The sequence below is a fragment of the Vidua macroura genome, chromosome 3, assembly GCF_024509145.1.
Source record: "Vidua macroura isolate BioBank_ID:100142 chromosome 3, ASM2450914v1, whole genome shotgun sequence".
In the NCBI taxonomy this organism is placed as follows: domain Eukaryota; kingdom Metazoa; phylum Chordata; class Aves; order Passeriformes; family Viduidae; genus Vidua; species Vidua macroura.
In genome coordinates, this window is record NC_071573.1 from 66577527 (window position 1) to 66638474 (window position 60948).

The 60948-nt window shown below is 39.3% G+C and overlaps 1 protein-coding gene across 1 annotated transcript; it reads right to left on the reverse strand.

Annotated features, from left to right (window-relative positions):
* Positions 1-26767: 26767 nt before the first annotated feature.
* On the reverse strand, positions 26768-59655 carry RFX6 (regulatory factor X6). Its single transcript, XM_053973924.1, has 19 exons — positions 59487-59655; positions 59126-59282; positions 57433-57556; positions 56190-56251; positions 49423-49500; positions 46830-46857; positions 43213-43320; positions 40827-40904; positions 40629-40742; positions 38127-38176; positions 37547-37706; positions 36026-36170; positions 34675-34784; positions 32537-32654; positions 31324-31446; positions 29884-30093; positions 28856-29365; positions 27664-27882; positions 26768-26934 (listed from the first exon to the last, which is right to left on the reverse strand). The coding sequence occupies exons 1-19, from the start codon at positions 59653-59655 to the stop codon at positions 26768-26770; spliced, it is 2730 nt and encodes a 909-aa protein (XP_053829899.1).
* Positions 59656-60948: the final 1293 nt, after the last annotated feature.

Below are 60948 nucleotides of genomic sequence, written 5' to 3' on the forward strand. Positions count from 1 at the left end.
GTGATGTGTCTAAAGGCAACCAGAAGTTCACATAAGGGTTCAATCAGAAGAATTGTTAATTTTAGTGGAGATCTAACTCAATCTGCCAGTCAGACTGTAATTGTCTTTTAGCACTTTTGCCATCAAGCTTCCTTAGACACAGCTTGTAATATGGAAATCGTATTACTTATGAAAATGAGCAGACCTGTATTGCATACTGTCTCCCTTGGTGATCCTTCCAGAAAGTCATTCTCTACAAAGGAAACAGGTGGCAGGTACTGGGCAAAGGGAGACTAATCACCATTACTGTTGGGTCTGAGCTGGATGCAGACATCTGCAAATCTCTGAAATGCTCATGCCCATAAAGCATCAGGGCATGCAATTTTTCCATACAGAGCACTCATTCTCTTTTTCCCCTCTGATGGAATACATCAGATTCCCAGGTTCAAGTAAATTCTATCTTATATGACTCTGGTTTTACTTCATGCATTTCTTTGCTTTTCCTCGTGATTGTCTTTCACCCTTTGCCAGCCATTTTGCAGAACAGATTTTACAGAACTTTGCATATTCTAAGGCAAAGAAAAAGGAATTGCCAAAATTTGGATTCTCAAGCACTCTCCTCCAGACTACCAGGAGAGAGCTAAAGTTAATGCAAGAGTTTACTCTCTCATGTCCATTTTCCAGAAGGGAAATATGAATGGTAGTGACTGTGTTGGGGGAAGCCCACAGCTGAAGAGAAGGGAAGACATAGGTGCCAGTGAAATTTAACAGTAGAGTAAAAAGGTCACTCCAAAGCTTCTGTAGCTGGATCTGAACAAGGTCTGAACAGAGGTTCTGAAGGCCACTGATGCTTGAACTCTGACTTGCTGTAGACTGAAATATGTCTTCCAGTTTATTCAGGGGCAGGGCTATATTTCATGGCTTTGGATACAGCTCACAAGCTTCCATCACCATCACCCTCAGCCCCTGCCAGATTTACAACTGAGGCCAGCTTCCTGTTATTTCAGGTCACTGTCATTTCATCTGCCTTTAGACACTATGTTTTCATAACTTTGAGGAGTGAATGCTACATTCACTATCTCAGCAGATATGTTTTCACCCTGACTGCTCATTTTGGAAGGCATCATATGTGTCGTAAAAGTGCATCAAACAAAAAGTGTATCAAAGACCGGGCCTGTAAAGATGTGCTTTTAAATGACCTGTAGGAGTAAGAACATCTTGTTCTGCATCAAGTTCATCCAGCTGGTTTGTGATATTGCACTATATGAATCAACCCTTTTCATGCCTTTCCTCATACTATTGTATTAGTCTTGTAAAAGTTCAATGACTCAAAAATGAACAAAATATTTTGAAATTACATGTGCCTGGGAAAATGTAAACTTGGAAAGTATGAGTTGGAGATAATAAGAAACTGATTTGTGGGACTTATGTTCAGGGAAATAAGTCACAATGAGGTCCAATTCTTGGCTATTTGTCCCTGTAGAGACAGCCCCTGGTAGGGCAGGGTGGTGATCTTTGTCCAAAAACTTGACTTGGCAGCTAACTGCAGCTGGGTGTTGGTTTCCTTGATGCCCACTGACACAGGGAATCCCTTGTATGAAACAATCTCATTGCTTAGTGAGTCAAACTATCCTAGGCCTTCTGCTTGTTCTCACTGTTGAGGTAAAGGAAGCGAAGCTCCAGAAAGAAAACAACTTGTGACTCACAGAGAAAAGGTGACAGAATGATAAGTAGGGCACACTTGACTGCTGTTTTCACCAAAAAAAAATCTTTCCTTTACCTAGTTCTGCTACAAGTAGTAGCTGTCTGTCTTTTTCGCTAGTTCTCCATTCTTCATCTTGCAGAACTTCTGCTGTTATTTTCTCTGGCAGGTTACTAGAACCTTGAAGTAACAAAAAAAGAGAAAAAAATAATACAGGGGAATGGAAAAAATAATCTGTATGGAAAAGTGCATCTGTTAGTCTCTGGAACAGTCTTCACAAGCAGACTCTGTAAAGGGTGTACTTCAAACAGAACAAGTCACTGGTCAAAAACAGAAAAGGCTGGAAGAAGATAAATCATTTTAAGACACTTTGTTTTCAACTTGTCTAGCCCTGCTTATAGGCAATGCCACCTGAGGCAGTTGCAATGGCAGTCACCATTACACCGCTACCACTTGGATCTCAGAGTTAGTTTCCCATAAAACTAGTCACTTAGAACTTGTATTTTTGCTTTGCTGGCTGTCATTTGAAACAAAGCAACACTGATATGTGCTTAGAATTTCTTTTTCTGAAGCCATAAAATCTAGACTTTTTATATATAAATTGTTTAATATTATTAAAACTCCAAAAGAGCACTGGGATTATCATCTCTGTACTATTTAAATACCCTTCCATAAAATGCTGAAGACATTAGTTTAAATTATCAATCATTACCAGGTAAAGCATGCATAACATCCTTGTTTTAGATTTTGCGTGTCACAGTATTCTTGAACAGTTTGCTACATGACAGATCTTTGGGTAGCGACTCCTGCAAGATGAGACCTGGTTAAAATAACAAATGTTAAAAAATTTTTGTAATTAAAAAGTTAAACAATAATTTACCATTGAAAGTCCCAGCAGGTACCCACAAGGCATGTCTCATAGGAAAAGCAGTATTGGTGTAAGCAACAACATAAAGCGGCACACAAGTCTGGGACACAGATGGGGATGCAGAAAGGGACAAAGTGGTTAAACTGTAGTTTTCATTCAATTGACTTCTGGTAGCTGAATGTATGACTGCCCTATGTATGACTGCTCTATGTAAGAGACCCCCTGATGTTCAGTGCACATGCTTGGTCCACAGTCAGTGCACGTGTGCAACAGCAACAGCCCGTCTGCAGTACAAATAAATTATCTGCTATGCAGAGAGCCACAGCCTAGGGAATTGGTGTGCCAGCCAAGGGGGAGACTTCTTCAAAGAGCAAAGGGCAGCAGAGCTTTCAGCTAACCCTGCTGCTTTTAAACATCTTCCACAAACCCAGAGTCCTGGAGTGTAGGTGTGTCTGCCAGGTCCTGTGTGGTTGCCTGCTCCTTTGCTTTTGCAATGAGTTAAGCTGTTGCAGGCCACATATCATTAGTTGGGATACCATCTAACTATGTCAACATGCTGTTGGCCATTGTCTAATAAGTTCTGTTGAGAGGTAGCATCTGTTGCCTCAGTCTCAGCTTGGCAATAACAGGGACATGTCTGCTGTCTTTTACCTGGCTGGCTTGGTCTCTGAGATGAATTATTCTCAACATTTGAGAATAATTTGATAGTTTACACCTTGAAGGAGGATTTTCTCCAGCACAAAATAACATTATTAATTCTCTTCTAAGATAAAGTTGTCTCTCTCATTTTTAGGAAAATTAAGAAGTAATTTAGAAAACTCTTAAAATGGGAAAAAGCTTTCTATTCAATTCAATACTCTGCAGAATCTGTAGACCTCCCCATTTATCCCATTGTACTTTCCATAAGGATGGAAAGTGCTCAGGCCTCAAGCCTAGCAGCTTCAAACTGGACCCATATAAACTAACAGACACCACTCACTACCTTTTGAAGGGTGAACGTTTACGAAGGATTGCTGTAAGTGAATCTCATCTACTCCAAGGCAAGATGAAAGCTTGAACAATTGCCAAAGATGAGCCAAGCCAAGGGGGATGACTTGGCTCTCACTGCCAGAGTCTTGACGGGGCCAAGGGAACTTGCTGCACACATATGGCAAAGCATATAAATTAAACAGTTTTTGACAGTGGCCACCAGAAAGCAGTGTCAGCATCCTGTCACTGGGCTCTGCCCTAGCCCCTTGTCACAGACTGCGGTGAGCAGCTCAGGGTCAAGGACACAAAGAGCCCGGTTACACCGGAATCCACCCGTGCATGCTGCTGATCATGAGTCCCCTTAGGTATGGCAAGGAGTAAGAGTGGAAAGAGCCTTCAGTTCTCAGTCCAGGCTTTTATTTTGCCAACTACTGGCATCTAACCATGGAAGAAAACACCGTGGCTTTTTTCACTTGTTTGTTTCCAGTGCAATTTTTTACAGTTTCCAGTGCAATGGAGAGTGTGTGAGGGCAAGAAAAATGAGGTACCAGCACTGGCTTTTGTGAAAACGTAGTCACCAGCAGCACTGTTTAGCATTTCACATCACAAATCTGTTTGAATCAGATACAAGCCTAAATCCCATGGAACAGGAGGCATGATCTTCCTGGGATTAGTGAGCACACTCTGTTGATATATATCCTAATTTTTGCAACCTGTAGCTTTAATGATATTTATGTGAAAAAAAAAAAAAAGAGAGAGAGAAATATAAATTACCCTGCTAATTCAAAATTAATAGCAGCTGAATGTACTATAATTTATCTCTAACTTGTGGATAGGCAGAAGATTCACAGTGCCAAAAATGCAGAGAGATTTTCCAGATATTTCCCACCAATGAAAGAAATGCCTGTAATGCCTGATGGTGGAGTTGCCTTACACCCACAGCCCTGCTCAGGTTGGGAGGCATGTGCTAGAGACAAGAGCTTATGATACAGGTGCCAACATATAGATCAGAATACACTTTCTCTGCTGAATCACCTGTAACTTCTCCACAGTTTTTAGCTCATATTTCTTGATAAATAGATTAGGTGAAGGATAAATATGTGAAATAAAGTGATGCTATTTACTTCTGTGTGTAAAAGATAAATGAGTGAAATAGCAAAATGTTGCACAAACATTTTAATGCCAGTGCTAAAGACAATGTTGAAACTCTGCATAATGCAAAACTGACACGTTCTGTAACACAGATGTGTGAAGAACAGACCTGTTATACATGCAAAGAGTAAAACTGACAGTAAAAGAAAGTCTTTGCAACTGTGAACTTTCAGGCTAACTGAAAGGGTAGTATCCATGCTCATATTGACACATGGGCAGCTGAGTCATGCACAGTTTGAGAGAGGTAGCCTAAAAAGGGCAGTCAGTCTGCTGCAGGCTGGGCTAAATCTTGAGGGCAAGTCTTTTGGCTGAAAGAACTGAGCATTTTTTACTGAAGAAGAAAGCGATGGCAGCAAGAACTAGTGTTCAGAAGACTCCTCTGCATCCTTTCATCAACTCTCTTGTTAAAGCCTGATATCTTCTTTATACCCACTTACCTTTTTAATTAACCTAATAACTTTATAGTTTGTCTTAAACTCTCACTAGTTTTCAGGAGACTTTGTTTCTTTAGACAAGGAATTTGGAAAATTTTGAAAAAAAAAAAAAACATTTGATCATACTAGATCATGTTAGTGCTCGATTTGAAGCTGAGGCTTCAATCATTTCACATGAAACACAACTGTGTAAATCAAGAGACACATCTCAGGCTGAGTGGTTGTCTAAAATAGGTCAGATGAATCACCCTCTGGAGAAAGGAGTACAGAGTGCCTACAGAGGCTACATAATTAGGGCTTATGACTTTTAAAGTTAATGAGATGAATCCTGTGCTGGAGAACTGTAGTTTGCAGTGTACTATGAAAAAGGCCAGGCATTGAAGGCTATGTACAAAACTGAGTATTTTAAATGCCCCTTCATCATCCCATCAGAATCAGCTGAAAACCCTGTTGTCATGGGGTTGAAGCAGCACGTGGGGATGTACTTCAAGGCTGTGCCACAATGTGTATGCACAATAAAGCAGAGTTAAGATTGTTCAGGCAATTTTGTTTTAATTGATAACATGAAATAATTGGCTTACCTTGGATTTCCCCCAATATTGCTTAGACTGCAGAAGAACTTAAATAATCTTTTAATGAACTCCATCTTAGCTGGTGACCTACTAAATAGTTTGCAGGGTACAAACTGCTGTTATTAACATGCTCAGCAAAGCTGTTATTTTCACCAGCATTTCATGAAGACACTGTAAAAGAAAAAGTCACCTCAGAGGTGACCACTTACAAAACACTTCCTCAAACAATTAATCTACAAAATACTTTCTTTTTCAAGATTTTTCACACTGAACGATATAGTTTAAAAAAATATCTCTAGTTTCCCTTCTCTTACCCCTCAGTTCCAGGTAGAAAGCTATCCCTAACTTGCTGGTTGTCCCCAGATGTCCCATTTCCTTTACAGGTGATAATGTTCTTCTGGAACATTCTGACAGCCAGCCCCAGTTGCTGAAATATTGTGAGGATTGAATGTACAGATGAAGAGCTACTTCGAGAGATGAAACTCCAATCAGTACTTCAAATACAGGTTTATTTCTTGCCCCTTTGTTTTGTTTCAGCTATTACCACAGGGCCACCAGTGGGATTTTCTCCTCAGGGGCGTCAGTTTGGTAGATCATTTGCAGGATTGATAGTTTTGTGAGCTGAGAGCAGTGGTGAAGCCTGAAGGGGTCAGTGGTAGTGTAGCTGCATGATAAAGACAAACATTAAGGCATTACACAGAAAAACCAGTCTGTAATTAAGTCTTCATTGACAGATAAAAAGGAAAGGAGAGCCCAAAATCTGGTATTATTCCTTGTGTGGGCCTCTAATTTCTTTGTATTTTCTGATTTACAGCAAAGAGAGGAAATTATTTTTGGGGAACTTGAAAATCCTTCATACAAGTAAAATTCTTAGAAACGTTTGCAAATACTGCATATGTCTATTCATCTTGTTTTTTTTTTTTTTTTTTATATGCAACACTATGTTATTCATCACCTTTGAAATAAAATAATATTGGAGGATAGTGTGTTTAGAAAATCAGTGTAAAGGTGGACTGTGTAGCACATAAAGCAGACACAATTTTTTTTCCTCTATCATCCTAATTCTTACCAAGATCTTAAGGCTCTATGGTCAAGGAAAATAGTGACCCAAGAGCATATTAAGATTTGTTTTGCCTCTTTAATTTTTTTATGGAAAAAAAAAAATGCATCCACTGAGGTCTCAGCCCTGGGAGCTTGTTGCTTCCCAGAACTGAGCCTTTTGCAATGGCCAATATATATTCAATAAATTACAATTACATAGCACCAAACTTTTGACACACAGAAACATTTGTTTAGGAAAAACAACAGTTTGATAACAATTCCTGTGTGCAAGAAGAGTGCTCAAACATCACAATTGCACAGAATAAAAGTCTTAATTATCAAGGATTCACCAGCATGCCCTGAGAGCAGCTGGCTCTGCTGGGCCAGCTACCTTCTGCTATCCCTGGATTGTCCTCACAGGTAGCAGGGAATCCTTTGTAATCCAGTAGGCTTTGAGGGCAAATGGGAATCTGGGCCTCACTCAGGGGGCTGAAGGACACAAGGATGGAAAGGGAGGCCCTGCTCCTGCACAGGGATGCTGAGTGCCAAGAGCCATGTGGGATGTTGGTTAGAGGACAGGAGTGTCCTTCTGCAGGGAGAGATGGAGCGAGCAGGGCAGCTGGGAGGTGGTAGGGCTCCGAGTGGGGGGAGATGAAAGGAGGAGAAACTTAACACAAGTATGCACGCCTCCAGGTCTCCAAAGGCTAAAGCTGTTAAACTTTGGAACCACACTAGCTCCAGGAAATAGCTGAAGTTCACATCCTATCCTCACAGTCTGCATTTAGCTGCACATTTACTCTTAAGTTTATTTTTAATTTTATGGCCAGTCCACATGCCACTCATTGGCCTATGCTCCTGGCCCTGCCGTATTACTTGAGAGTTTCAAAGAATACTTTTCTTTTTCTTTCTGGTAGTACAATGCTAAATGACATTCATAAATTTGCACATTCTACAACTTTCCTTAACTGTTTATGGCAATTTTTTTCACATTTCTATAACTTTTATTTCAGGTATACACAAGATGACAATGTAAGGAAGGTTGTTAAGAAGTTAATTAAGGTAATTAAATTATAATATGTCAGAAGTTTGTTACTTAACTGAAAAAAATTAAGTGCTTTAAATCATAATTAATCTAGGAATGAAGGAAATAAATCCTTGAATATGTCTCAGCACTTCCTAAAACTGGAAACCTCAATTGGCACATCTGAATCCTGCACAGAGTGGGATCTCATCTACGCCAGCACTGAGTCTTTAATGGAGGAAGAGGATGGGGAAGAATGTGTCTAAGATCTCCAGACTCTTAGCATTGTACTGCAAAAGGAGGATGAGGAGCAAAGGGAATCCCATCAGGAGTTGTTCCCTTAGGTTTTCCTGACCCATTATGGGACTAGAGGGGAAAATCCATCATCCAAGGGAACATTTGTAGCAGATGGATTTTCCCCACAAACACCGGAAGAATCTGAAAACCCACAGTAGCTGCAATGATGGCAGCTTTGACAATAATATTCATCTTGGCTGAGGTCAGGAACACACTTCTCTGTATGTGGAACATTCACAGGGAGTTAGTCATATAAACCCAGACAGCAAAGCCAGCTGCAGCACGGAAGATTTTACTGTGTATCAGGGTTGGAGCTATGTTGAACTCATAGCACTTTGAAAAGAAAATGCTTAGAGCATCTCAGTATTCACATACTGCTCAAAGCCTTCATACAGTTGTCAGAGGCTTTTTTTTTTTAACTATGCTTTGTTTTCAGGAACAATTTTAAATTGGTAAGCCACATTGCCATTGGGCAGAAAATTTTATGATAGTTGGATGGGGTTTCAGACACAATTTTCAAAGAAATGTCCTAGTTAACTCCTTAAAGAATCCTGAATTATATGTATAGGAAGCTCATGCATTCACTTCTGCTAATAGGGCTAACACCTCTCACCAAATTTCCTGCAAACAGTGCCCTTGTTCATGTGAAATCAGCAGTGACAATTTCTGCTGGATTTTGTTAAGTTCCTAAGTGTGTTGTAGAAACCTGGCAGACACTGGGAAAAAATGAAGGTTTAACTGGCACCACAATGGTGTTAAAATGGGGATTAGTATTAGCATGTGCTTTGAATTCAGAGTAATAGAAGTAAAACCAGACGCGTTTTGTTTGGCATGTATTTCATGTCCCAGTGAAACTGGCATACCACCATTTGATCAGGCACAAAGCCATCCCAACAGATGGTCCCCAGCAGCAGCAGCCAAAAGACCATGTATGAACATCAAATGTGTTTGAGAAGGGCAGGACTCCAGGCTGCCAATGTCAAAATTGTTTTCCATTCCCAGCTTCCGTGCCGATGGCTAATAGTGCTATGCAGCCCCTCCACTGCACTGGGGACAAATCCAGCATTGTGGAGAGGATTTGTGATCAGGAGCATTGTCAGGCCTTTTGTGCCCACCTTCATCTGGCCTCTTGCAGCAGGCCTTCATCGTATCAGTTTAAAAATGCTCCTGGATCCATCATTTGTGTTTAAATAAAAAGATGGAGAAAGAGAAGGCTTCTGCTGCATGATATTCTCATGGCCTTAGTACATAAGGGCACCAAGAGTGCTCACAGAATGGGTGCACCTAAAAGGCAGACACATTTCTTTCAGGGCCAAATGAAACTAGCACAAACACTTTCTGTGTCAGTGCCAGCCACTGCACATTGTAAGGAGAGATTTTTTCAGTTTGCAGTTAGACGGCTGCTGAGCAAATATGCTGATCATGTTCCTGGGCTGTAGCCTACATAAGTTGTGAGTTTGGCTCGACAGGTTTAGTTAATCCACTGTGGATCTGAATGAGCCCCAGCCCTTCCCTGTCCCAGTCACCACACCTTTAAGTCCAGCAGTACCATTCAGCCCTATTGAGCCCTCTGCTTTCCTGTGGTGTTCTTGTGCAGGGATGTGCCTTCATTCCCAAGAAAGACTGGAGCACTGAGATTACAGCCAAAATCACTGCTTTTCCCTCTCATTTCTAATCTTACTCCAAAACAGAAGATGTTTGTACTGCCAGACCCAACACTCCCCCCTTATCACATGGCAGGAGAAAGGAGGAGACAAGTGAATCTAAAACCTCAGAAGAATGTCTGTAACAGCAGTTGGGCATGCTGCCCCCTGTGCCCACCGGTGCCCAGCCTGGCCAGGGCACAGCCAGGGACACAGAGCAAGAGTGGTGGCAGGAGCTGCCTCCAGCCGGCTCCTCATGGTCACATCTCTTGCCGGTGCTCTGTGCAAAGACAGGAGCACCCCGAGGCCACCAGGCTCTGAGGCATGATCCCCACACCACATGGAACACAGGGGTCACTGGCTGTGAAGAAGGTTTTTTACCTCTTCTGCTTCGTCTTCTACTTGGTTTTCCACTCCGCAGGACATTTTAGCCTTTTGAATTACAAAAGTATCCTAACGTTTGTTTGGAGTTCACAGAGCTGAGGATCAGCCTCTTTACTCACGTTCATGGCTTGATTGCCATCCACTGCATATCATGGTGTTGTCCATCAGGGAGCTTCCTGGAGCTTAACAATCCAGACATGTAAGCTTCACAAGCATGCAAACATAGACATATGTGTTCCAAATAACTTCTCTCATTGCTGAAGCACAGCCATCCCACCATGAATTGTGGCAATTTTTCAACAATGTGCAGCTGCATTACCAAACCATGCAGGATAGGAAGCAAAGGATACCTTATTTCAAGGAAACTCAGGAGGAACTCGAGGGTGGCTCCATAGAATTAATCCCACGTGAATTTGTCTCCTGACCAGGTTAAATAGTTGGCAAGTGGGAAGGAAAGGAGAACATTTTTCATTAATACTGTGGCTTTAATTTGCTTATATTTCAACCCTTTTGTGTGTATGAACCTTGAAAATAGCTTGTGATTCAACATCAAATGCTTTTGTGCAATTGTCCTGCCAAATGAAACTTGTTTGAGCTTCACTGATGTTCCAATACCAACAGTTGATACATTCTGGCTAAACCTTAAATTTCCATTTGCTACATTCTTTGAATGTTTCCAATGCTAAATAAAGTGTCAAAATTTAAATGGATCTATGACTATGTTGAAGTGCAGAAAGAGGGGTTACGTGCACTGATTTGTATATTCAGTTAATACCAGAAGGTCTTGAATCTGGCAAGGGTGAAAGAGATGGTGCCAAACCAACTCCAAACAGCTTTTTCAATAGCATCTCCCCTTGTAAGGCCTCAGGTAGAGCAGCTCTAGAAAATGCTGACACAGTCAACATGATGGCACTTCCAGCAAAAACTTTCAGCACCACTTAATGAATTACAATTTTTTTTTCCTGGCAACACCTGCAGGTTGGTGGGAATTCCTCAATCACAGATTGAGCAAGCCTGAGTCTGAGGCCAGAGAGAAGCAGAATATATGGTTTGATATTAACACCTTTGCCTGCACCTCCTGAATGAAAGCTCATCTAGGAATAAGTCAGAAGTAGTTCACTTGCAGTAATTTTTGTTTTGCTCAGGTTTGTTTGACTTTTCAGGTACTTCGTATTTTCTACAGGTTTGGTTCTGGGTTTGCATCAAGCAGCAGATTCTTTGTGGGTATGACATAAAGCCCTGCTTATCACTCTAACAAAATTTTAAATCATCTTTTTTTACCCATTTAAGGCTTTTGCTGGAAAACAGGATAGAGGCATTTCACAGTTTTATCTTTCTGTTGTTGCTGGTGACACCTGAACACTTCCATACAAACTCTTAAAAGGGCTGAAGCAATGAAGTCTCCAGTGTCATCTTTGCCACTTTATCTCGAGGGAGGTTTTTTTTAGCTCTTGTGAAAGTTTGCAACATTTTGGAGTGAGAATTGCGCCTCATCATGCTTAGGGACTCTGATACATGGTATCAATTTCAGTTTAGATATTTATCTGGGTTCTTAGCAGTTCAAATACTTACTGGGCATATGCATGGGTTTCCCTTTTAAATTCTTCCAGTGAGCAGAAGGTTGCTTTGCTTCTCTGAGAGTCCTGAGGTTTTGCTAACAGGGAGAGCTGGTGGGGGAGTTTTCGAGCTTTCCAGAACTGTGCTGCCATCTCCCGATCAAACGTGAGGCTTCCCCTAATCAAAGCCTACTGGGACAAAGGTTAGCAACGTTTTCCCTTCTCTTTCCAGAAAGGACGGTAGAATCAGAGAATAATTTAGGTTGGAAAAAACTTCTAAGATCATTGAGCACAGCACCACTGGGTTCACCACTAAACCACTAAATTTGTTCTATTGCTTTTTACTTGGGAGAAGAGACCAAAACCTATCTTGCTACAACTTCATTTCAGATAGTTGTAGAGAAACATAAGGTCACCCCAAGCCTTCTTTTCTCCAGGGTAAATAACCCCAGCTCCCTCGGCCGCTCTGTGTAGGACTTGGGCTCTGCAAGGAGCCCCATCCCTTTCCCCTCACCTGCTCTGTTTGCCATGAGTGCTTGTGCAGGGGACACCCACGGGCAGTGGCACTGGGGCTGGGTTCAGACGAAGACCAGAGGTGCTGGGAACTGCTCCTGAGAAGGGTTCTCCCCAGTCTGCCTAGCAGGCAGAGGAGAGGTTGGGCAAAGGCCTATTCTTTGAGTAGATGAGTAACATTTTCTGAATGTTAGTTTTGCAAAATTCAACTTTGACTTTTAGGAAAGCTTTTTTTTTCTTTTTTTTTTTTTTTTCGCACCTTTTCTGATGCACTCACCATTTGCCCACATGCCTGATACAACTTCAAGACCTACAGGTCTTTGCCTGGTCTCTTCCCCTCTCCCCACCTCAGTACTGAATCTTGGCGTCGTTCTCTTTTCCCTGAGGCTGCATGAAGCTCCACCAGCCTCCTTCCTTTCTGCCACTCGCGCCCCTCTTCCTGTGGGGTGACTGCCTTGCTGCGTCCCTTTTAACCATGAGACCAAGGACACTTTTGGGATTTCCCCTGCCGCACAAACACTGGTGGTCCCCTCGGGAAGACGGCAAACGCCGGCGCCCGGGGGCAATTGACGCTCCGCGGCAAGCGGGGCGCAGCTCTCACCATGGGTTTAGAAACAGTGCTGCCGGCCGTGAGCCGCACTCCGAACCTCCTCGAGAGCGACGGCCTTGCGCGCTCCGCGCTCCTCCCGCACCGCGCCCATTCCGCACCGTGCCTGCCCCGTGCGCACGCCTCGCACCGCGTCCCGCACCGCGCCTTTCTCTCACTGCACACCGCGCCCGCACCCCGCCCTTCTCTCACTGCAACACCGCGTCCCGCACCGCGCCCTTCTCTCACTGCTCACCGCGCCCTGCACCGCGCCCCACACTGTGCTGTGCACCGCGCCCGCCCGCGCTCCGCACCACATCCCGCCCCGCAGGCACCGCGCCTGCCCCGCGCTCGCTCCGCGCTCCGCACCGCGCCCTGCGAGGGCCGGCAGTGTCGCGTCGCGCCCGCCAGGGGGCACTCCAGGGCCGAAGCGGTGTCAGCGCTCCTTTACCTTGCCTTGCTTTATTTAATTCATTTTACTTTACTTTATCGTAATTTTATTTTATTACCTTGTTGTTTTGTTTTTTTTTTTTTTTATTGAGTGGGTTATTTGGGTTTCTTTAATAATTTCCTTTTTTGTTTTACCCGAAGGCAATAAATCCTACATGTGGTGGGTCCAAGAGTGCCCTTGGCAGTGATGCGCTAAGATCACGCTTCCTGGCTTGAAAGAAACAAGTAAAGCATCAAGTGCTCTGCCGAGTATTTATAGTGGCAAAGGGTTCCCCTCTCAGATATTCAGAGACTCTTTTTCATCCAAACTCAGAGTGGTATTTATTCTTTAGCCCCTGCTCTACTCATTTATTCAGGTTTATTTATAGATTATTCAGGTTTATTTATAAATAAAAGTATATGGCTCAATAAGTCAACCGTTATGGAAAATGCTTAATAGCAATTAGGCATGAATTTACTCCTATGTTCTTTCTGACACAGGAGTAAAGATTTAATGGTAGAACACCACCTCTCTTACAGTATGATTTCTGTCACTAAAGCAATGGCAAGTGGAATAAGAGACAGGTGGTGGTATCTATAAACTCTGCTAATGGCCCCATCAACATATGTTTAATGTATTTTAAACTATACTTCACATCCTACTGTTGCCAGTACATTTCCTCCAGCACCTCTTCTCAACAAAGAAATTTGGAGAGGAAAGGAAACATTAATAAATCCAAAGTGTTTAATTTGAAAGCAGATATAAAGCTTAACACTCTCATAAGGAGGCTTATTTAACAAGAGATCAGCTCATTACAGACCTCAATAATTTTGTTGCTAGCATTAGTGAAAGGCTTTGACAAAGCAAAGGCTTTTTAGATATAGTTATGGCCTTTCTGCTGTGTTTGGTGTTTGATCATGCCATGCAACAGCATCGCCTTCTAATGGATTACAAAAGTCGGCCAGTCATGAGACAACCCTGGGTAAATGTTTGTTGGGAGGAAAAAAGGTCAGTCTACAACAACAGGATTCATCCTGCTTAGTTTTGAAATTGCATCTTCCTCTATGAACTGCACAGATAGATTTCAGGCTTCAGGCACTGCCATGTCACCTCCAGACTCTCTGAGGGTGAGCTTTGGGTGGTGACAACTTGTCTTTCTCCTCCTCCTCCTCGTCCCTCATCTGGTGCTGCCAGAACAGCAGGGCCGTAATCCCCGGCAGCGTCGCCAAGCACTTTGAGAGCACCGATAACAGCGATGACAGCACTGATAGCCCATGTGCCAGCACTTTGTATCCAAAGTCTTGCTAAAGAATTTGGAGTGAAATCAGCTGTGTGCATCTCTGAGTGCAGAGATCCCACAAAGAATGGAAATCTGTGGGAGTGTGTGAAGTCAAAGACTCCAGTCCTTAGGGCTGAATTCTGCCTAATTTATTCACCAAATTCCTACTGAAACCAACATTTCGTGTGGTATATCCTGAATGTGCATTGTGTGAAACAGCTACCATTGGACAGCCTGGTTTAGTAGCACTGTTATAATCCATCACCAGACACACTTTCTCCCAAAGAGCTGTGTTTCTTGAAACACATCATAACTGTGATGTTGGCATGATTTTCCTGAGGCTATGCTTGTCTAACAATGATGACAGCCAAAATTCCCAGCCGAATACTGCAGTACTCCCAGCATGCCTCTGATTAGCAGTACCTAAGCTGAAATCACTCAAAATTACCTATTTTCTTGTGCCCTCCTCAGGATACAAGGCCCTTTCCAAAAAGTGGATATTTGGTGTGATACTGGGACAAAGAAACAGTGTCAGTTGTCTCCCTGCCATAGCAGGAGAGATAAGGAGCTCTTAGGTACCAAACTCCAGCTGGACTTTTGGTATTCCAACTCCTACGTGTCTTTATCTATGGGGTCTACATAATGTACACCTGTAGGAATCAGCTCCTCACAGAAGACAGCCTCCATGCTTAGCTCCTGTTTGGGTTCAGGAGGAGAGAGAGGAGATGCTTTCACTTCACAGCTTTTCCCTCAAGTAATCTGTTCAGGAAAGGGTGCTCAAGGTGTATTTTATCTCCTGACAGAGAAGAGTTCTGCTCTCAGAACTGGGTACTGAGCATCAGTGTCTGTGGTTCTGGGTGAGAGCAGTCACTAAAGAGCAACTGGCTTAAAAACAGGATTATCCTGAGAGCAGTCATGGCAACTGTGTCCAACATGCACTATGGGGAGAGGCTGAGGTTGTATATAAACTCAAGAGTTCTGCCCCAAGCTAAGATTTTTTTTTTAATCTTTAAAATAAGGCTGTGACCATGCCTTATTTATTTGGATTGATTTCCTCATTACAAGTACCTGCTTAGGGTAAAAAAAGGAGGCAAACCTGAGAATTAAAGAAATTACTAGACATTCTCAAGTCCTCTACAATATACTTCAAAGTGCTATATGCTATTATAGCTAATAACAAAACAATTTGTTATCATATTCTAGGAAAAGAAAAAGGCATTTTCTATTCACGTACAAAAATAATTCAAGCTGGTTTTGTGTTGTCACTGCTATGCCATTCATGCTGTGATTTCCACCAGAACATTCGTTTATGGGGCTTTTTTCTATTATTAAAGAGCATTGTTTCCACTCTAATGAAATGGAGCACTTCAGCATGCACTTAGTCTTAATTGAAAGTCAATGAATCTGCTCGTATATGTAAAGTTAACTTCCTAAAAGCTGCACTGGAATATACAGCAACATGAAGGATCAGGTCCTAGGAATGTTTCCTCTTTCCTCCTTATCATTACAGAGGATCTTCCCTTAGATACAGCAGCGTGTCCTTTCCCCTCATTTTAGTCAGTGCTGCTCTCTGATCCAAATCCTGTTACTTACCAAGAACCCCAGAGAAACAAATCAGCCACTAGAAACTCTTATTTGACTTTGCAGTTGTGATCCCAAACACCCAACGTTAGACTTCATCTCTCAAACCCTGTAATAAAAATTATAAAGGGGATCACAGCTATGAGATCTTCTCCATGTTTTAGTGTCACTTTTGGAGCCAATTTTCACTCTTACTTTACTTTTTGATTTTGCCTGGGGGTCAGTGATAAGAAAAAGTGTTGACGATGAGCTCCCACTTGTCTGTTTTGGCTTTTACTTTCACAGGTCTGTATCTCTTGTCTCCAGGTTGCCCAGTCCCTGATTTACCCACCCAAACAGGGGAGTGAGCAGCTCCTCACAGTGCTTCATGTGCAGCAGGGGTGGTGGACACCTCATGCTGTGTCATGATGGAGGCAGATGGGACTGGATTTTAGCATATTGCTAACAAAGTAGAGCCAGGCTTCCTCTGACTCTCCTGGCTCCATGCTTGACGGGGTGTTTATAAGGGACACGGGCCAACAGAGGGAGGGTTTGTCACTGCTAAAGGATATGTAGCACATGCACACACTGGGCTAAGACCAGCACCAAGGCTCTCAGCTGCAAGAGCACAGCTTAGTGAGATTTCCTTACAACTTGATCTATAGAGCTGCTGCTTTCCCTGTCCCATTTGTTTTTGTTTTTGGTTTTGGTTTTTTTTTTTGTTTTGTTTTGTTTTGGTTTTTTTCTGTAAAATCCAGCATATATAATACTTATTTCACTGAATTTTATTTTCATTTTATGTATAAATACCTCTACCTGCTCATCTTTTTTACCTCTGTATTCATTCCTAACAAGGTGCTAATTATTCTCTTAGGTACCCTTGAAATACTGGACTTTACATACAACCCTGTTGAGCCTCTGTGTGCAGTATAGTATTGCAGTTTATTTCCTTGGGGTTGTTTGTGGCTCTCTCAGAGCTGCCCATTGATACTGAGGCAGAGATGGTTAACAAATACAGGCTGGGAAAATCAGTTGATCTTCCGTTTGCTGAAGGCCTGATGGAGAGCTGCACTGCAGTAGCTAATGCAAAGTTCTGGTTAAATATTCTCCTACCGTTTGCACTATACCGTCTGTTGTTTTTACACTGGGGGCTTAGCAGAGGTTGGAGGCAGTATTGACTTTGTAATTAAACTATTTTAACTTCAGGATTTTGTAATCACCGCACTTAAACCATCTGTTATGGTACATGGCAATTTCCCCACCCCCCACTCCGCTCCTCCTCTCTGGGTACAAAACGCCATCATGCTTTTAATTGCAAAGCCCCCCTCAGGATGGAGATAGAAGGGGGAAATGAGAATAATTTCCCTTTTCTAAGACAACTTGCAGAAGTGCACAGAATTTGCTCTCCTTGAGAGAGGAGGTGCATGTAGGACTTCCACTCCTGGCTCCTCCTGTCCCAGAAGCAAAGCAGAAGGCTTCGGAGTGGGCACCTCCCTTTTCTGACTGACTTCTCAGACCTTGCCAGGAACTTCCACTGGGAGAAGTAAGAAAAGGGGATGGAGCGCCGGGTCAAACAGGGCAGAGCCTGGCAAGAGAAGTTGCTCCTGTGGAGAACTACTGAGCTCTTTGTGCTTAGGGAAGACAAAAAGAAGAGAAGGTTAAGGCAGAAGAGGGAGAAGCAGATTTAAAGAAGCCATTTGTGTCCATTGGGCTACCTGAGGATGTCTCCTGCTGACCAGGAAATCCAACACCTTGTAGCTGAAGTTCTCAATGCTGCTCAAAGAGTAGCACAGTATAATTTTGCACAAATCCCTCAGGATTTGCCTACTCCTGCAAGCAGCATTAATTAGTATGGAGTAAGCCATAGCAAATTGTTCCAGGGGTAAAATGATCTGGCATTCCCATCAAAATGAGCATCAGCACCTGGCAATCCTGAATTCTGGGCCTTCACCAGTGCGACTAAGTAATTTAAGTAATTGCAAAGAAGATGATCGTAGTTGAAATAGTTACGATAGTAATAATGACAGATATTAAAACCTAGGCTATTTTTCTCTGCCTCGGTAAAAAAATTTCCTTTCTCCCAGCTGTGTGGGATTCTTTTGTTTTATTTCCATGAGGTGTTCTGGTCTGCAGTTTTAGCAGATCCAAATGCATGCTGAATGTGTGCTGAGATGAAGTAGGGCTTTTGCTGGATTCCTGCTTCCTGCTTTGCTGCTCCGAATTTAAATCACTAGGTCAGGCAATTCAGTGCACCCCTTGGTTAAATATGTCTTTTAGTTTTGTTTAATCTTGCCCCAGTTTTGTGTATTCACCTGCATTCTGTTCCTGGCAGTCAGCTTGGCAGAGGTCTTTTGACCAACATGTGAGAGAGATAAACACACTCTCACATCTTGTCGCATAAACCTGAGTTATTGAAAAAAGAAGAGAGAGAGAATTGGCAGGGGATCTTCCCAGCTGTATTCACCAAAATTCACTTTTTTTTTTTTTCTCTTGTTCTAATTTGCCAAAGAATAATTTTCTTTCAGGACAGATTAAAGTGCTAAATCAGACATCAAATGTTCAATATACCTAAATCTCTGATCCAAATGTTCTCCTACATATCATATCCATCACACAGGTTGCATAGACCTGTGCTTTGATCTCAGCCTAATCTTGTTTGGCACTACAGCTTTTGAAGCTCTTCTTGAGGGACAAAACAGATAAAACAGAACTTGAGAGAGGCAGATTTTTGCTGTTTAAGTATTGTCAGCACTCCAGGACTACTGAAGCTGATAGAGGGCTGGCCACCCTTTGGTGTGTCTCAAACTGCCTGTCCCACCGACTCGCTTCATGAACCTCTCACAGGGAAATTACTAATTCACCGAAATTCCTGAAAGCAGACAGAAAACTGGTCAATGCAGCGTGATTGTAGGTAGCTGAGAAATTCCATTTACTTCAACGCCATCTGACAGCAGTAGCCATTGTTATCAATTACACTGGGTTTCACTAATTTCAATCCCACTGTAACTATTTCTTTTCATAAATCAGAGCCCTTGTACCATGCTGTAGTTGGGGAAAACTGTAGCATTTGACCCAGTGCTGCTGTAGGCCAGTGACATGAAGTGAGAGCAGTGCCCACCCCCACGCATCCCCTCTCTGAGTTATGTTTTCATCTCCGTGGCTCTCCAGCATGCACTTTCCTGGTAAAGCCATTTCATTAATGCCAGCCAGCAGGAACTGCTGAGTGTGCAACACTTCAGAAGAACTGTTTGCTTACTTGAGAAACTGAATGTGGAAGATGTGGATGCAGATGTGGAAGCCTTGCCTTACCTTTAGAATTGTCAAGAAGATGAAAGAATAGAGGATAGCATTTTCAAATGTGAGACCGGCAGTTTCGGGGGGCTTTACATGTTTTCATGTGTTTTTCTGCTTAGCATGCAAGGGTGAAGATCAGTCTCTTTAAAGATAGATAAGTTTTGCTATAGAAGCAAGGTATCTATATGTCTGGATATTTTTAGAAGATATTTTCTATTACTTACAGAATTAAGGACTCATATGTATCAAAAGCTCTCTTCACCCATCAGTGTTAACAAAGCTGAACTCCAAATGCCATTCAAAAATGCCCAAGCACTTGTTAGTTTATCTCTCTGCTCACCTCTCAGCTTATCCACAAGGACATAGAGCACATAGCCAGATGTTGATTAAACACATTCTTTCCACTGCACACTCTCTGAAACATCTGGTTTCATCCTAGAGGCTGTGTGATGTCCAGTTCTATCCAGTCTGCCATGAGACCAGCATTTCTTGGAGGTCAGAATTAGCTCTTATATTTGCATTGTTGCAGGGCTGCAGCCAGCCTGGGGCTGGAGCTCACCAAGTAGTCCAAGCAGGTGGAAAAATATCTCACCCTCAGACATTGCAGACTGCAGTGAGACTTTCAGGGTCATGGAAAGCCAGCTATGAAGGGGCTTAAAGCTTGTCATGTACTAACTGCATGACAATTACATGACCTGTTACCAACTAGACATCTCAGTCTTAGCTGAGGCATCTAAGATTCCCGCAGGATACATGGAGAGGCTCATGGAAATCATGTGAACCACAATTCTAAGAATGTCTAAGAGCAGCAAGGGCTAAGGAAAGGGATTTGCTGAGAAAAAGCATTCCTTAGGGACGGCCACCTGCCAAACACTATTTTGCCTGGAGATAGATGAGAAAAGGACAAAGTTTTAGGCTGAAATAGTACAGTTTTGCTTGCATCTGAGCTGTCCTCAGGGGCATATCCCTTATCAGTGATACATCATTCCTTGACTGCTGGCAGAAGTAGCGTGAATCTCATTCCCAGTTCTTTGGATGGAGCAGGAGACCTGGGAGGCTCCTTTTGAAAGACTGTGAAGGGATGGAGATCACACTGATGATCTAGAGTAGATGTGGACACTGCAATGGACAAAATATTGGCTTTTTCACTATTTTTCTTCAAAGGGAACAGCTTGGCTAAAGGCTGAAGCATGAGTCTGACTGTACAGGATTGACTGTACAGTCAGGAGATAAAGATCACTCTGCAAATAGAGAAGAAAACCAAGCTGACTATATAGACTTGTTTTTAATTCCTTCTGATAGCACCATTCCACTACATGTAAACTTTGGAGCAGGATCAGAGATCTGACTTTCTTCCAAATGAGTAAAAACCATGATCAGCTGGAATAGCTCAATATCAAACTTAATCTATGACTTAGTAATTATTTATTTAAGTGAAGTGTTATCTCCCCAGTACAATGGACTGAGTCAATTTCGGTTTCATCCTCAATATTTCACTCTTTTAAAAATTAATATCCAAGAACTTTCCACATAGCTTTTACTTAGAATGAAACTCACTTTTCAATTCTAAAATAAACCTAGTAGTAGGAAACTTTTTATATTATCTTCAAAAATTCCTTAGACATTGCCCACACTATCAATCATACAATGACATGTATTTTGGTAGTTTCAGAAGTGGAAGTGAAAGAGAACTGTTACTTCCAGGGCACTGAATTATTTCATCAGTTCTTTCTCAGGAGCCACAAGTTGGGTCACTGCTATCTGAAGAATGCCTGGAGATTGGCCATGTGATCTCTAAAATGCAAGTGCTCACCAAGAACTGAAATTTGGGAAGTGTCAGAAAATCACAGCTGTTGTGGATAGGGTGTGGAGGAGCACAGACCCAGTAGGTCAGTCATTGGATGGCATGCCTACATAGGAAAAAATGTTTAGAGACAAGGGAATGATGCTGTTAGAGGATTTCATACATCTGGCCTAGTGTTTGAAGGCTGATCATACTTTGAAGATGAAGCTTGGTACAAACCATAATAGAAAGAGAGGAAGGCCTATTACCGTATTACGCACAGTTGGTATTTTTACTGTAATGGAGATTTTCAAAAACATGTCAGTTTAGTTAAACTTAGAGTGATCTCTACGTATTTTGATGCCAAACAGATCAATGAAGTCTATACAAAACTGAATTGTATGGGAAAATTAAACTTGACAGAAATCAAAAAGGCATATAGTATTCTAAATTTCACTGTATGTCTCTTTTTACTGCAGCAACCAGGGCACAAGGGCAGTAGGAACATGTGGTCCTTTATTTGATCAGAGATAATAATCAACTAAGCCAAAAGGAAGGGAAGTAGATTTTCCTAGTTCAGTTGTTAATATAATCTTTTACGTGTTCCCAGTTGTGTAACCACTGCTCTGTGCAGCATTGTAACATTCAGCCACTATTAAATGGGAAAAAAACTGTGCAAATAGAAAAGAATTCAAATGTAGAGAGATAGTATTTGATGTCATTCTCATTGTGCAGTGGGCATGATATTTCAGATCCCAGCCCTGCTTTCCTCCTGTTTTTTCTGCTTATGCTTTCATTGGTATAAGGCCTCAGGTCCTTGTAAGAAGGGATTCTGCTGAGACTTGTTGCTGCAAATGTCTGGTGACCATGGAAGCAGCATAGCTTGCAGTAAGATCTCCTACTTTGCTGACCTTTCACCATCCCAGTAGCGTTGGTTATTTGAGGTCTAACCATTAGTAATGTTGCAGCATCTCTCTTGAGGCTACAGGTCCTACAGTCCTTCCATTAAAGGGATCATTTTCATCTTAGGCTGTGAAAGATGCATCTCCATTCCATCAAAGACGTTTCAGCTAATGACTACTTAAACATGCATTAATCTTGCATTACACAATTACTGACCTAGTCCTAGACTTTTACTTCAACTCTTATCTAGAACTAATGACTTTTATTAATGTCAATAATAACCATAAACCTTTGAAGGTCTTAAATCCATAATTAGTTCAGATTCATTGCTTCATGTTGACCTGAACCTCAACCATAATCTCAGATTTCACAATGCCAACTTCAGAAGTATGATTGATAATGTGATCTCCATCACCTAAAACTCCAAATTAGTCTCACTTGTTTCTTCTAGATCTGGTTTTATCCTACATGGCTAATCTTCTCACATTTCCAAATGTTAATTTCAAATCAGTTCTAAGTCCAGTCTTAAGGCTAGACCTTGAAGGAATTATATATAACTAGATCATCTGGTCTGACAGTAAGCTTTGTGTAAGCTCAACAGCCCCTGCTAAACATGCAGAAACACCTCACTTTTACCTGTTCTAAGTCAATCATAATTAAAGTTCTGAGTACAATACTAATCTATATTGTTCTCTCTACATTCTGTTTTTTTCTAGAACTAAGCATAGTTTGTGGGTCCCTCTAAGCAGGAGCATTAAGTCAAGCTTGATGGCCACTTCTAAATCCAACAATATTTTGTCGTCTCAGCTTCATGCTGACCCAACGTCTGAAGTCAACCCTTATACCAAAGCTAAATCAGATTTAAGCTCCATCCTGAGTACATCACTAGCAAGAAAGCATCAAATGTGCAAGAATTAACTATATAAAGTTAAACACAGCATACAAACCTTTATGGCAAAAGACACAAGCTAAGCTCAGGCATTATGCAGGCTCATCCAACACTGTAGCCTGAATCCAAGCCCATAAACCCAGTCATAGCTATTCCCAAATCCTACAGAGTGCATAATAAAAACTAAACCTACAACCTCTTTCAGGCAGGCAATTTAGCATAGCTTATTTGCAACAGTCCTAAGGCCCATATCAACCAGACCATCCTTGCCCAGACTACATCCCATGGCTAATATAAAATTTAATCCAAACTTTAAAGTTAGGTTAGTGATTCCAGTTAAACCATAGCCCAAAACTATTCATACAAAAGCCTGTTACTTATAATCTGGAGCATATCAAACCTAAAACTAATTCTAATCTATCCTCAGTTTTTAAAAGCATGTTCAGCCTCCTGAACTATGCTGATCTAATCACTAGCAGGCAGCCTCAACCCTTTTAAGTTTTGCTTGATGGAACAGTAATGTTGGTGGTGTGGGATGCTCAGCCTGTAGCAGTACACCTCTGTCCACAGGTATGGCACCAATAACCTGTATTGATTCTTTAGTGTCAAATATCTGTTTTTCTAAGACTGATAACATCTCTACAGGTTTTCTCCAAGTGCTCTAAGAGTGGGGTTTTTTTTGTACCACTGTTTCTTGCTCCATAAGCCTAATGTCCACTCAGTCCTGACCCCATACTGAGGGAAAAAATACTGTGTTCCATCATGCAAAACATCTGTTCCTACTCTTGTCTTTCTGTGACCTTCTAATAGCCTGCACCAGGTATGAGGCTCTGGGTCGAAGACTCCCTTTCTCTCAGTGACCAACAATCACTTATATGCTGATCTGACCAGTGATTTAGCGTGTGGTATGACAGAACAATACACAGGTTTACTTTTGCAAATTATTTCACTGTGCTTTCATTGCACATTTAAAGGTAAAAGCCAACCTTCTTGCTAATTTTGAGTTTGAAGCAATATTCCCATGGTCCTAATTACCTTCAGGGTCAAAGAACTGCATCCCTCTTCCAGCACAAATTCTGTACAGCGAGGCATGGGCTCATGGCTCACAAGACAATTGGTTCTCCTCCATTGTTACTTCATCTTAGTTGATATAATTTGTATAGAATCACTTTTACTTTAGAAGTGGAAGCAAATTTGACTTGCTTACCCACCTCTTTTGCCTTTCCTAACACTAGTTCAGAGTAATTGATACTGACAAAATAGATCAAAAGCATTTAATTTTTTATGTTTCTTTCTCAAAAAAAGGGCTTTACTTTTCCTTTAGGCAAGATTCATTGACACTGATTGTACTCAATAAGTACAATTTTTAAATTTTTAACAGAGATTTCCAGGCATGTATATATTAAAACCAATGTATTAATGCATCCACAGAAATGCAACTGAACTTACTAATACAAAACCACCAAATAGCGACTCCATTAATTCTTCATATAATTTACTGCAATTCACAAAAGCTATGAGTTATTTCATTTTATACAGACAAAATGTACTGAATTCATCAAACCATTTATTTGATTGAACTAATGAGTCATAAAATAGAAATTTCTCATTTGGTTTTTCTAGTTACAATTATGATGGGTTTGTTTTGTTCTGCAGCACTATGAGAGAATTCTCGCACTTGGCTATTTGAATATTAGAATATTTTTATTGCTCTTTGCTCTTGACAATGAACTGCAATTTCCAACAGTGTGATACTTCATGCTACTTTGTGTTCTGCAGCTTTCTGGAGAATCTGCGCATTACTGACATATGATCATATCTCAGATGATGTGCAGACACAGTAGTTTATGGGGGGGGAACCCTAAAAAACCCAACAAAACCCAGTGCAAAATGGTTCACATAACAAAAAGAAAATTACTGGAAATGGTGCATATAAATCCCATATCCCATTTGAGAAATTATGTACACAGAGTTCTTTTTATGTGGAGCCTAATGGACTAAGACCCTATCTGCTAGTGATTGCCTACTTTCTCTAAATTCTACATATTCCCCTCACATACATTCAACAACCTGGAAGTTTTGACCTTAAATTAATAATTTGTGCCATGTCATTTGTTAGCTGAGGGAGCTAAGGATCTCAGGATAGTGACATATCCCTTGCTCTAGTGGCATATCCCTTACCGTCATACTCCCCATTTTAACTCCTTGCAACAGGAGGCATCTCCTCCCCTGTCACTGACTATAGAGGTGACCTGCATACATAGGGAGGGAACCATGTCCTTTTATAGGACAAATTTTAGGACAAAATATATCCTGAACAGTCATGAAGTAAGAAGTCTTTTGCAGTACTTAATTCATTTGCTACAAAGCTTTGCCCAATAAATATTGAACAATCTGTGTTACCATTACATCTCGTAGAGAATTTGTATAGAAACCAAAGCTTTCTTGCACCATTATGGTACTTTTGGTCACAGACTAAGTCTTCATCCAGAATTAGGAAGCAATTGAGCTGAAGTCTTCCACTTCTCAATTAGTGAACTAAGGTGTCTTTTTTCTACATAAAGTGTTTAATATCCAGAATTATTCAAAACCCAGTCCAGTCAATGCTTTTGATTGCTTTTCTGCAGTCCAACTTCTGACGATAGAGAGATACTGAAGGAAGTTATACAGAATTAGAAAGAAGAGCTTCATCCTGGTGTCCCATTTTCCTCCACCAAAAAATGCACTTTTCCTCAATTCCACAATATTCAGCATATATTTAATGGACTGAATGGGAATGGATTCAAACCCAAACCTGAATCTTGTGTTGGGACAATCTGATTATAAAATAACACCTGCTATTTCATGAATGCATAGCAAGAAGTTTGTTTTGTAATGTGTTCTCTTCTCTGTCCTCTGTAAGACCACTAGTGAATATTCTTGGCTTCTCTAGAGACATAAATAAGTGTGTGTTTGTGCACAGATTATCATGGCATTCATAAAATACTTTTTAAAATTAAAATAGCTGTTGAAGGGTTGCAAAAATTTTTAATAATCTTTATTACTTTCAGTCTCAGTTTACACAGTTGCCCTAAACCAGTGAAAGCTGATGAACATATTTTTATGGATTTCCATCAGAAAAAGCTTTGGGCTGATACCACAGGTAATTCTGAAATCCCACAACATTTAGTGGCAGAGTTTCATTTCCTTCAGTTATCCAGCTACAGTAGCAGGCTACTGCAATTAGTTAGCTTACAATATTTGCATGTTTTGTTGGTTTTATTTTAAGAGGAAGAGAAATAAAATCTCCATAATAGGTTTTATTTATTTCCTGAGGACTTTCACTTACACAGGTAGGCACTAAACATTTGAAATTGACTTTCCAGAACACAACAGTAAAAAAAACTTTAGAGTTTGGCTTAGTTTCATTTAAAACAGTAAAAACTGACCTTGTAAACATTTCCATAGGAGGTAGGATACATACATTTGACAATCTGTCAAATATGAGAAAGTAAACAGTTACTCTGGTCCTAATAAATAATGAGCAACACAGGCATTAAATAAACATTTTATATATATATATAAAGATATAAGTGAAAGACTAAAATAGCATTTTTAATAAATTAGGAATAGATGTAATAATTTCTTTACAACTTATTCTTGCATGCAAGAATCACTGACTCCTTCTGCTTACCCTGAATTTCTGACCAAAAAGCTGTAATGGTGAGAACAATCCTGAGAGATTCACAAGCAGGACCCAATCGAAATATGGCTATTTTTTGTGTGTGGAGGGCTGATAACATTGCTAAAATGGCTTCTTTAACACCTATATGTACTACTTTTATCTTCCAGCAACTTGGAAGGGGATTATCATCATAGCCTTAATGTCTGGGGTTGGAAAGTAAGCTTAGGGCACAGACATGTCTCTCTCACTTAGGTTCCTCCAGCAGCTGCTCCCATGAAGACAGTGTTGATTGGTGGTAAAGATGGCACCATATCTCTGCTTGGTGGGGCATGGACCTCCAGATTTTCCTGGGAAGGGAACTGACCAGATGCTCCATACATACACTGTGAAGAAGATGTGGTTTGCAAGTTTGAAGCTGTGGGGAAAAAAGGTTAACATCACTCTAAGTTTTCAATTTATTGAATTTAACAAAAATCACAATCCAGTTTCATTTGATGAAAACTCCTGTCTACCAGGCACATCATCTGAAGGACAGAAATGTCTGATCTTCTGTGCAAGATTAACAGGTAAGCAGTAGGAAGATGTAATCTTGTGTAGAAATAAAGTGCCCTAGCTTATATCTTCCATGCAACCCTTTTTAGAATGTGAGACCATACTTGGCTGCTATTTGTTTAAGGCATATACCAAAATAAACCCTTCAGGATTGGGTATTTCTGTCAGTGGGAGCTTTGCCTACTACACAGTTCTTGAAGCATAGAATGGGGGACCAGAGCACAGGAAGTAAATACTGAGACAGCCCTGACCCAGGATTCATTTGATCTGTTTGACAGTGAGGATCTCCAAGAGACTCTAGAAAAGCCCAGTCTATTATTAGTTTACTTAATAATTAGAAAGTGCTTCCTAATACACGTTTTTATGCAACTCAGGCCAATCATTCCACTGCTCCTGGACAATGGATTATAGACCTCCTTATGGAAGCAAATTTATTAAACTCAGTTTTAAGGAAATCACATCCAGAGTACCGAGCTGTTTCATCTCTGTGTTGCATTCCATATATTGTGTATGTGAGCTACAATTTAATACTCAGCATTTGATAGGATACTAAAAAGTTCAAAGCTGCTCCTCAGTTGTTGGCTGTACTTACGCATAGGGGTCCGGCAGACAATAGAAGGTGAGGACTCTGAGTAGTAGGAGCTCGTCTGTTTTCTTCTGCCGTCATCCAAGATGTTCAGCGGATCATGTACATCACTGTAGGATGGCAGTGGCCGAATGCTGCTGACACTGCTGATTACAGAAACATGTTGGTCCACCATTGTTCCAAGTCTGTGAGATTCTGAATAATTTATGCTGTTTCCATAATATCCTAATTGAAGATTGAAAAAAAGAAGATGAATGAAACTACTGGGTAGTGTATGAGCCTGTGATAACCTTGGAAAAACAGCACTTGTTACTTGTTACTTGTTACAGCCCTTCACAATAAGATTATTTATATACACACACAGCCCAGGAAAGTAAGCAGCATATGTAAAGACTGACCCAAAAGAGATGTGGTAACAAGGAAACCAAAATATGGTAAGGGTTCAGTCATGCCTTCAGTATAGAAAATTGCTCTTTCCTTCTAAGTTCAGAATCAAACACAGCCTGCAATCATTGGCCTTACAAGACACCATGGGGAGTCCTATGCACAGTTCAGTGCTTCCTTCTGAAGCTTACAACAAGGAAAGCATGCATGGAAAGAAAATCTGCAGGGTAATAGGTACTCACTGCATAGACAAATCTGTATAAAAGTAACGTTTCCACTGTGTCTTTCCTCCAGAAGAGGGAGGTGTTTTGCTGACTATACCTCTGAAGCAGTGATTTTATATTTGAAGTATGAGAAATGAGAGGGACAAAATCCCAAACTATTGCTAGTGCACATTTTTATACTCCTTTCCACCCTGCAACTCGAATGGTCCATTATGCTGATCCCTGAGGTAAGCTATCTTGTGTCTTCTCTGTTTCATAGCAAATGTTTTGGGAGCTTTTCAAGAGATTGTTAAACCACAAGATCATCCTGGTTTTGCTTCTTTTTGCAAGATATGGTGATGATACCAAAGGAAGATTAACATAAGGCAGGAGATACATTTGAGGTCAACTGAGGATTCACCAGAGGAAAATAAACCCTTAAGTAGCTTATTAAGCTGCTTTACAATCTCTGTGTGTTATCAAGAAGTGGAAAACAGGAATGTATAAATAAAAGCTGAAATACATCTTCCATAGAAAAAAAGGCAGAGAAAAAGCATTTTACTCCAACAATGAAAGAGAAACAAAAGGAAAAAGAAAACATGTATTTATACCGTTGGAAGCATTAGCAGGATAAGCTGCTCCTGGACATGTAGATACTGAGTTGTTCAAGAAATTGAAACTCCCGCTATTCAGAAACTGCATATTGTATGTGTCCTGAGACATGCTGGAGGGACCATAGCTAGAAGGGGATCTGGCATTGTAGGGAGACACGGCACAGCTGTTGCTGAAGTAGTCTCTGGAGAACTGCTGTTCACTCAAGGCATTGAATCGGCTGGACTCTGCTCTGTGGTCGTAAACTCCTGAGGTGGAATGGGCCTGTGTCCTGAACATAGCCTGGTAATTGGAATTATTTCCATAGTAATTCTGATTAGTTTGTGACAAAGTCTGATAAAAAGGTTCTGAGTAGGAAGAGCACTGTGAATGTGTCGATAACATGGGACCTACACTGGGAGGTCTCACAGCCATTGGTCCCTGGTTGATAACACTTCCTCGGCTGACCATGGCTGGTGAAATGGGTGGAGTCATGAGGTGACCAGTGCTTTGAGACAGCTCCATTTGATCTGGAATAAATAAACATTAACCATGATTAGTGTCCATATCTCAGTACTGCTGTTAAGACACAAACTCTCTAATGAAGTGCAGATTACCATTTGAAACCTTTACAGAAGTTATGCACTGGCCCCCACCTATATAATTCACAACTTTTATTTCATGGCTTCAGGATATAAAACTTCTCCCTTTCATTCTCCAGCTTCAAGGTGCCACATTCAGTGGGAATTTTCAACAGTTAAATACTTATGTGTTCCAGGTTTACTGTTCATTCTCTCCTCACAAGAACCTCACCAAGCCAAGAGTTCTAAGAGAGTTTTACAATTTTTCCAAGAGGAACTATTACTGGCAGGGTAATTACAATTGCTGACTTCTGTAAATCACCACAGAATGTGAGCTCATGAAATGTTGTTTACTAGAGGTCTTCATAAGTGCATGTGATCATGGCTCCTTCTACAGCAATGTTACCACGAACTGAAAGACTAACAGGCAAATTAGGGAAGGAGAAGCTGGAAGAGTTGATACACACCTGTCAGCTGCATACTCTCCCCATCTCCTGTGGTGAAGGGGTTCAGACCAGAAGGTGCACTGCTGGGCTGGCCAGCTGACAAGGACACGTAGGTTTGCTCTCCTAGGCACTCGTTTTTGACTGAAGTGTCACTGGGTAGAGGAGTGGCTTTGTTGCGATTTGCTAGGAAGCAAGAGCTTGGTGATGCAGTGAAGGTGGCTTTGCTTGCATCTGGAAGGGTAAATGAAAAACCCTTGTTGGCTGTTATGTATCCTCACTGCACATTAGTTCTGTTTGTATCATTTTCCCTGACCACAGATCTACATCGCACAGTTTCAGCTCCTTACTGAAGCCATCATATTGAAAGTATGAATTTGATTTATTCCCTTGAAGTAAATGTCAACAATGAAGTCAAGTAAAGTGCATTAAGACTGAATCAGGATCAACACTTCATCCTAAAGAATTAACAATGGCAACTTTAGAATGCCTGAACTCTCTTTTCATATTGATATCTAGGGAAAAGCATCTGTTATACTCAAGAGTTCTTCAGCTTTTTGCAGACTATTGATAAAGTCAGTTTTGCTGTTCTTCAGAGGAAACCATGATTTCACCTTATGGTTTCAAGTACTTCACCTAAACACACAAGGATAAGGCAACTGTCACACAGGCCAAGTTTTGGTTTTTTGGGGGTTGAATTGAAAGAAGTGCAGCACTTACTGTCAGACAAATTCTATGCATGTTTCCTGTAGCAAAGTGAAGATTTAGAGTATCAACAAAAAAGCTAAGGATTGACTGCCAGTGCTAATGCTAATAAAAAATAATTCTGCAAGCTTCTGAAGTTTCACTGGAATTTTAATGATTAACTTGGATCAGAACTTGATTAAAATCAATCTTCATTCTTTTTATAGCAAATGACCTGGAACATATAATTTCAAACTGTCTAGCTTTGAAGATGCCTAGTAGATGGAAAATGTTAAGGATACTGTTTTCAAATAATTTTGTTTCTCTTCCATGTAGTAATGCTTCAACCACATGGTACATAGGGCTCCAAACTTGACGCTGAAGGGATATTTGCACTCTGGTAACATTTAATAGATTCCTGGTTCAAGTTGTAATTACATATTTAAGCTTTGGGGAAAAACTGGATAAGGAATTCCTGCCCTTTCTGCTATTTATACCTCTTTTCACACTTCAGTTCATGGCCCTTCAGATGTACCTACAAATCTTTGCTGCATCCAAGATAATTTCAGTGATCCTTAGTATTGACATTCCAACAAAATGTTATGAAGTGGACTGTGGTAGGAAGGTGGGAATGAATTGCTGAGTGAATGGTCACAAACCTTCCAGATGAATTTGACCATGTTGCACATAGCCACACCTTCAGGAGAACACATTAAACCTGCTTCTACTTAAACAAATACATCAATTTCTAAACATGCAAAAGAAGCAAGCTCTAGTTACCTAAATTCTTCATGTATTTGTCCAGTAGATTCTGGAGTTCTTGTTCTTTGTCATTATTGAACTGTGTCTCCATGGCAAGCAGGATGTACTCATCAAGTAACATGCGAATCAAATGAAAAGAACCTTTTGGAGGAGAAAGAGAGAGAGTAGCTGAGTTATCTTTGTGACCATCTCTCACCACTCCACAAGAAGCCAGTGAAACAAACAAATAATTGTGGACTTTAAATGACCTGGCAAGACCAACAAGGAATAGTGCCTAACTTCTAGCTCTAATCTCTCTTTGCACTGGCCCACCTAGCTCAATTGTTTACTGTCCTGTAGGCTATTTGACCACTAATTACATCAAAGAAAAATACTGATGAAAGTGAGACATGCTTTATACTTGAAGAGAGCACACAGTGGAACTAGATAAGGCTGAAGTCTGCTAGAATGCCTCTGCTCTATTTCTGTTTGCCTTGTGCTAAATAACCAGACAATAACTGGTAAAGTCTTTGACCTTATTTCAAGGATATATCACATTAAAAAAATGTATGTGTCCATACAAATACCCATTCAAATACCCTCTGAATTTTAGATAACAATGTACCTATGGCTAAAAATATGACATTACGTACTAGAGTTTGTTTCACTTGCTCTGTCATCTTCTCTCTTATATAAGTTTCTTTCTGAGTGTTCCCAAAAATGTAAACATTCCTAAAGATGCACGTGACCCTTGATTTTTAAAAGCCACAAGCACTATTAAATCCATCATCTACTGATTCCAAAATTAAGTGTGTGATGACTGCCAAATTCCTTTTGCTTTTATTAAAACACACCATGCACCAGAACTTATATACAACAGTATTTTTTAACCAAACTGATACACAGGCAAAACCAAAAATTTAAATCTTTTGTCTCTTACACTGAGATATGCAGTCATTGCCATATTAAAACAAACAAAGCTTCTAGCACTTAAATGTCAAAGCAGTATCAAAACAGCAATTCAAAAGAAAAATACCATTTAGAAACAACCCTATGACATAGGTCACCAGCAAAATATTGCTAGTATTTACTGTAAAATGTTAGTTTGAAAAATACATCACACAGTATTTGTGGCTTTGATCAAAGAATTTTTAGATTGGCATGGGTTCCTCAGCACAGGAAATAGTGGAAAGCTAGTAAGTGCTTAACATATATGTACAAAATATGAGTGTTTCTATAAAGCTCAGGTTACCAAAACTTGATGCGTTGTTTAGAGTTAGGTTATGCATCACTCGAGCACCGAAGAAGCTCCATTTCAGAAGGAAGTCCTGAGCCCTCTTCTTTAAGGACCTCCCATTTTGCTTGCTTGCCTAAAAAAGAACAGTAAAATACTGTTAGGTATGCTCACTTGCTTTCTGCCAACAGGAGAGGAGAACTGAATATCCTTGAGAGTTCAAGGAGTGCTTAACTCAGGCTGATGTGGCAGTGACTCAAGTTGCCTGATTCAAACTATCTCCTTGCTCTGTGACCTAATTTGGTAAAAGAGCAGCCTTCACTCTTTCGAGTGCAGTCATAAAATCTTGTCTGTCAATGTCAGATGAAGCAAACTGCTTATGCTTGGGCCCTGATGGTACAGAAATCACTCCATATTCTAGTATTAAAGGTGCCAAGTTGTTCTGTAACTATACAGGGAAGGGAGGGAGGGAGGGAGGCAGGAAGGAAGGAAGGAAGGTCCCACCCTCAGGCACTGTTATTCCATAAAAACAAGGAATAGAAATTAGTCTTTATACTTTAATTTAATCTCTGTAATACTGGTCAGAACTTCTCTTACAGAATGATCTGTTACCATCATGATGATCAAAGTGATGCTTTTAATACTGCTCATTTCATACAGTCACTTTGCTCTCGCAGTGATTTGTTCCGTGTGGTAACATATGCCCTGTTACTTTCTCCAACAGCAGGCAGAAAGAAGCTGTTGTGTGAGTTTGACAGTAGCCACACTTTAGCATGAACAGAAGGCAAACAGCAGTGGAAGGATTACATGTTCTGTAAATGATTAGCTTCTGCTCAAGTTGACCTAGCTTCATATCAAAACTTGTTGGTACTTCTTCCGTAAGTACAGGAAAACAATGCAAGGAACCATACCCATTAGCTTTAATAATATGGTATCACATAGTAGATGCTGAACGAAAATTGCTTCACCTTTTCTGCCTGACTTGCTTATGAGGAATTGTCTTCTGAGATTGTGGAATGAAATTTAGATCATAATCATTCCAGTCTAAAATAAATTGAGATTACTCAGCTTCAATGGAATTTTTTTGCCTAGGGAGATTTCTGTGTATATGAGGACTTGCTTTGGCTCTACTGCCCTGAGTAATCCAAAGCTCCTCACTGTGCTGCTCACATGTCAGCAATTGTTAGGAAACTCATAGTACTTTAAAAGGAAAGAAATTATCACTGCCTCCATTGAAATTTGGAAAACAGGCAAAGAAAGGAAAAAGGGTATATCTATGGTTTTCCTGTAAGTGGCAGTCTCTCTTCTGCCAGCCAGTTGATGCTAACTCTATTGTCTCAACCTTTTGCACCCATTCATATCAAGATCCTACCTAAAATGATGACTAAGATACTGCATTTTCAGATAAAAAAAGTCTGATGAGAAGGCCAGTGTTCAGCTATTAGCCAACAATATGTAACACCCCATTTTACTAGTTTACAGTTATTAGAGTCACAGATTGGTTAAATATCTTTTACTTAGCTATAAGAAAAAATAATTTCTTTTGTTCTGAACTGTAGCTTATTAAACCCTACATAACTACATGCATATAAAATACTTGTGATGAAAATGCGTCTTGGTAATTTGAGATGGGAAGGGGAATCCCATGAAAACCATCAATTACTGAGTGAAGCACCTTAGAAAGCTACAAAACTGTATCTTCCATCCTGAAATGTAGAAATTCTTCAGGATGCTAGCTACTTCTGAATCCACCTGCTGCAGTAATTTATACCACACACAGTACCACCTAAATGCCATGGAAGAGAGAATTGCTTCTCTAAGAAACAACTTTTGCTCACCTTACTCAGAGCAATCCCCCTGCGATTCTGCAGGCACACATAAAGTCAGAGGGTTTCTGTCATGTACAGTTTGTGAAAGTGCTGACTTTAGTGTTTTAGCTACCATACTTCTTAGTTTGTCACACACGTAAGACCACTCAGCATGATTAATCTGGACTAATATCACTGGAATCTTTGACACCAAATTACAAACTTCCCTGTCACAGTAAAGGAGATAGGAGCAGAGATGAAAATTCCTTGTGAAAAATCAGTGGGACTGCATAAGGAGTTAGGGGAGTAGGATTTGGTCTGGAATCGGGCAGAACATTAGAAAGGTACCTTGATAACCCTTTGCTCAACCACAGTATCCAACCATTCAATAAATGATTCCACAGTGGCATTCTTCTTTAGGAGGTCCTTCAGTTCTTGGAACACTGTAATAGAGTCATCTACCATGTAAAAAGGAGAACATATCATTGCACTCTATTCTGAACATGAGAAAAAGCCACTCACCAGCCATATGACAATATTGTAGCATGGAAAGGAAAAATCAAAGAATTAGAGCAGCGAAGAAATAAGTAATTCCCCAGCAAAGCAAGCACACACACATCCGTCACACACATGTATTTTAATTACTTAAGAATTACAATGATACAGGTTGTAAGACAATGAAGTTTTGTAAAAAAATAGAAGTAAAAGAAGATTATTGCATTTTCCATTCCTTTGTAGATTCAGTATTGAAAACCTATCTAACAAAACCTTGCTAATAAAGCTTTCTCTGTAATATGGCAGATTTGCAGTGTCTTATGTTTCTTTCATATTTTACAAGTTTGTCACAATATGATATAATGTTAATTTCCTCAATTCCCATATTCAAAAAAGTGCCTGAAGGACCAGTTATTTCTCGTCTTCTTTTCTTTTTTAACCAGTGTGAAAGAAGACAAAGAATAAAATAAAAAATAACTACCAAAAAAAAAAGTGGGAAAGGGGCAACCCAAATGAACATGTGAATAGGATTGTGAATCGTTAAAGAGAACAAACTTTCATAATCAAAGAAATTATATTTACAGGACAACACACTGCTATTCCTTTCAGCTCCTGAATCTCTGATCAACATGACTCCTATGATAAAGTTCTCTTTTTAATAGAGAAAATGACTATATCTATTTTTCAACAATGTATATGATAATTAACTACCTCAAAATTTATACTTCGCTCTGTTTTGTATATGAAAATAGCTGCTGCACTAAATAGGAAATTACATATATTTTTAAAGCTCAGCTTTCAGAAGAAAATATGATTAATTAAAAAAAGTAAACTAGTTCAAATATCCATTACATTAGGCCATAATGAAATGGAATTTTAGACAAACCTTTCAAGAACTGATCTGTGCAATATCCCCATATAGGATTTCAAGTTTCAAAAGAGGTTTGCAACTGACATGTAAATGGATTTTTCAGCAACCATTTAAAGTCATCTTGCTGGGATAACTTTCCAGCACAACCTTCTGTTCTTGCAGGAGATGCTAGGGCAACCAATTGGTTTTCTTAACCTACTCAAGTTTATGGTGAACTAGATTAGAGAAAACAGAGTCTATGAGTGCCCTGTCTCAGTCAGTCCAAGTAGACTGCTGTGGCATGGAATGAAAGAATGTACTTTTAATGGTAAAAATACATCACCATGGACTTACATTCACTGTAAACTTCCCCATCAGAGTCTGTGCTCCCTGAAACTGCAAGAAAGGCCTGAGAACCAATACTATTCAAATCAACTTTTTCAATATCCGACACCATGGAATTCACCACATGCTGATCAAAAAGAGCTGGCCGAGCAATCTGCAAGAGAAAGAAAGGTAAAATGCTGAAACCCTCTTGTGGTTTTGCTCCAGCTGGCAGCTAAGCACCACACAGCTACTCACTCACTCCCTATTCTGCCAAGGGATGGGGGAGAGAATTAAAAAAATAAAAGTAAGAAAATTTGCTGGTTAGGTTGGAAACAGTTTAATATTTTTTAAAAGAAATAATAAAAATAACAGTAATAATTTAAAAGTTTAAAAGAAACACCAAAATGCAACAACTGATCACCACTAACTGACCAATGCACAGCCAGGTCCCTGAGCAGTGGTTCCCTGCCAAACATTCCCCCAGTTTTATTGTTGATCTGTGGTAAGGAATACCCCTATGATCAGCTGGGGCCAGCTGTCCCAGCTATGTCCTCTGCCAACTTACACTATGCACCTCCAACTTACAGCAATGTGGTGTAAGAAGCAGAAAAGACCTTGGCTGTATGTGAACAGTGCTCAGCAGTAACTAAAATAGCCCTGAATTATCAATAGTTTTCAGTACAAAGCCAAAATATAGACCCATACTATGATGAACAAAATTAACTCTATCCCAGCGCCAAAACCAGTACAGGCCCACACCTGGGGATCACCCAAAAAACTGCTCAGAGAAGAATCATATTATGTTTAATTTTATTGTCATGGCTGGGTTTATCACAGATCAAATGAGATAATGTTTCCCTTTCATTACACTCCTGATGCTCTTCTAATGTGCCTTCCTATCAGATTATCTTCACAAGATCACCCATATGCTGTTTTTGTATTTATGAAAGAGAAAACCAAGTCAAGATGAATCTCTGGTGTGCCTCCAGTTATTCATGAGGACTATCATTTCAAAGCCCAAGATGCTACCATAGAAGGAAGTTCCTCGAAATGCATTGTATCCTTTTGAATAATTTACAAAACCACCACACGGAGGTGACTCCTAATTGCAGATACCTGTGTCCTGACAACAAAGCCTTGGAGTCTCCAACTACCTGTCACTCCCACTTCATCTTTCCACTCAAAAGTCATATAGAAAGAGAACAACATGGACAAGGCAGCAAATCTTTGCTAGGCAAGAATTATCCCGTGTTTTCCAAATTGATGCTAAAGAAAATACACATATATTCCACTTGATTGTTTTATTGAAAAAGGTTCCTGTGATGGCATTATAACTATGGTCTTTGCTCTCTTTTCTGGTACAAAAGTTTCAAGTTCTGGTCAGATCTATTTATGGTCACTTTCTAATCTCATGGTTAAAACTACAAGATTTAAGTCTTCTATGGCTGAAGGTCAACCTTGAAAAAATAATGCATTGTATCTCATAGCTGGAAAGGTGCAATGAATACAACTGACACATTTTTGAATGTATAATCTTATTATGTTTACCTGTGCTAGGTGTAGGAATGACGTCTGTCGTTTCAGGGAGGAAACAAATCTTCTTGCAATAGGCAATTTCTTATCTATCAGGCTTTCCGGTAGATTTTCCAAAGAGGAAGCAACCCACTGTTCCCAGTTTTTTGCAAAACTTCTTATATCTGCCAGTAAACTATAAGGGAAACAAAAAGTTATTTAGAGAATCATCAATAAAAATTGTCTGGAATTAGTTTAAATAATTGGGTTTCAATCTATGGCTAACAGACTTCTGAACATATCTGGAAATTCCTCCTCAGGTGTTGCCAAAAGAAACAGGAAATGACCAATCATTGATTTATATATTGACTGCATATTGATACATACCCCCTCTGGGAAAAACTGTGGGCCAGTTGGGACACTAAAATGCTATCTAATATTTTAAGGCTGTTCTACAGCTGCCCTCAGAGCTGAAGCTATTTTGCCATACATACTCTACTGCTCTAAAAATGAACATAAATACAGTGAGAAAATTTCTCTAGAATATAGAATTACTGGTATTTAGCTGGAATATGCCTAAAATCAGAATGTATCATGATTGTTTTCAAATACCTACCTTTCTGGCATTTCTTGCATTGTTGCAGGGATGAGTACATCTGTAAGAACCTTCAAAAAGTTAACAGAAAATGACATCATGCTTCCACTGGCCATTTATTCATTCAATCATGTCTGTCTTGTCTACTTAGATTGCAGAAAATTTACACAGAATAAAGCCATTCAAACTACTGTCCAGATATTTATATGCCTGGATTTTTCCAATCACTATTAGACAGGAACATATGAGATATTTATATACTTATTGTGTATCCTCATAGCAGTAAAATGCGGAAAAAAAGCAAACAAGACATGCTATCCCCCATGTCTTAAAGAAGGGACATCAGTAGAAGTGAGATGCATAAACACTTTGTCTTTTCTAGCATCACCAAGTCTCATAAAGCAGATACTCAAGCATCTCCCAAGTCCTTGAGTGCTGTTGACTCTTCTTTCTACCAAACTGGACGTGGCACTGCAGGCATTCAGAGTTCAGCCATAGAGTTCCCTGTAGCTAAGTGAGGCATGGAACAGTTTTGGCAAAACACAGTGCCATCTGGCATGCCCCCTAGGGAATAGTACTGTGGAGGACAAAGTTGTAAGACGATATTCCATAAATCTCCATAAATCTCCTTTCTCTGTTAATGTAAATAGTTTGATAACAATCCAATGTAATTCCTTCTTCCTTCTGTCAGCTGTGATGTCAAGAATATCTAACATGATTATAGATAAGAAATAGTGAGAGACACAGAAGAGGCACAATAACAAATTTATGAACTTCTGAAAAATTTGGTCTTACTCAATTTATAATTTAATGCTCCTCTAGTATTTCTTCTTCTGTCACATTATATCTATCATAAGTAAAGTTAATATTGAATCTATTGAGACAACACATGTAGAGTAGGGAAAACCTCATAAACTCAAGGTACATTATAACCTCTACAAGTAAATGAGGCTTAATGACCCATCTCCTGGGTAGTAATTATGATTCTTGATGCTAATTACCTCTGCTTTACTCTGCTAACTAAAACACTTCTTACTTTACAGCTTTTTATGCTTCTAAGAAATACATATTTTCATCTTTTCAGAATTTTCCCCCCATATTTTTTTACAGTAAAGAAAGACAGATTACAATAAGGCATCAGAGCTAAAAAGCTTCAAGTCTTTTGCTTTGACTGGTTGGTGTTTACCATTAAACCAATAGTTATTTCTTCTCATCGATATATGATGTGAAATCTGTTAGAGAGACACTTATATGAGAATCCTTTCCTATTTCTATGGCATGTCCTATCAGAGCAACTTAAAGTCTTTTGCATCTACTAAATAATCATCAGATCTGACTTTGCAAATTAAAAACTCAGGAAACTTTGGTGGCATTATTTTGTTTTTTTCCTAGTGGTCTATTACTTATTCCTGACCTTGCAACACTCCTAAGGGTCACTTGGTTTCAACTTTTTATGTAGTCATGCCATGAATTAGATCAAAGGTACAAAAGCTCCCAAAACAAGTATTCCTTAAATTTTTTCTTAAACCCAGAGCAGTTTAGAGTGTAGCAGTTTTGCTGGTACATGTAGCAGCAAGGGAACAGAAAAGAAAGGCAGCTGGCTGATACCTATCTCTTCGAGCCAGGTCTCATAAGCTCTCAGAGAAAAGTATCATACTCAAGATAGCTCAGCTACCTCAGATGGCATAAAATTAGTAGGGTGATTTCTGTGACAGTGTTGGAAACAGAAAAGTTCTAATAAAAGGCAAAATAACAAAGCTCTTTACAGAGAAAGCTCTAGCTAGGGTAAGAGGTTCTTGCTCTTGCGAAAACAATTCAGAAAAGTGATTACGTCTTTTGTTCTCTTCTTTTTCTAGTGAATTGCTTAGGTGACACTTTTTGACTTCTGTCTAATTGGCTATCCTTAAGTTTGAGGTGAAGTCCCCAAGGTCTTATGAGGTGTCTTTTAACCAAATTGAGGAGAAAAACTTCTGGGCTTTTTTCCTTTTTAAGGAGACAAAGGATAATTTGTTCACTCCGCCAACAGGGGGCACATTTCTTCATCTGGCAGGAGGGCCAATAATGTCTTAACCCCGTACTGTTCCAGCTTGGTAGCATGAAACCATGGCTTGACATAACTTGTGAGCAGCAGACTGGCATGTGGAATCACCTTACAGATGTGCCAGACTCTCTTTTCTGGTAAAAATTACAATAACCTTTCAGTGAAAACAAAGCTTCAGTTTTCATCCAGGATTACCTTAGTGAACCTTGTCAGTGAGCACACGAGTCTTTCTTTTAGTTACATTCAAGCAAGCACATCAGGGTTTCACTGTTGCTGTGCTGCCCGTGGTCACACACCAGGTGTTCAGCTGAGCTGAGACTGCAGTTCAGCTCTTATAGCTGCCCATTTTATGTCTTGATTTCAATGGTTTCTTGCTGATTTACAGCAGAAAATAGTCATGTCATCCTGTCATTCTGTCTTTTTATAGATGCAGAAGCTGTACTGTGGTTGAGATTATTCATGTAGCTATATGCCTAACTTACCTTGTACAGTATTGAGTCACAGACACAGAAAATGTCAATGATGATGGGATTTTCAAGCAGAGGAAGAAGATGGTCAGGCATTCCTTGCCAAAAATGTAATAGGAAATGCTGGATCTAAAGGAATAAAAATCGGATTCATAAACATGCTTTCTTGTCTTCCCATGCATATGTACCAAGTGTGTGTTCAAACAACCTTACCTCTTCAAAGTTCCCATTGATTGCATTGTCAAGGACACACTGACAGTGTGTTTTGTACATCATGATAAGAGTATCTACCTGTTTTGGAAGAAAGATATATTAAACACTGTTTCTTAAATCTTCCCTTTACTGCTACAGTGATCTAAGTTTCTGCTTTGTGTAGCTAGTATTTAAACACATAATATAAACTGTATTGCAATGCATATTTACAAATAGACAGCCTGTATATCCAGAAGTGATGAGGACGTCACTCATCTCTAGTTTTATCAAGAGCTTTATGTCATTATTATTATTCAAGCATTATTTAAGTCATTATTTAAGTCAAGCACTCATGCTGTGGTCAGACATGTAGCATCTGAACGTGTATGCACTGTGAAAATGTGGATAATAAAGTAAGGCAATAGCTAGATTAGTCAGTCAGATGGTAAAGTAAATTCACCTTTCTGAAGCTAAGATTAATCCCAAAGAGCAGTGCAAGTTAATCATTAGGCTACTATAGGCGTCTATGAGTGTTCTGAAACATCATCTAGTTGGACAAATGAGAAAATAGCTGCCAGTCATTTGGTCAAAGTTTAATCACTGCCTCACATGAACTCAACTTTTAAAAGCAGAGCTCCCTTTCATCTCATCAGGCTACTTTATCTGAATGGAGTTTTTCTTTATTTAAAAAAAAAAAGTAATAATTTTTTTAAATTGTAGCAAATCATAAGACAAGAAATATGCAAACTCATTTAAGGAAGGAAAAGGGCTAGCAAAACCATTCTTATGGTAGTGAATCACAGAAGTTTTGTTACAGTTTATGAACTTCTCCAGCAAACCACTATCAGTTTGAATGAACCTGGTGCCATCTTATTGGAATAGGTTCAGGATGCAGATTTCTTTGAAAACAGACTTCTCTGACTTTTGCAGCTGCTTCTTTAACTACATATCTTTGAAAAGCAATAGCAAAGTGTGAGACTCAAGAACATTTTAAAGAACTGTTTTTAAAAGGAGTTGATGGAAGTATGAAGGCTGGGTAAGTTCTCTCCAGAAATATTAAATGCAGGAATTACCCATCTATTTTAGTGCAGACTGTTATATTTATGGACTCTGAGTTGCAAGCAACTCCTTAAGAGTTTAATGCAGGAGTCAAACTTCATTTATGGGCTATCTTCAATGGAGTACCTAAATATCTTAGTTTCAATAATTTTTGGTTAGATAAGCTGAAGGAGGGAAAAGGCAGTATGAAAAGAAATCAGGAAGTAATAAAACAAGAAATAAGAAAAGAGCAGCAGGCAAAGAGAATGCAGGATTCACAGAAATTCTTCTTTTCCACAGTCTCCTCATAACTTGCTAAGTCTGTCCCCAGACAGGCATGCACAATGCTGCTGAGCCAAAAATGAAGAGAATTGCCAGTTTTTCTCCATTGTTGGAGCAGTAAAAATCAGTTTGTTTATACTGCTGTGTTGGGTCTTCAAGGAACCTCAAACATTTGTCAGATTTAAATTTCATGAGAATGCTGTCTATATGAGAGATGTCACGTCACTGATGGAGACTCTAGCAGCAGGTGGTGCACACTGCTAAGTATACCAGTTCTTGGGTTTTCATTATGAATGGTAAGATTTCCAGCTAAGATGGCTCTTTTTGTTTAGTTTCTCCCTACAGGAATGCTAGGCTTCACTACTTTCTCAGAACAAGCTTAGGAGGAGGGGCTCGCAAAACAAAGGTTTTAAAGCAATGTGTCTCAAATCACTCACCATTATCACCTGCACTTAAGATGAAATTGAAAAGTTCAGAATGTCTATCAAAGGATTTCTAGCACAACATAGCAGCTTGTAAGGGGACAAGAAACAACACAGATGTAACACACAGTAAACGTGTCAAAGACATAAAACATGAGAGACACCTCTAACTGAAGAATTATCCTTAGGGTAAGTAATACCAAATATTGATTTGAGGAATGATTTAGGTAATTTAAAAAAAAAAACCCCAAACGTTCACATTTTCGCTTTTCAAATAATTAATGAAAGATAGTAAAATTAATCTAATTATTTGTTGTGAATTATTTTTTCTGTTCTAATCAGAACAAAATTTACCTTAAATCCAAAGGCATTTGTAAAGAATACAACTCTCAGTTATTTGTTTGTTTTGCTCTTCCCGTCTTACATACCATCAGTTTGTAAAATACTGGGTCAGTTAATAGGTAAATAATTCAACCACCTTTCCATTGGAAAGCCGGTTAATCGGTGTTAGTAAAGGTTTGCCCCCTCTATAAATCAGTCACCTCTGTTTGATTATGGACATTTCTGGCTCTTTCATGTCAATACCTCAAAGGCTAAGATATGAAGAAACATTCTGTGGCAAATTTTTGATCTCTAAGACAGCAGAGAAGGAGCTCACTCTTTACCTTGTCTTTAGAAATGCACCCTTGAAGCAGAAGGTGTTGAGCACTTGGAAACTCTGGGAGGAGTGTTCCAGTTTTGGAACTCAGCGAATATTTACGAGTAAAACCACCCTGAAATGGAAGGGAAAAAACAGGAACATTGAAATAGCTAATATTGTTACATCTGAAAACAAAACTTCATGCTAAACTTGTGTATTATTTAATGAGTCTCCCAAGGTTCCACAATACTTGCATCCAGATAATCCTTCCAAAATATTGATGCTTATCCAGATCTGGACCCCAGCTGAGGAAGGTTATTAAATATGTGTCTATATCTAAACTCCACCAAACACTCTGAAGGTCTCAAATGCTATGATTAAGGTGAAACCCCCATCCTCATGAGAAGAAATACAATTTGTGTTATGGTTCTGCCCTTATTGGCTGAACTGTAGTTATTCTCATAGGACTGCATTCAAATCTAAAGACCATTTGGCTTAAACCCTTTGTTCTATTTTAGCCTAACCAGTCCTTATGTGAAGTCAGCTTGCAGAGCCACGAGCTGGCCTTCTGCATATTTCTGTGGAAAATCTTATTACTTCTGTGCAGATTCCCTCTGTATTAATGGATGAAATTTATGACCTTGCACAAGGCATTTGAATGGAACTTGAAGTGACCTTTTCCTACCCCTTTACCTATAGGTAGATTTCACTGAAGTGGGAATTGTAGGTATATAGTGCAACATTAGAGTGTAAAAGTGTGCAAATGAGACTATTTTTCTGCAAATGTTGACTCATAAATTGGAAGCCAGTTTCAAGTGAAATTCTCTCAAATACTAAATTCAGAAAACCATAGCTGTAACTGACTTCTTCAACATAAATATAGCCCTATTTTATAGGGTGATATATCTGACAAAACATGCAGCAAAAATTAAAAAAGCATACATCATGTAAACTAATTTTGCCTGTGCTATATACTATTCAAATACATATAAAGCTCTAAGTAGAAGAAATTGTAGAAATTTAGAAACATTAGTACTTCTTCATGTCAATACGTTTGTAGTGTTATAATTGCCTATCAGGCAATAAGGAGGGTATTTTTTTTAACAGGAGTAATTCTAATGATTTTATTATGCAATTACCCATGAAATATATTAAAAGCTCTGATTAAAAGGGATTTGTTCATTTAAAAAAGGCAGTGATGGTGGTGGGAGGTTTAAGAGAAGCTAATCTGCAATGTTTTTTACCTTGCTAATGGACTTATATGACTGTGCCTCAGTTCTAGGCTTAATATTTTAACCTGCTGCCACTTGCCCTTTCAATTTAATGCCATCTGTTTCTAATGGCCATTTAACATTAAGATAATGACAGTAATATTATCTGCCTAATTAACCATGCAGACTCTAATGGTGCACTAACTGGTTTAGATAAAAGAATTTGCTGATATCTCCCCCTACAGAGAGAATACTAGAAAATGTGATAAAACATAGAAGAAGTAAACAGTGTCCCTGGCACTCAATAAGTGTTCATTCAAATGCCATTTACTCAGTATATTTAGACAATCAGTGCTTTAACATCTTTTCAATGTCTTTATGTTCCTACTGAGAATTACACCTTATGCAATTGTTGTAAATCTTTTTGGAATACCTAATTGCATGTACCTTCAAGCAAATGAAAAAGGATGTATCTATCACCTGTTCACACTAATGAAAATATAATGCCAAAATTTCAGTACGCCGAGATTATTATAATTCAGTTTTGACCATGAAAGACTTTTTTTCTCTTAAGATCTGCTGGAATAATTCCAGACAATACTGAGCTAGACAATCAAGAACTCACAGTGATGTGCCCTTTCTCATTTATTTCCACCGAGTTATCTGTGAATTTTTTTTTTTTTTTTTTTTTTTTTTTGGGAGAACAAAGGAACTTTGGGTCAGAAACGTGATAGATTTGTGTGATTGTCAGTTCCAAGGCAGACTGGGAATGCCACATCAGAGATGGAAGAAAATATGCATCAATTTATGCCAAAGGAACCAGATATATCCCATCCCAAAATTCTGAATGAATGAATGCTTCAGTAGTGCTCATGAATATGTTGGGGATATCCCATGGCACAGCACTATCTTTTTTTGATAAGATAGCCAATTATCTGAACAGGGAAAATGTAACAAATCTAATCTATCTGAACCTCACTAAAATACCTGACATGGTGTCACCATGGGAAATGATCAGTTATGCTGGTGAGAGTGGGGCTTAGTAAAAGAATGTAAAAATATTTAAGAAACTGACTCTAGCTGAAATGCTAACAAGTGGTGTTGACAAGGAAACTACTGAGTTGAAAAGGGGTTGAAGTGAAAATTCCCAAAGATCAGACTTGGGGCTGATCTGACTGAACATTTCATAGATTAAATTGGTTGACATGAATTAAATCATCAACTAAGGAAGACCAAGAGGTCATCTAGAAAGACATGGATGGCTTTGAGATAATGGTAATAAGGGGGATGAAAATCAATAGAGCAAAACTACACTCTCAGGGACAAATAAAAATGTCTGCTATCAGCTAGGAGTGGCTTATCTGGAAATTAAAAAGGTGAAAGGCTTGGTCTGTATCAGTTGATCACAGAAGGTATATTTAGTCTAGTAAATTAAATGGTGTCAGGAAACATTTCCAGGCAACACTGGAAGAGTACCACTCAGAACGGCCTCTGGCATTCTTTTGGCCCATGTCAATTAGCAGTATCCCAAACACCTCCAGTCATATTTCAACACATACTGCACATTAGAAACATTTCTTTGTGTCAATGTGGTAGAGATGTCCCTATGTCCTTTTGCAGGTTCAGGAGTTTAATAATGTGGATGTGGGATATTCCATGCCAGTACCAAAATAAAAATACTGTGAGCAACCCTTAACCTTTAATGCACAATAATCCATAATTTTCTACTATAAATATGACCAGAATGACAGTGATTATACCATAGTATAGAGCAGTAAAAATGTAGACTACCTGTGGGAGGCTGGAGAACAAAAACCAACAAACCAGATCCCATTCCAGGGTTCATGAGAAGGGATATTTCCAATAGCAATTGGAAACAAACCATTTACAAGACTTTATGATTTATTTTACTCTAAAGACATTCAAATCTGAACAAGTATGGTGGAAGGCTATAAGGCTGATAAGAAGTTACTCAAAGCTGCTATTTGTCCCATCCAGCAGACAAAAGCAGCAAAAAGACATAAGAACAAAATGTCATGAAGAGCAAAAAAATAGAGAAAGACAATACTGACTAGGAAGAACAAATATCAGTTTATTAAAAAAAAAATTCTTGTCAGCTTCTGGTTAGACATATGAGATTCTGAAAAAGCCCTCCTGCAAAAGTAACATGTAAAAAAAATAAAGCTAGAGCCTGATCCTTTGCTTAAATACAGTTATGGGTAAATGGATTGCAATGGGAACCCTAAAAGGTGTTTTTCAATCTTATTTTTCTTTGACTATTTAGAGGAACAAATACTTTTTTTTAAAAAGGTTATGCGGTCTAAAATTTAATGAAAAAGAATGCTGCAATTTTCAAAGAAAAAAATGTGAAGGAAATCATAGGTCACATAATACTTGTATTATAACAGAAGTAAAAGGAAACAGCACTTACCTCATTCTTTAGCTTGCTTCCAGAGAACCTTTGAAAGTAAACAAATTTGATTATTTTTTCCTAGGCAGAACATTTGTAGAGATTATATGATGTATGATCTATTAGCAAAATTATCACATTTTTCCAAAAGCAATTATAGGTTTTTATGTTTTTTTTTTTTTTTTCTTAACTTCTTCCACTGATTTTCAAATGCCTGGGGATAACAGGAAACCGACTGATGTCTTATAAAACATAAAAATTAAGACCATTGACTAAACACTGAAGTATAAAATCCAGTTTCACATTTTTGTTTGGATCTTTGCCACTACACAAACAGCAAAAAGGCAGCATAGGTGCAAGTCCATAATGTCTTTATAAGGAAATACATGCAGTTTTTAATAGAGCTAAGTAAATTCAGAGTAGAAAAAGTATATATATATATATATATATATATATATATATATACATTTCTTAGAAAAATTAAGAAATCATAGTAATTTCCCATTCTTTTTCACTACAGTACTATTTTGATCTAATGACATACATTTCTGAGATTAAAGATTCCTTAACTGGCAAAAATATGTTGCTGTATAGTGAATGTCCTATTAAGAGTCTAGTTGAGAGATTCCCAATGAAGTCACTGGACTATCAGACAACCCTTCTGCGCAGAAAACAGAAAGAACATTTTAAATTATAACTACTAAAGTACAGAATGTGCAATAATAGGTATTCTAATGGATCAGTATAATGATAAATGTTGTTTGATTATTGTTATTTCCTGTACCACTAGCTGCCAACTGATAAGATACTGTGGGCAATATGAGTTCTCATAATATTAGTGGCAATATCATTGTTTCCTGCTGTTGAGATGCTCCCCGGCTGTTTCCTGCTCTCTGAGATGCTCTCAGAAATCAGAGGCTGAGCAGTTGTGGAATTCCTCCTGCCCAGGCCTGGCACAGGAACCTGACAGTTCCTACCACATGATAATCCAGCATCTTACCTAGACAGTTCCCTTGCATGTTGATAGTTAAGTATAAATGAAGGCATCACTCAGCTGACTATAACGTGGATCTAATTAACTTCAAAGCTAGATGTATTTGTTTTGGACTCTGGATTTCCACATGTTCAGCAAAATGTGTACACTAAATGTACAGGAAAAATGTGAGGCAACATCTGTTAGCACTACTCTTCCAGAGACTCAATGACTAGAAGAGATGTAAAGGACAGCTTTATGGATCACTATATGTAGCAGCCAGGAACTGGGAGTTTTGAATCCCTACACTGCCTGATTCTTTCATTACCCAGAAGCTTGTTCTTAACCCCAAGCAACTGCATCATTCTCTTCACACAGAAAAACCCAGCTACCGTGATGGGACAGACTGTGAAAAATGAGCATCTGAGCTTCTGCTTTAATTCAGACAGGGAGACAGTTGAACTGTTGGACCCTGAAAATTCAACATCTCATACAGGTCCCAACACAAATAAAAGGTTCCTAATTAGTGAATCTAGTGAGTAGTCCTGAAAATCTTAGAGACTATCTATGCCATCTTCATGTGAGTGTACACCTTAGAAATCCGGCCTTGGGGAATTTTGCAGAACCTCCACTTTCTTTGCACTCATTGCTACTAGATTGTGCCTGCCTGACATTAAGCTGAGGAGTAAGAATTATTATATTCTTTTAAATGAAAATAACTGTCTTTTAGTCAACAAAATGATCAATTTGTTTAAGATAATTCTGTATTATGAAAGAAAAATACACTGTGTACCAGCAATACCTCCACAGCTCTGGACACATATCAGACAAATAAATAGGATATTCTAATCTATTACACACTAAGTACTGCTGTGGAGAGAACCCTCCCTTTTTAAGCATCATTGGCAGCATTATCCTCAGTTTGTACACTTGTCTTATTGCTTGGAAAAGGTCCCTTTGGATATGACCTAAATCTGCCACCAGTCAAATTTTCTATGTGTGATTATAAACTCATTTATTCCTTTCCTTTCTCAGAGTCCCACTTATCCAGGTATACTGCCACAGACAATGAAAGCCATCATTCAAGCCATATGTGAACAGAGACATTTGTTTTACGAACTATTAATCTTTGGCAAACCAACAGGCAGCTATCGTAACGTATTGATCCTGCTAGCTGTCCCTTAAATAAATATAATTAGAGCTTCCTGGGTTAGGTTTAAACTGATATTAGCCAGTCAAAGGACCTGTAAATATTAATCTACACTGACCCCTCCCTCCTGCCCCACAGGTGCCAGCTTCACACCATTCTCCTGACGTTTCATAATGGAAAGCTGTCCTGGGGAAAGAACTCACAGAGTGACACACAGGCAAACAAAATTAGACAAGTGTTGTGGAAATGGGATTTTGCTCCCTCATACAAACTTGAACAAATGTTCTGCTATTAAAAGTTGACAGCTCTACACTGGCTGTGGTGGAATCAAACTGGAAGACTCTAGCAAAATATAGAGATCAACCTTTTAAACACTGAGATAACCAGCAATTCTAGTTCTGCTAGAAAAAAAAATTAGAGTCCTACATATACCTTCCTAAGGGAAGGTTATAGTTAGACCTTCACTGATTAAGTCTCAGAAGTTATCTTACCTGGTTAAGCCCTTTCCAGAATACACAGAGTGGTAATATGCACTGCTTTCTTTAATGCCAATTCCATAATAGTGATACCTTAAAAAAAAAAAAAAAAAAAAAAAAAAAAAAAAAAAAAAAAGGAGCATTTATGAGTGATATGTCAAGTAAACCAAGCTGCCAAATTGAAAGTAAAGGAAGCTGTCAGACTGACTTTAAATGCTTTCTGAAAAGTTTTCTAAACAGGGTCTAACAATTCCTTTCACAAATATGGAACAAAATCTAATCTCATAGAAAAGAGTATTGTCATTATTTGATCCAAATTCAAGGATTAAAATTAAAATGCTTTCTCTCTCATGAGAAGAATGTAGCTAGAATAGAAAACCCAGAAACGTTACATCTCTTTTCCCTAAAATGCCTTCTGTTTCACTTCACTTCATTTGTTTGAAAGGGTGCTGGGTTTGATCTATCAGGTTCATTTTATCTTGCTTGCCACCAGTATATTTAGAGCCTTTCTCAGTTGAAAATAGCTAGCCAGTGCACCTTGTAACTTAGTCTTCAGTCACTTACAACTAATAATGCTAATATGTCATTCATTCATTCATTCATACTTTTGTCAGGTCATAGGCAGACTAACTCTAAATTATTAAGCCATTTAGGCAATTCTTATCCACATTTGTCTCCCTTGTTGCTCTCCTGGAGATTACTGCTCCCAAACAGAGATTGAAAAAGGAAACATGCCCATTGCTCAGGCTTTGCAGTGCTCACACCCAACACCTTAACCAAAGACACCAAAGATGCAAAAAAGGTTGGTTTGGTGCTAAGAAAACTGGCTGGGCAGTTTTACTGCTTTCCACCGATTTTGCTACAAAATAAGTGACCTCTGAGAGAAGGGCAGGAGAGCAAGCTGGAGGCAGCTCTTTCCTTACCAGTCATAGCAAAGTTTGCTTGAGTTCATGTATCAAATTTGATAGGCCCTAATTTATAAATTCCACTCAACAGATTTAAAAACTGATTGTGTTAAACGAAATTTGTCTAAGAATGGTATGGATAGAATAGAAAGGTTAATTTTCTTTTTACTAAAATTAGCTTGAAAGTACCATGGCAGCTGTTCTAACTGAGCTGCTTCAAAGTACCACTTTGCAACACATTGCACCGATTTCACTCAAATTCCACAAAAGCTTGAAGAAATGCATTCTTAAGACACAAAACCCCAGCAAATAGTTCATAGAACACATCAACAAAAGTGTTAATCTCATCTCATTTCTGCTGTTCCTGGTGATGATCATTAAAAAAAAAATCACAGTTTGTTCTTGTATGGAACTACCACAGGTAAGAACAAAACCCTCACGTATTTTATATTTACAAAGCTGGTTAAAGGCATTAGATACAAATTATGCCTAAGAAAATGTTCATTAGGATGATATATTTGTCTAGCCTAGGTAGCTGTGACAATCTCAGCTGAAATAATTTTTCTGTTTCTGGACAGTCTGTTGTGTGCATTCAGGATTTTACAGCAAAGAAACATGACAGAACGTGGCACCATTGCTTTTGCTGCTTTCCTGAAACTGGTGAGTCTACATAACACTGCTAGATCACTGCAGCACCTGTCAACCCCTAGGAAAGTTAAATGTGTCTCCCCTGTTTCCTTACTGTGACACAAAAGGTATTGAAAATATACAGGTATGGATTCTTTGAACAGCATTTACTTATTCTTTACATTGCAAAGCGTGTCCATTGAACATGATGAAAAACATAATAGAGTTGTGACTGCTTCTTTAACAATGTTATCTGTCCATTTGTCATTGGCCATGTAAGCAAGCAGCTGTCCACATCTCATTCCAACAGTTTAAATCTCCCAGCTTCAATCACATGCCATTTTAAAAAATTCTAAAATAAAGACTTTTATACTTTCACCATAAATTTGGCATTCCCTCCAGTTAAGACTGGAGTGGGCCAGAGGCAATGAAAAGCATTACTTCTTTACAAAGTTATGATTCAATATCTAGATCATTCCACATCTAATTCAAAATTAATATATTTGGGCAAGGAACAGGAACTGTTGTATGATTTAGATTCTCAAGTATCGAGTGGTAGGCAATATACTTATAAATGCTGGAACATCCCAGGATATCAGAATTTATTACTGAGACATCTTGTTTTGCTTGTTATGTAGAGAATTGATATTTTCAGTATATATTCTGTGTGTTTTAAAGGCATAGCAGGTATCATTCTGGTTTTCTTCCATGATGTGTAGTTGAATTTTTCCTGCTAAAAAACACAGCTTTCCATTCACAACAGAGGAGCTATTAAAAATAATATAATTTTACTTTTCAAGCTCTGTCTGGCATCCTCCATAGAGTAATAGGGTATGAAGATTATTATTCTCTTACAAGCCATTATTTGAACAGCTTATTTTGGGCTCCCTGCTGAGAGTAGTATACCCATACCAGACACAGTGACAACATCTTTAACCTACAAAAGCCTTCAAAAGCCTTCCTTCTTTATGAGCATATTTTTATGTGTATGTTCAGTATGTTTGTATTTTACTATTTATGATTTCTATTGTGTAATTAACAAAATGTAATCAGTTACTACAAGAAATTTACTCTCAATTTTTGAAACAAACATTTTATAAAACAAGCTGAACTACTTTTCTCTTTTAATTTCAGTGGTTTGTTGTAACATATGTTCCTACACAACTTGTAGCTCTGATTTTAGCATACACTGACACAAATGATAGCTGATAAGGAAATGATAGGCTTAAGCTGTTCAGGGACTTGCAATAACTTCTTATCACAGGGCCAGCTGCCATATCAGTTTTATTAACCCACTAAATCACTCCTAATAAATAAGATAATAGTTTTCAGACATGATGGATAAAAGCTAAGATTCATCATTGATCAAAGTCTACAAAGAAATTAAATTGTAACTTGAGCTCAAACAGTCTTCCTGTGTGTATGGACTGAGCAGTTTGTACGTTTTCCCAAATAGCTGCTTTAGGTGATTTGTGTACTGTGAAAGTTACAGCTGAGTTCTAGCATTGACCACAGTATGTTCAAAATTACCAATGCAAAAAAGTGGATTCAGAACAGAGAACTGTTGCTTATGAAACACTAATCAAAGAAAGCAGTTTGCAGTATCTATGGTGCTGCATCTTCTTTCACTCAGCAGACTGAAAACAGAAAATATCCCTTACTTTCAGCTATGTAGAGTGATTAGCATGGACATGAGAGTATAACATATTTTATTAACAAAATGTGTTGGGCCTTCTTGGCCAAATGTTTAAATGAGTTTTAGTACTGACACTTTTGCACAAATGGGTTGTTGGATGCAAACACAGAGAAAGAGAGATTCTGACTTGAATTCTAGGAATCATCAGACTCAGTTTTAAGTTCATCCTTTGCCCTGAACTAGAGACGACAAATGCGGTTTGGGAACAGAGGAAGAACTAACATTCGTGTATCTCACACCTTACGAGAGCAACTGTATTCCATATGCTAGTGCAGGAGCCTTTCCTCAAATCCAATTCATGCTCATGAGGATGTCAGAAAGAGCTTGTTTCATAGTAGGAGAAAAACAATTTCCACCACCTTGAAGATGATTGAAAAAGGAAATTCTTTTCTTTGCTTTCTTCTGGTCACAGCCAGGCTCTACCAACAGATTATCATGCATGCTTGCAGTGTCCAGGAAGGCACTTTTTTCCCACGTCATAAACTTTTCTCTAAATTTAGGAACAATTATTCCATTGGAGAAGAATTGTCTTCTTCCTTTTTATGCTTTTGCAGCATCTGGAGTCCTGGACAATGATCAGAGCTCCAAGGCAATACTGCTATAAAACATCACTGCTAAGAATAGAGAGTGCTAATACTGCTCCTGCTAGCATTGTATGGTAATAAAGATAGCAGCTATAGAAATAATCCCATGTCACTACACTACTGTGCTTTAAAGAATATAACTTAATTGCTAGTAAGAACTCTCCTACTAGTCCCAATAACTCAGAAACAGCTTGTAACATTAAGAGTCCATGCTAACATAAAAAGAGTAACTAGCAATTTATTTAAACTGATGAACAGTCCCTTAACTTTATTATTAATTTAATGGAAATACTTCTGTAAATAACATTTGTGTGACTAACTGCTACCTGGTGAAATCAGAAATTTATTTACTCCTCAGCAAGTCTATAATTCTGAGGGGGACATGGACCACAACACCACAGATAGAAAAATTGATTATCAGAGATCATTAAACTGGAAAAGGGTAGATTGGATTAGATATTAGGAAAGGATTCTTTACAGTGGGGGTGTTGAGGCGCTGGCACAGGTTGCTCAGAGCAGTTGTGGATCTCTCATCCCTGGAAGTGTTCAAGGAAGGATTGGATGGGGCTTTGAGCAACCTGGCCTAATTGAAAGTGTCCCTGCCTGTGGCACAGGGGTTACACTAGATGATCTTTAAAGTCCCTTCCAACCCCAACCATTCTATCATTCTATGCCTCTATAATTCTATGATTTATACTGACACTTCTATATGACTATTTGTTGCTATATTTGGTCTTTGAACTGGAAATATTGTCATTTGTGCCTTCTGTGAGGTCCTTTTTTGCACAGCAAGATCAAGGTAAATGCATTTTAGCAGAAATGAGAATTGAATAGGAAAAACTTCTGAGGAAAATGGATGAAAAAATACAGAGAAACAAGTGCCAGATGTTCAAACAAAACCTGATGATGCCTCATTTCTTTGAGGAAATTGTTCAAGAACAGTTAATCCATATGAAAATATGGCACATAATACCAACAAGGTCAATAGGGGTATGGAATCTGCCAAAGAAATGTTGGGCATGCATTACTTCTATATTAGTATTGTTTAATGTCTTTGAGAAAAGGGGACTATAGTGACACATGTTCCAATACAATTAATTTTGTAGCTATATACATATTTGGAACATATTCATTTACTTAACAAAGGTTGACTTATTGTGCTTAAATCATGCAGACACAGGATATGTTTTGGAAGTTTGGATCCTCATTGGATCCTGTTTATTAATCTGTTAGTTATATCAAAGTATATAATGAGTATGTGGAAGACTTTTCCCTTGCATTATCTCATTCATTGTAACTAAGTAGTTCACCAAATGTGTTGGGTTATGAACCTGACTAAGAATTCAGCACAGCATTGATGAATTAACACATTGTTAAATATTCCTGCCAGATCTCTTAAAATCTTAAACACCAGTGGCAAAGCTAAGTCTACACCATCTTATGCCTGCAATCACAGCTTAAGTTCACCACAGCAGACAATACACAAAATCCCTCTTTTCCCTAATAAATAACCTTTCTAATAGTTGCTCTCCTCAAAACACCTCTACTCAGCATCTATAGGTCACCTACAAGAAGAGAAATTAACTTCAGTTCCAGTTTTCCTCTATACATTGCAGGCTGTGTACTGTCTCCTAAAAGAGGCAAATGACTTACAAATTTGTAAGACTGAGAGAGAAACTATGCAAGAACTATCCTCTGCTAAAACCAACAATAAAAAAATCAAAAAAAGGAATAATGTTCTACAAAGACTTTATTTCCTTTGGATTTCATTTTTTATTAATGGTAATCTAAAATAAATGCTTGAGATGTGCTCAAGAAATAGAATGTGTTTACAAAAATTTGGAATTTAAATTCTTCACCACCTTCATTTTTTCTGCAACAAAAACTAAAGTTCACAAATGACATCTCATTCATTCTTCAGCAAAAGTAACATGGAATAACTAGCTATTTCTTGTATTTCTAAGGCAGGAAAAAAAACAAGTATAACAACATTTAATAACCCCCCAAAACCATGAAAATAAAAATTTTGTCTCTCAGACCTGTCTAGTACATTGCAAAGCACTTAGGAAAACGAGTCTTGCAGATTTTTTTTCTTTTCAGTCTCCTTTTGTTTTTAATTTTGCTTATAAACTACTGAAAGACAAAAGTAACTTTGTCTTTCAAGGTTAAGTAGCTCAAAATAAAGAGTTTTCCCAAACAAACAGAATGTTTTGAGTTTCTCCTATTTATATCTCCATTATTCTGATTTTCTATCTTATTCATTAGCAAAATGGATGTGAGGGAGTATGTGTATTGCCACTCTTCACAACAGTTTTACACTAAATTATTCATGGCCAAAAGCATAATGCCAGAACCAGAACCAATAAAAATTTTACCACCAGGTGATATAGAGCTGTCTATGATTTATAACTACAACCTAATATTTTACAGACCAAATATACAAATTAATAGGATACCTTCTTTATTAAATGACTGTACTATAGATTGTGTACTTTTCAGAGTTTTATAAAATACCCACAAGAAAGAGTAGAAGTATACCTTAACTTCAATTTAAAACAATGCTTTTTTTAGTGGTGTATTTAAGTGAACCCATATTGTTACATAGAGAATACAATGAAAGTTGTTAGGCTTGCAAAAGAGAAATAAAATCATTATGTATAGAAAGATGAGCAGCTATAAATAAAGGATTTTTATATCTAATATTTTGACATATATTTGCAACATATGCATGGGTCTATAAATGTAATGGCAAGATTTAGAAGCTTAATCAGTTTAATTTTAAAATTTAAGCAGCAGTGTTTTCAAACTTAAATGCTTGAGTATCAATTTCAACATATACATGAAAGTTATCACTTGCAGTGTACCATCTGAATAAACTCCCCTGCCAATTAGTACATATTAAGGAGACAGGGAAATACACGATTCCTAAAATGTGTTCTATAAGCAGATACACACGTAATTGTGCCTTACTTTGAATGGCCCCTTGTTCCAAGCCGCCTTGTGGTAAGGAGAGGGAATTTCTGGCGAATGGTCTAAAGAAAAAATAACTGCATTAATTTCTAACACTGGCAGACTTTCTTAGCAATCTGTTTATAGAAAAATCGTAGTGTAAATATATGGTCTAAGGCAGTTAATGAATTAAGATTTTTGATACTTATGTCACAACATAAACAATTAGGCCATGTTTCACACTGTAGGCTTACTTCCATCCTTGCCCATCTTGCTGTGTATCTCCAGTCTTCACACCTGTTCTCCCTTTCTGTTTTCATTTTTACATTTTAAAATCTAGTTTTCTTCATCAGAATCCTATTATGTTCAAGTTCCTAAAGTACAACTGTATTTTTTGCTTCAGAGATCTAACAAAATCAGGGGAAACTCTGCCCTCTAGCTATTCTGTTTTCAAAGACAAACAACTAGAAAGAAACTGATTTTTTTATTTGAAAGTGTGATCTGAAAAATTAATTCAGAATAGAGGTAGACCTAATAGATATGTCTAATAGACAGATCACTGCCAAAATAATGTTTACTTTGAACCTATTGTCTTTCTCGTTTACACTGAAGCTGTTTATGAAAATTAGATATACACTTTTTATATTCAGTTCAAGAGGAATAAAATAGGAAATGAACATTTTATGAACCAGATTTTAAATGCATTATTTAATTTATCTAATGCATTTTGCTATGTATAAACCATTACTAGACCAGTAGTGCTTAAAAAAGATGATCCTTGAAGCATTTTGGTTTCCTGTTTCACTAAATACTCAGGATTTAATTTGGAGAGTTCACATCTCTCTTACATCAAATTACTTCAGGATTAATTGTAGAGAAAGGTAGAAAAGAGAATGAATCAACAATTTTTCATTTGGAAGCTCTTTGTGTTATTAATTTCTTTTCCCCTTCTAGTAGTATTGCCTGTGTCACATCTCACCTTACACTGTCTTTAGTATAATTATAAGTGTCCTCCATGTCAGATCTGGTATTGTGGAAAGAACCTATTAATGTCATGAACAAAAAGGGAATTTCAGCTTCAATCTCCTAAAGGTGACATTAAGAAATGCCTTCATAGGAGACAGTGTAGTTGTAGTTAGTCTGATTCCATGTACATTAGCAGTAGAAAACATGTAAATTTCAGAAGAATTCTTACACAGGTGTGCTAAACTGTGACTCTTCCAAACAACTGATCTAACAAATTATTAAGCCATTTACTTATTACCTTCCCAAAAGTTGCAGCACAGGCAGGTTCCAGCTTCTCTTTTCTGCAGAAGTCTAAATAATGTGCATAAAGGATGCATCTTGGTAAACAAACTCCTTCACATACAATGTAGTTTTCTTCCAGCCTGTGTAGAGAAAGAAACTGCCAGAATAAGAAGCAACATGCCATTTCTCCTGATTGCATTTCCCAGTTTTTGCTCTCTTTTTTTTTCAGTTGGTCTTCTTTTTTAAATTTCACTGAAGAATTCCATCAGAGCACAAAGATGAATTTCTCCTGAAAATGACAGGCACTACAGACAGGCTCCACACTTGGTGCTTAGGCTAGTCTCAGAATATGGAAAACCTGGAGCCAGATCCCTGTTCTTAATGAGTTTTTTTCAATGTCTGGATTTTTTGCTTTATTTAAATAACTAAATTATCATCACCGAAGAACCAGCCTTAGTCTGAAAATAAGAGTCTTAACTAAACTATAAAAAACTGGTGTTTAAGTCAGTCCTTTGAGAGGATTTAAGAGCAGGGTCCTGGACTTGCATCTTCTGTCCCACTGTATCCTCAACACTTGAGCTAATATCTCTTTTCTTCATAGTTTTGCTTTTTAATTTCCACTCTGGACCTGGAAATGCTTCAAACAACAGTGGAAAAAACAAAGAACATTGTTTTTTGAAGAAGGTGAATTTCTATGTAGCTTCCCAATCAGTCTACAGAATACAAGTGTTGAGTGATGGTCATTAAAGTAAAATTTTTAAAACTGAAGCAAAAACCTGACTGTTTTCACTTGAAGAGAACCCTTGGTAACAGCAAGGTTTTTCTCTGTCCTGTTGCTTTTTTTTTTTTCTTTATCATTTTACATTGTTCACTACTCCTGGGATGATGTGCAATAAATTTGTTTCTCAAATTACACAAATTTGTAATAAAATACTGTGTAATAAGCGCTGCATATTGAATAATTTTGCACTGACTCACCAGACTTAAATTCTTAACTATTTACATTCAGAAGAAAACTAGAGTAAGAAACTGAATAATTTGGATCAGTCTAATTTTTCAGTTAGATGGAAAAAATAACTCTATTGACAGCCTGCATTTCCTAATTAAGTTCCCATTTAATTCAACAAACTCCTCCCTAATTACAAGTGTATTTTCATATAAACATTTATCAATTAATGTCTGCAGAATTTGATTTCTTATTTTGTTAACTTTTTTCCCCAGATAAAATAAACCAAAGTTAGGGCCTTAATGAGTCAGAAAACATAATGTAAAAGACATGCATAATAAGACAGTGAAAATCTAACTGTCACAGCCTTAAAGCATAATTAAAGCAGCCATTCACAAATGCAATTCTTAAATAATGTTTCCTTTCTACATTTTGAAGATACATTTCATTGATAGCCACAGAGTGTGAGAATCTGACTGAGACTTCTGTTAAGTGACAAACCTTTGATAATTTCAAAACTCAGAAATTTGGGGATGGGTGTCCTTATTTGCAGATGAGGCTCATCCGAAAGAAACCCACAAAACAAAAAAGAAAACAAAAACCAACAAACGAAACACCCCAAAAATGACAAATTCTTTCTAAAAGAGATGTCGCCCTCCTCGCCGGCTCAGCTGTTAGAGAAGGGTCCCTTTGAGTGTGACGGACATGCCAGCTCGGTCCTGGAGCCCCCAGGGCGGGCAGCGGGTGCTCTCTGGAGCCCTACCATTGCAGGGTGAGCTGCGTCTGCTTCTTCTTGTCCTTCATGATCTGCGTGATGCTCTTCTTCGAAGACGGGCTTTGGTCGGCGGCTGTCAGCGCGCCGTCGCGAGCATCCGCATCCTCTTCTTCCGAGGAGAGGGCTTCGCTGCCGAAGCGTGTTTCTGAGCGCCGCGGGGGACAAGAAGAGAGGCCCAAGGGCATCGTTACGGTCCCGCCACAAGCCACCCCCCCCCGCCTGCCGCCCAGCCCGCCGCGGGCTGAGGGACGGGCCCGGCGGCCGCGTCCCCGCGGGAGCCCGAGCAGCGGCTCCCGCTTCCTGCCGCGGCGCGGGCTGAGCAGGACACGCTGCTGCCCCTCGCCTTTACCTGCCTTGATGCCGGCGGACAGCGGCGGCTCGGGCAGCTCCTCCCGGGCGCAGGGCAGCAAGCTTCGCCCCAGCAGCCCCGCGTAGCGCTCCTCCTGCGCCTCGGCGGGCACCGCCTGCGCGGCCGGGAGGTGCAGGAAGGCGTCCCCCTGCTCGGGTCCCTTGGCCATGCCAGACGTCCTCAGCGGTGCCGTCTCTGCCCCGGCGCGGCGCGGGCGGCGCCCATGGGCGGCGGAAGGGGACGGGAGCGGGCCTGAGGGCGCGGGGCGCCGGCTAACGCGTGGAGCGGGGCTCTCTGCACCGCGGCCGGAGACAGTGTCGGCCAAGAGCCGCTGTGAAGCGGAGAGGAAGCGATGCGGGGGCGGCAGCGGGGGACAGGTGTGCCCTACGGCGCCGTCCAGGGAGGCGACACGGCTCCCTTGCGGGCAGGGACGGCCCGCCCGCCCAGGGGGCTCCGCCTCGCACCGGGGCCCGCAGGAGGCTGTCGGGCGGTGGCGGGGAGGTGTCTCCTTCCCTGCCTCCGCTTCTATTGCCGCCGCCGTGCTCGGTCAAGCCAGAAGGGGACAGGGCACGGCTGAAAGCCGAGGAGGTTCGGGGAGCCGGCCAAGAGAGGATCTGCCGGGGATTTAATGATTAACTCCCGCCGGCGGTGGCTCCGGCTGGTGTCACGGAGCAGCTCCTGGCTCGCCGCGGCCGAGGCAGGGGCGGCCGCAGGGTCCCCTCGTCCCTTCAGGGCAGAAGGCGGCCGCAGAGGCTCTCCTTGTTCTCCCCTCCAGCGGAGGGCGACGGGCACTCTGCGCTTCGCAGCTGCCTCCTGACAGCCGCAGAGCCAGTCGTGGGACCCTTCTGGGCACTATCTGTCACTATCCGTATTTCCTTGATTCCCAGCGTAATTTTGTGAGTGATGGAACAAAACATCTTTATTTTGTACATTCTTCTGGCATACGTGTCTTTGCTTTGCTCCATTTCAGCATGCTGAGAGATGGCAGGAGAGAATCACAGAAAGTGGTCCTTGCTTTCTCCAGAGAACAACATTTTCAGTAGGATGGAAATCTAGTCTGATCACTGCAACATCTACTGTCTTAATAAATTCTCATTAAAACAAAATGTTAGGTGTTGTGCTGTAAGGACACCTAACAAAATGTTAGGTGTTGTACTCTAAGGACTGGGAAATTGTAGTATGACTTGTGGTAGCAAGCAGCCCTGAAATGTTATATTGGATGAATTGTGAAGCATTCTTTGAGCCATCAGGTAGTGCTGGACTGCCACAAACACAAAGCTCCTTAACAGCTGTTTTCCTTCTACTCTCTTCCCATCTTCTGTTGCACCTCAAGTCATTGATACCACTAGCACTGCAAAGCAGCAGAATATGACCACTTCCACTCCTGCAGAGATGTATTGCAGATCAGCTATCATTTATCAAATCCATATTTAACAAAACCCCAGGTGGGTCCATATCTGCT

Excerpts from the sequence above, each read along its gene's own strand:
- RFX6 (XM_053973924.1), bottom strand. The coding sequence starts at position 59,655 with ATGGCCAAGGGACCCGAGCAGGGGGACGCCTTCCTGCACCTCCCGGCC. Across the intron at positions 56,252-57,432 it reads GTGCTGCAACTTTTGGGAAG|ACCATTCGCCAGAAATTCCC; the intron begins GTAATAAGTAAA and ends TTTTTTCTTTAG. Across the intron at positions 40,743-40,826 it reads TCAATGGGAACTTTGAAGAG|ATCCAGCATTTCCTATTACA; the intron begins GTAAGGTTGTTT and ends TTATTCCTTTAG.